We start from the raw sequence: 72,089 nt of genomic DNA on the forward strand, positions 1-72,089 counted from the left end.
TCGGGCCGTGTGGCACACACGGGGCAGGTGCGTTGACCAGCGCTGGTCAGAGCGCCCGAGCGGGCATGCAGGGCCGGCGCCGCTCTCGGCCGGTCGTCAGGGCATGGCCTGGGGGTTCTTGCAGGGCGATTCATGGTGCGGAGTTTGGTGTGGGCGATTCGTATCATGTCATGGGGTCGGAGTGAGACAGTTCCACAGCACGGGGTCACCTTGCTGGAAATGGAATGTCGCGGTTTCCGGCCATCACAGCCAGGCCGCGCAGGGGGTCGGGGCCGATCAGAGCGCCCGATTCGGGTGACGACACCGCGTTTCGGGGTGGCCCCCCCCACCCCATAGGGTCTATAAAGGTCTGACCGGAGCCTTCGCTCGCTCTCTCTGCCCTGCCTTGCCTCCCGCTCAAGCTGTTCTTCGACTCTGTATGCCATCGCTGGACTCTGCCTCCTCTTCTCCACCTCGACGACACTGACTCCACCCACCCACCTGGTCCCGCCTACCACTCCGTGCACTCGCTCTGGACTCCACCCTCCCAACTCAAGCCCCTCCTACACGCCCACGGTCTCGACACGAGCTGCCCGAAACAAGAAACAACGCGCCAGTATTCAGGTACCGCACCACGGAGCATTCCCCCCAAATGTATTGGTGGTGCGTTCGGGCAATCAATTATACAAAGATACTGAGAGACCATAGCCTCAACTCCTCTCCTGTCTTGCTTCAATTCCTCTTCATCAGGTTTTCTGTGTCTGTGTGTGTGTCTCCTGGCGCCTGTTTATATAAGTAAGCATGCAGAAGATTGCTATTATTATTTTGGGGTTACGTCTGTCTGCTCTGCATCTGCTTTCATCAGTTGCTTGTTTATTGCCGCACCACACCTTTCTTCTCTATCTCTGCTTGCACACCCCAATAAATATTGTTATTAAATTATTATTAGAAATGTTCCATGCTCATTTTTGTCTTTTCCTTCATTGATCCAGTATGGTCCGAATCCTAGCTAAGCCGGGACTTTATTCCCAACAAACCGTTCCTTTTCGCCAGTACGTCCGTGGCAGTGTCGCTCGGCTGCCTCCGATCCGGTAAAGTGATCCGGTCTGGTAGAGTGATCCGGTTCGGACAAGGCGTACTGAGGGCGTGTTCCCCGGTAATTAAATCATGTGATTATTTTTAGGTAACTGGATTAACTAGATGGAGGACCCTAAGTCACGTGGTTGAGTTATTGGCGTCCACGGTTGGTTAAGCGACCCGCCACGTCATGGAATTATCAGTGTGCGACGGCCTACAATTCCGGGGAGTCTGGTGGGAGCCGAGATAACTCCCCCCCCCCCCCGAGTGGTCTTCTCACCCGACCCCCGGCCCGCAACAATATTTTTTCCTTTCTATTCCGAACATATTTATTTTTGCATGCCCATTTCTCTCACGTTACTTTTCACCACTTCAACCTTTAATCTTGGGCTGCCCCCTTTGTCAACTGCATCCATATTAAAAAAAAAACTGCCCGACGACATCCATCTTCTTCCTGAGCATATGCCACAACCAATACAGACTTGCCTTCATGCCTTTTTTTGCTGCTCACCTGATATCCGTGTTCCTCTTCCTTTCCCTTTTCGTCTGATATCCGTCTTCTGATATTTACCGACCCATCCAATATTTTGAACACCTGCTCAATCAATTTGATAATCTTGTGATTTCACACTCCATAATATCCCATTTACTTTTAATTGTAGATCGTCACTAAGTAACTCTCCTGCCAATCCCGAGGTATCCTTTTGTCCTCCCACATGTTCCCAAATGACTGCCAAAGCAAGTCCACTCCTTCACCCTCCCAAATCCCTCATTCATCTCCACTTCCACCCTTGGTTTTTTCCAATAGCTTTCTCTACCTTACTTTTCCCTCGAGCTGCCACAATGAGAGGGGGGAGGGAAGGGAGAGAGAGAGGTCAGAGAGAGAGAGAGAGGTCAGAGAGAGAGAGGGAGAGAGAGAGAAGGAAAGAAAGACGAGAGAGAGAGAGAGGTCAGAGAGAGAGAGAGAGAGAGAGAGAGAGGAGGCAGGTGTAGGGGGAGAGAGAGGAGAGGAGAGGAGAGGAGAGGAGAGGAGAGGAGAGGAGAGGGAGAAGGCAGAAGGCAGGTGTAGGGTGAGAGGGGGAGGGAAGGGAGAGAGGGGGAGGGAAGGGAGAGAGGGGGAGGGAAGGGAGAGAGAGGGGAGGCAGGGGGAGGGAAGGGAGAGAGGGGGAGGGAAGGGAGAGAGGGGAGGGAAGGGAGAGAGAGAGGAGGTAGGTGTAGGGTGAGAGGGGGAGGGAAGGGAGAGAGAGAGGAGGCAGGTGTAGGGTGAGAGGGGAAGGGAAGGGAGGGAGAGAGAGAGAGGGGCAGGTGTAGCGTGAGAGGGGAAGGGAGAGGGGGAGAGGGGGAGAGGGGGAGAGGGGGAGAGAGGGAGAGAGGGAGAGAGGGAATGAGAATGAAGAATGAAGAAGGTGGAGCTCGAGGGGAGAGCGATACCTCACCAAACGTTGCTATTCACTGTGGGAGGGAGAGGTGTGTGACACACACACACACACACACACACACACACACACACACACACACACACACACACACACACACACACACACACACACTGATGAACCCACTGCCTGCAAAACACTGGGATATGACAGTTTGTATCTGGGTCGGGATTCGAACCCAAGATGGACAGCTTGTAGACGAGTCTGCCCACCTTCAGGCGGTCCTCAACTCAAGAATTTCCGACGGTGACGATGGGTGATGATCATGTGAACAAATATCTTTGATTTGCAAGTTTGCAATCCAATGCAAGAAGAAACGGATCTTGGGTCTTGGCTTCGTTCATCATCATCATCATCATCATCATCATCATCATCATCATCATCATCATCATCATCAGCATCATCATCATCATCATCATCATCATCATCATCATCATCATCATCATCATCATCATCATCATCATCATCATCATCATCATCATCATCATCATCATCATCATCATCATCATCATCATCATCATCATCATCATCATCATCATTTGAAACGGTCTTCCACAGCAGTGAAGACCTTTTAAAACTCCTTTCTATCACTGGAAACGCGGCACACGAGCTTGTGCTGACTCTCCCATATTCCCGATAAAAAAAGTATTAATTTCCCCAAAATAATGGAAGAGTCGACAGGATCAAACCATCATCTGATTCTACTAATATTTCCTGCACAGTATTCTTCGGGCGGTGTAATGAGCCAGTAATTTCAGTGTGGCTGGTCGTCCCTTTTTTTTTTCCACACGACGATATATTACTGTTATCTTTACTTTGTGGCAGAGTACGACAATCCGTAAAATCTCTACACGAGTTGAAACAATAACCTATTTTAATTCGATAAACTAACGGTGAGTTTACAACAGGAACAAGAGAGGAAATTTAAGGCACTTGACCTTTTGGCGCCAATCGGAGAAGGTAATCGCGCGACATCAGGAAGAGGGACTTTTTTTTTTTTTTTTTTTTTATTGTGTGGAGGGAGATTCGGCTCCGCTGAGGGGAATCTTGGTCAGGAAAGAAGACGATTGGCATTTTATTTTTTTACTAATCGGTCTGTGTGGCGGTATGTTTTTTATTCTTTCGATGTGCTCACGGTAAATGATTCGCTGAATGCGCGTGTGGAGAATCCGTTGCTTTGTGAGGAGGTTTTTTTTTTTTGGTTTTTTTTTTGTTTCCTGACCCCCTCTCTCCTATATCGCGCCATTTGCTTTTCCTCGAGTGGTCGGCGGAGGCTTTGCACCTCGTGTTTGATTTTCCTCGAGCTATACGGGGACTCATTTTAATCCTGATATATTTGCGATTGTTTTCAGAAAGTAATTTATTTATATTTGCCGAGGTTTTTGTCGATTTATTAATTTATTTTGTTATTTAATTTAATTTAATTTTTTTTTTTTTTTTTTTTTGGTGATCGTACGACGAAAATCGTATTACATTTGTCGGTATGTTTGTTTGTACAAGATGAATTTTTTTTTCTGCCTGTCCGTATGTTCTTCATATCGAGTTGCTTTTATTTTGTGTCGTTTGCTTTGCGATTCTGGTGTTCTCGGTGTTGTCATTGTAAGAGCATCCCCCCTCAAGTCTGGGAGGTTCAAGGCCGGGGTCGAGTCGTACTAAAGACTAAATATGGTACGTACTGCTACCTCGCAATGACCCTCAGCATTTAATAATAAAAAAAAAGGTTTGGCACGGACAATCAACCAGACGTTAGCAACCATTTCTCAGGCTCGATGGACGTCGTGGCCGTTGTGGTGCCTTGAAAGGGAACGTCCATTTCCCTTGTAAAGTGCACGTTAAAAGGAAATTCATTTCGAGGGTTCATTCGCTCATCGAGGCCACGAATAATGTGAGTTGTAACTTTTTCTGCAATCCAAGCGTTGCTTGCTTTGTGAATTGGCGACATGTGCCGATCTTGCCACGTGCGTAATGGCGGCGACGTGGAAGCTCCGCCCACTTTACCTTGCTTCGATCATCAGGTATTCCGTTAGATGTAGGGTGGGATCATCAGGCATTCCGTTACTGGTGTTGTAGGGTGGGATCATCAGGCATTCCGTTACTGGTGTTGTAGGGTGGGATCATCAGGCATTCCGTTTCTGGTGTTGTAGGGTGGGGATCATCAGGCATTCCGTTACTGGTGTTGTAGGGTGGGGATCATCAGGCATTCCGTTACTGGTGTTGTAGGGTGGGATCATCAGGCATTCCGTTACTGGTGTTGTAGGGTGGGATCATCAGGCATTCCGTTACTGGTGTTGTAGGGTGGGATCATCAGGCATTCCGTTACTGGTGTTGTAGGGTGGGATCATCAGGTATTCCGTTACTGGTGTTGTAGGGTGGGGATCATCAGGCATTCCGTTACTGGTGTTGTAGGGTGGGGATCATCAGGCATTCCGTTACTGGTGTTGTAGGGTGGGGATCATCAGGCATTCCGTTACTGGTGTTATAGGGTGGGGATCATCAGGCATTCCGTTACTGGTGTTATAGGGTGGGGATCATCAGGTATTCCGTTACTGGTGTTGTAGGGTGGGGATCATCAGGCATTCCGTTACTGGTGTTGTAGGGTGGGGATCATCAGGTATTCCGTTACAGATGTAGGGTGGGGATCATCAGGCATTCCGTTACTGGTGTTGTAGGGTGGGGATCATCAGGTATTCCGTTACAGATGTAGGGTGGGGATCATCAGGCATTCCGTTACTGGTGTTGTAGGGTGGGGATCATTAGGCATTCCGTTACTGGTGTTGTAGGGTGGGGATCATCAGGCATTCCGTTACTGGTGTTGTAGGGTGGGGATCATCAGGCATTCCGTTGCAGATGTAGGGTGGGGATCATCAGGCATTCCGTTACTGGTGTTGCATCCCCCCTTCCTCACAATAAGTCCACACCACCACAATTTTTCTTTGGAAGACTTGTATGATAAATTGATTAATTATTGGAGCTGGTGAATTGGTTTGTGCTTGCTTCATTTTTGTTGAGCTTGGTTTGTATAATTGTACCGAATAGGATTTGTAAAATTAATGTCTGTATGGGAATAGTGTACTGTACATTACCTTTTTTTAATGTTTCCGGGTGTTCGTCCGTCCGTCCGTTCGTCTGTCCGGATTTTCGTTTACGTGATAACTCGAGAAGCAAATTGTAGAATTTCATCAAACTTCGTAAAAAGGTAAAGTAAGACAGGGCAATTAAGTGATTAGATTTTGGGTCAGATGTGATAAAGGTCAAACTTTGAAATTTTACTATTTATGCCCTAACTCAAATATTGGACAGAATTTCATCAAACTTGGTACAAAGGTAAAGTTGGATGGGGCAATTAACTGATTAGATTTTGGGCCAGATATGATAAAGATCAACAGTCAAATATGTCAAGACTCAAGTGTTTGTGCGGGAGAGCGGAGGCATATATCCTTCGACGCGCAGTCGAATTACTCTAGTTTTAATTATTATTTTTTATATTTTTCTTTTTTAAAAAATTATTATTTATTGGTATACCATGTTGCATCCATCCATTGGAACCATACTCTGTAAAGAATACCAGTGCTGCTGAAGCAGTCTCCTTCCTTTGCTATTGGGTACAGTCCTGGACGGGTCACCACTCCGACACAAGATACCAGCAAGCTGGCACTCATTTTGCCGACCTCAGAAGGATGACTGGCAGAGTCAACCCCACCTGGTGTTGATTCAACAGCTAAGTGGGATTTGAACTCGGGATCCTAGGATTGCAAGGCCATTGCCCTAACCGTTAAGCCAACACCAGGCATGCATACCATGTTGAGGCTCGTGTAAGAGTGAATACACAGAACGTATAACAAGGTGGGAGATGAGAGGGAAGCACAAAATAGTGAGGAACAAAGACATTAGGAGAACTGTGGAAGGGAGAGGGATGGGGCAGGGTACACAGGGTAAACAAAATAGTAGTCGGGAATTTGAAGGAGGTGGGTTTGGGGTGGATTAATGGAGGTAGAAAACATCAAGATGTTGGATGAGGGAAGATATGAGATGGTGGTGAACAACCGTTTTGAAGACCTCAAGGGAGAAGTGGAATTGAAGAGTGTGGGAGTTTGTTCCAGATGTGGTGGAAAAAAGAGGAATGAAAGAAGGTGAGCAGTGATTCTTGATTTTTGGCAGTTTCATCAGACGTGGTTTTTTGGTGGACCTTGAATGCCCTGTGGAAATATAAGGGGGACAGATCACAGACAGAGAAAAGGGGGCAAGGCTGGAGAGGAGACTGAAGAAGGCACGAAGACCACCGACCTGCCTGTTGTGAGCGAGGAAGAGACCCAAAGACTCGGCTTCATCGTGGGAGATACCAATGATCCTAAAAGCCTTGGTTTCCACAGCGTGAAGTTGAGTTAGGTTTGAGACAAATAGGCAAGGAAATGTCGACCTTTGTTAGTTACATTGGAGAAAAGTTTTGTTTTGACAGAAATGTTATTGAACCCCAAAGTGCTCCGATGGATGCTTTCGTTGTGATGTGGAACAGGAATATTTAGTTTAATGATTGTATCGAAATGTTGGCCCAATAATCCCTTCAACAAGTCTCTCTATAGGTTTATATATAAATGCAAGTTGCATGATTGTGTCTGAACGGGGTAAACGTCGTAACCACAGCACTATAATGCTGAATTGTACTCGTTTTAAGAGCTCTTAGGTCCAGGCAGTGCTTGCGGAAGTCTAAAAAAATATTGATATGCATGCAAAATAGAGTTGTGTGCATTTTTGTTGCACACACTGGTGGTGTATCGGCTCAGAGTCGTTGGTTTGCACACCTTCCGGTCGTAATAAAATATTTATAAATACAAACTATTCAGTCTGTTCTGTGAACGTACAAGTATAATTAATTACTTTTCTGTTGATTTACTTCACCGAGAAACTTGAGCAGTCTTAGCAGTGACTATTTTGTAGACGAGGAGAAGATTGGAATGGGGGGGGGGGTGGTTAAGGACTTTGGGTTGGGAGAGAGAGGGTTGAGGACAAGAAGTTTCATTTTGCGTAATGTGGAATATCCATTGGTCCCTGTGCGGTAAAAGGACATTCCTGGTAAACTCCTGAAATATTCAATACTATTAGGAACAAATTCACTTGCAACAGCTTGGTAGAATCAGATTGTCTGCTCGTATTTATATATTTTAACACTTTTTTTCGTGGAGCTTGTACAAAAATCTCATTCAGGGCCTTACCTACACATGGTGTACTTTAATCTGAATTGCACACTTTGGGAGACATGCAATGGTGTACTTTAATTAGAATTACAAGAGCAAAGTCAATGAAGCACCATTGCAAATCTCTTCCACCTCCCTGCCCCTGTTTAATTTTTTTTTCTTCATAAATCTTGGGGATCACAAGGCCTTGGGTGGACCATTGATTAATCCATATTGGATATTGAACTTGAATTTAGGCCTCAGCATTCATTTATCATGATCAATTGGTTCAGATTGCAACACCTTTTGAGAAACCCTTGGTATGCAAAGGGTTTATAACAATTCTCTGTTCTATGTTTTGAAGTTTTTATAAACCCCACACTTAAAAAAAATTAGATAAGCCGGAAAGGGGGGGGGGGTGGGGATGTTGTAATTGGCTCCTGCTTGTCTATCCGTCATTTTATGTCATCTTAAACACCTATTCTTCATTGCATGGCCCACGAGCCACTGGTGGCCTGAAGTGTGGCCGATAATTCACATGTGAAAACGCCCAATCATAATCCGCCATAAATGCTATCAAATTGATATAGTTTCAAATGAGTTATAACATGACTCATAAAAATTGCATAACTACATCAGAATATGGTTGCAGTATACAAACAATTCTGCTTACAGCCCAGTTAATCACAACAAAGAAGAGTATGTGGTGGCGGGGACCAATAGTAGCCATTATGGAGTCCTGCAGTCAGTGGCGGCTCGCACACCGATTGATATCTTGTCGGCCAAAGTGGCCCCCCTCTTAAACGATCATGAAGATCACTGTCCTAAATGGTTCATGTGCAGAATTTCATCAAACTTGGTAGTTATGATCACCACATGGCAAGAAGTTGAGAGAGAGCATTCATTTTTGGCTCTGCCCTGCTGGGTTGAGGTCTTAAGGTCAAATACAAAAAATGCAATTCAACACTATTAAACACTGCATGCAATCAGCAACGGGGGGGCGGGGGGGACGCATGAAATGTGTAACTTGTTTGTTTGTTTGTTTGTTTCCCTCACCAGAGGATTTGGGTCCATTTGTCTGTTTGTTTATCCACACACAACTTTTGTGTTTTTTCTCTGCATCCGCATGTCGGATTGAGACAATTTTCACCATTGGTGCGACTACTCGTAGAATGTTTTAATGATAATTATGGCGTCATACGTCACGTGGTGTGGCAGCCATATTGGAAAAACTTTGAACCTCTGTATCTCTGAAACTGCACCAAGGAAAAAATTGAAACTTGGCACCTAGTAAGTACTCATGGGGAATGAGTGATGTTTTTATGATGTCATAGGTGCCCTCATTATGATGTCATTGCACATGTGGAACGCCACATCTGAACAGTTTGAAAATTTGAGGGTCATCTTGTTGGGATAAAATGGTCCACAAAAAAAATTGATGACTTTATTGGTCACGTGATTCGGCAGTCATATTGTTTAAAAAAAAAATAACAACCTTCAAAAATCTTCTCTGTAGTGGCTGAATAGATCGAGGTGAAACTTTACACGTATGACCGCCTGTCCATGAGGGACAAAAGTTTCACACATGAGATCATAGGTCACATGGTTTGGCAATCATATTGGATTTACCCTAAAACTTATAAAAATACACCACTCAAATGAATTCCTGGCGATGGTCTGCAATCTGATTGCTCTTTTTCTTGCTTGCTTTCAAGATTTGACTTCCGGTTCATGCCTCAGGGTGTGAGAAGCGTTGGGGATTTGTGATGTGTGCCATCGACTTCTATCGCGTGTGAATTATTTTTCCAATTAACCGAACGAGGTGCATTCTTTCAGAATACGGATTTCAAGTTGTTTTCCATCTCATCAGTATCAAGGGAATTGTTTATTTTGGGCAAATGTTCACTGCTTTAGTTTGTTTCTGTGTATCTCTTAAAATGCTCATTTCAAAAGTTGATCCTAATTGGGGGTCATTCCATGTCAAATCATCAAAAAATCTGCCGTCATCTCTCAGATTTTTGTAAAACTTTGGGAGCCAATTGGGACCCATGAAAAACGGCAAGAACTCAAATATTTTTGCTAACAGCCTCTTAATTAGTGAGATACAGACTAACGAACTTTGGACTAATTAGCACGACGTCGCGATTTCAAATGGCCATATCTCTAAAAGTATAACACCTAGAGAGCTGGTTTTGGTGTAATTTTAAAGGTATTTCCATGCCCTATGAATTTGTCTGGGCAACATTTTCCTACCTCCAACCACAAAAAAGTTATCACAAAATATAAACTTCAATCGTGAATCCCCAAAAAATGTATCCTTCAAATTTCCTCAAATTCATCCCAGAGGTACCTTATGATGTCAAGAAGCTTCCACATAAGTTTTGTGATGGGCACTCCAATAGTTTCTGAGATATGAGCAATAATGTACATGTATGTATGGCATATAGGTTCGAAAATCAGCATTTGTAATGTATTATACAATCATTCTAACCTAGCCATGACAGGGAACACAGGGAACGACCATCAATTGCTTTGAAGTATCATATACTTTCATTTTCAACTGGGCCTGATGGGAAGAAACAAGTGCTGCTGTTGCTGCATTGAAGAGGAAATTGAAAGCCTAAGTCAGGTTAGTGAACACTGTGTACTTGAACTCACTTACTGATTGTATAATACATTACAAATGCTGATTTTCGAACCTATATGCCATACGTACATGTACATTATTGCTCATATCTCAGAAACTATTGGAGTGCCCATCACAAAATTTATGTGGAAGCTTCTTCACATCATAAGGTACCTCTGGGATGAATTTGAGGAAATTTGAAGGATACATTTTTTGGGGATTCATGATTGAAGTTTATATTTTGTGATAACTTTTTTGTGGTTGGAGGTAGGAAAATGTTGCCCAGACAAATTCATAGGGCATGAAAATACCTTTTAAAATGACACCAAAACCAGCTCTCTAGGTGTTATACTTTTAGAGATATGGCCATTTGAATTCGCGACGTCGTGCTAATTAGTCCAAAGTTCGTTAGTCTGTATCTCACTAATTAAGAGGCTGTTAGCAAAAATATTTGAGTTCTTTCCGTTTTTCATGGGTCCCAATTGGTTCCCAAAGTTTTACAAAAATCTGAGAGATGACGGCAGGTTCTTTGATGATTTCACATGGAATGACCCTTGGTTAATATTCCTTTTTGAATGTTGAACAACTTGAGTTGATCTTTTTATTTCATTTTATTTTTTTTGAAACTCAGTATTATAACGCAAGTCATGGAGGGAGACAACGTTGGCAAGCTGTTTGTTGGTGGACTGAACTTTGACACAACTGAGGATGCTCTGGACTCTATCTTTGGCAAATATGGACCACTCTTGGAAGGTACTCTTCGTTTGATCTTGTTGTTTACCATTTGAGGTACCTCCCAGCTTTTGGAATTGTTTTGTGATACTCGCATGTTTTCATCTTGTTCCAACTTGTTCACCCAGTGCTGCTGATGAAAGATAGGGAGACGCACAGGTCAAGAGGGTTTGCCTTTGTCACATTTGAAAACCCAGATGATGCCAAAGATGCAGAAAAGGATATGAATGGCAAGGTTGGTGAATTCAGTTTCGGTGGTTTACCACTTTTGCACTTTCACAGGGTAACTTAGGTATTAAAAGTACGAGCATAACCCGCGCTCTGCGCGACATGTTGGGGTGGGTGTGTTTGAGAAAGGAACTGATGCACAGTATCAGTAGTAATTTTACTTTAATGCAGTAAGTGGAATACGATTTCACTGTTTCAGAACCATTTTATTTACTTTTTTTTGTACCATGCACCTCATATGGTCTTTGAGATAATGTAAGCCGAATATCACGTTACTCGAGCGCAGAACAAAGTCGAAGATAGCGCGACACGAAACGACAAACTCGGAAATAATATATAAGATAAATGATTTAATTTCTCAGATCTGTGTATCCTTCAAAAAGTATTGGCTCTTTTATTGGCCATTTTCCTTTTCCTTTCACCAAATGTGATTTGAAGTCCCTCAGAACACAATTGTTATGTCTGGCTAACATGGGAACCGGTTGTAACACTTGCAAATGACCCCTGACAACACAAAGGTCACAGGTAATTGTTTATTGCATGAAATTGAAATTTAGCCTTTGTGTCAGCACAAAATGGCATCCTTTTATGAAAGGAACTGTGATCTTATTCCACCAAGAAATGCTTACAAATGGGATGCCCTGCCTGTCCACAACGTACGAGTTTCACAATATGTAGTGAGGTTCGGAATCAAACCCACACGAGACAAAGCTGAGTGCGCTATTTTTACATTGTCCTTGCAACCCAATGAATATTGTTGTCCACTTCAAACTATAAATAATTGGTTTTGGTTAAATATGTGAAGAAGAACAAGAACAATGAAGTGACTACATATTTTGCTGTATTTTAAATGGAACTGACTTTGTATCAGAGTTAACATCTCGGAGATTACTTTTTAATGACTTGGAAAGGCAGAGAACACTATCTTTGTCATGTTGAAGAAACTATTAGTTAGAGAAAATGAACGCAGAACCAGGCTGCCATTGCACCATAAAAAGATGGTCACAAGTTGATAATGTATCATTATTTGCATTTGTGGCAAGCAGTGTTACTTTTGGATCCAAAGTCTGCTTGAAATTTTTGCCCTTTCTCCCTGCTTCTTGGGTTTGCAGACCTTGGATTGTCGGAATATAACAGTGGAGCAAGCAGGCCAGGGACGTCGAGGGGGCTTCCGAGGTGGTCGTGGAGGTTCCAGGAGTGGTAAGTTTGTCTTTTTTTGAGAAATGTCTTGATCACTCAAGTTGAACGTGTCACAATGGTATCTTGTCTCAAGGCTTGAAATGTTTTTCCATCTCTTCTCAACCAAAACATTTGCAACGCATACCGGCACCTGGTGGAACGCATACCTCCACCATGTTGAACAGTTAACGCTTTGTATCTCACTGATAGGCTGGATCTGCATATGGACCTTAACCACAATCTAATCTGCTTGTTCTTGTCACTTATCCAAGTCATCCACCAAGTTTTGGCACAACCTGTCCACAACTTTTTCAACACAATCCACCACACAACTGCATATGGACCTTAACCACAATCTAATCTGCTTGTTCTTGTCACTTATCCAAGTCATCCACCAAGTTTTGGCACAACCTGTCCACAACTTTTTCAACACAGTCCACCACACAACTTTTGAATACACCATATTTTTCCTCGACTTTCAATACTAACTTCCATTAAAAGAGAGCCACAGTTCATCGGTAGCAAGTGAACGACACCGAGTTTGAAGACATGAGGGCAAGATGAAAATTAATCCAAAACAGGAAAAGATATTAAAATTAAACAAAGCCGAGTCCACACGGGAGTTCTTCCTACTACTGGGTGCGAAGTTTTGTGATTCTGATGCTCTGTCTCAGTGCTATGTTAGTCAAGATTGCAGAGGGTGGCACGATGTTGTCAGTGTTGCGAGGAGCAGGAGATGAGAGTTAGGGTGACCTGCTGGAGATCGGTTGGCTGGTGATTACTGGATATGAGAGTGAGTTGGACCATTACGAACCTGAGAGAGTGAGAGCCAGTCAATGGAGTACCACCATAAAGGATTACCATCCCTGGCTTGGTTCCATCAGATTTTTGTCTTCCCCAAACTTGAGGAACACCTTCATGGAGAACATTTTTCTTCTGACTGATTTCAAGGCTGCTGTAAAATGCTGGTTAAGTAACCAAGACTCAGTTCTATTGTGACGGCTTCACAACTGTTTGAATGTTGGCAGAAATGTGTGGACTGCAGTGGTGAGTGATTGTTGAGAAATACATATGCACCATGGTAAAATAAAGGTTGATGTTGGTATCTGTTGTTTCATTTGAATATCTTTACCTGTTCTGGAGACAAAGAATAGGAGAAATTACTTTTCAGCACGCCATTGTAGTTTGTATCAACTGCCACATGAGTGATATGCGAGACCTCTCCTCTCTCTTTATACCCCTCCCTCCTCTTCTACCCCTCCCTCCTCTTCTACCCCCTCTCCTCTTCTACCCCCCCACCTGCTCTTCTACCCCCCACCTGCTCTTCTACCCCCCACCTGCTCTTCTACCCCCCACCTGCTCTTCTACCCCCCCACCTGCTCTTCTACCCCCCACCTGCTCTTCTACCCCCCCACCTGCTCTTCTACCCCCCACCTGCTCTTCTACCCCCCCACCTGCTCTTCTACCCCCCCACCTGCTCTTCTACCCCCCACCTGCTCTTCTACCCCCCACCTGCTCTTCTACCCCCCACCTGCTCTTCTACCCCCCCACCTGCTCTTCTACCCCCCACCTGCTCTTCTACCCCCCACCTGCTCTTCTACCCCCCACCTGCTCTTCTACCCCCACCTGCTCTTCTACCCCCCACCTGCTCTTCTACCCCCCACCTGCTCTTCTACCCCCCCCACCTGCTCTTCTACCCCCCACCTGCTCTTCTACCCCCCACCTGCTCTTCTACCCCCCACCTGCTCTTCTACCCCCCACCTGCTCTTCTACCCCCACCTGCTCTTCTACCCCCCACCTGCTCTTCTACCCCCCACCTGCTCTTCTACCCCCCACCTGCTCTTCTACCCCCCACCTGCTCTTCTACCCCCCACCTGCTCTTCTACCCCCCACCTGCTCTTCTACCCCCCACCTGCTCTTCTACCCCCCACCTGCTCTTCTACCCCCCACCTGCTCTTCTACCCCCCACCTGCTCTTCTACCCCCCACCTGCTCTTCTACCCCCCACCTGCTCTTCTACCCCCCCACCTGCTCTTCTACTCCCCCCACCTGCTCTTCTACCCCCACACCTGCTCTTCTACCCCCCCACCTGCTCTTCTACCCCCCACCTGCTCTTCTACCCCCCACCTGCTCTTCTACCCCCCACCTGCTCTTCTACCCCCCACCTGCTCTTCTACCCCCACCTGCTCTTCTACCCCCCACCTGCTCTTCTACCCCCCACCTGCTCTTCTACCCCCACCTGCTCTTCTACCCCCCACCTGCTCTTCTACCCCCACCTGCTCTTCTACCCCCCACCTGCTCTTCTACCCCCCCACCTGCTCTTCTACCCCCCCACCTGCTCTTCTACCCCCCCCACCTGCTCTTCTACCCCCCACCTGCTCTTCTACCCCCCACCTGCTCTTCTACCCCCCACCTGCTCTTCTACCCCCCACCTGCTCTTCTACCCCCCACCTGCTCTTCTACCCCCCACCTGCTCTTCTACCCCCCACCTGCTCTTCTACCCCCCACCTGCTCTTCTACCCCCCACCTGCTCTTCTACCCCCCACCTGCTCTTCTACCCCCCACCTGCTCTTCTACCCCCCACCTGCTCTTCTACCCCCCACCTGCTCTTCTACCCCCCACCTGCTCTTCTACCCCCCACCTGCTCTTCTACCCCCCACCTGCTCTTCTACCCCCACCTGCTCTTCTACCCCCCACCTGCTCTTCTACCCCCCACCTGCTCTTCTACCCCCCACCTGCTCTTCTACCCCCCACCTGCTCTTCTACCCCCCACCTGCTCTTCTACCCCCCACCTGCTCTTCTACCCCCCACCTGCTCTTCTACCCCCCACCTGCTCTTCTACCCCCCACCTGCTCTTCTACCCCCCCCCACCTGCTCTTCTACCCCCCCACCTGCTCTTCTACCCCCCACCTGCTCTTCTACCCCCCCACCTGCTCTTCTACCCCCCCACCTGCTCTTCTACCCCCCACCTGCTCTTCTACCCCCCACCTGCTCTTCTACCCCCCACCTGCTCTTCTACCCCCCCACCTGCTCTTCTACCCCCCACCTGCTCTTCTACCCCCCACCTGCTCTTCTACCCCCACCTGCTCTTCTACCCCCACCTGCTCTTCTACCCCCCACCTGCTCTTCTACCCCCCACCTGCTCTTCTACCCCCCACCTGCTCTTCTACCCCCACCTGCTCTTCTACCCCCACCTGCTCTTCTACCCCCCACCTGCTCTTCTACCCCCCACCTGCTCTTCTACCCCCCACCTGCTCTTCTACCCCCCACCTGCTCTTCTACCCCCCACCTGCTCTTCTACCCCCCACCTGCTCTTCTACCCCCCACCTGCTCTTCTACCCCCCACCTGCTCTTCTACCCCCCCCCACCTGCTCTTCTACCCCCCCACCTGCTCTTCTACCCCCCCACCTGCTCTTCTACCCCCCCACCTGCTCTTCTACCCCCCACCTGCTCTTCTACCCCCCACCTGCTCTTCTACCCCCCACCTGCTCTTCTACCCCCCACTGCTCTTCTACCCCCCCACTGCTCTTCTACCCCCCACCTGCTCTTCTACCCCCCACCTGCTCTTCTACCCCCCACCTGCTCTTCTACCCCCCCACCTGCTCTTCTACCCCCCCACCTGCTCTTCTACCCCCCCACCTGCTCTTCTACCCCCCACCTGCTCTTCTACCCCCCCACCTGCTCTTCTACCCCCCCACCTGCTCTTCTACCCCCCCCACCTGCTCTTCTACCCCCCCACCTGCTCTTCTACCCCCCCACCTGCTCTTCTACCCCCCCACCTGCTCTTCTACCCCCCCACCTGCTCTTCTACCCCCCCCACCTGCTCTTCTAACCCCCCACCTGCTCCCCTTTCCCTTTCTCCGCCCCCCTTTCTCCGCGAAGATCTGGATCCAAGAGTAGTTTTGTTGACATCATATTTATATTTTCTTCACCATTGAGAGATGTCGCCAAAAATGACATTTATATATTTAAGTATGATGTATCAAAAAGTTGTGGATTGTGTATGACAACTTGGTGGATGAGTTGGGTTGGTGACGAGAACAACGTGTTTAGATTTTGGTTGAGGTCCGAATGCAGATCTGTTCTGTCAGTGGGAGACGACAGGTAAACTCGTCAGCCTGGCAGAAGTACGTGTGTGCTCTCCTGAGTGCCATTCCAGTCATGATACATTGCAAAATTATTTCCTTTTAGCTTCTTCTCTCAATTGGTCCCATCTTGGATTTTCAGCACATCCATTGGCGGAATTTACTTTTAGGTGTTTGTTGTCAACAATAGATGAGAAATGCCCTAAAATGGTGACTCTCCATTAAGTTTTCCACAAGCATCAGTCATATTTGAAATTATCTTGCATTCTTCATTCAGTTTTTTTTTTATTTTTTGTGTGTAATGTGGAAGTGTTTTGAATTTTGAATGCAGCTGTGCATGTGCTTGCAGGTTTTGGTGCCCGGGGTGGTGATTTTGGTGGTGGCCGCAGTCGAGATTCCTATGGAGGCTCCCAGCAGCAGGGTTACAGCTCCCGACGGGATGATTATCGTGGTAGTGGCCGAGAAGGGTAAGCTGGTCCGCTGCTGTTGAATTATTTTTGCCTTCACTGAATGTCCTCAGCTTGAGAAAAGTTTTATTTTGACAGATCACACAACTGTTGAGGGTTATTAAAAAAAAAAATCATAATAAACTTCTATAAACACATCTATTGTCAAAGGAGGAATTAAGGAGAGAGAACAGCAATTTCACAAACTAGCGGGGAATCGGATGACAGACGTCAGGCCAAAAAATAAATTGTTTCCTTTTACCCAACCGACTCCAACTTGTGTCGCTGGAATTATATTTTTGTCGGTTACCTTCCTTTAACACCAGTGGAACCTCCACAATGGTGGCCTTGAGAGCTGTGTATGTGTCTTGGATTATATGCATTTCGACGTTGCCTTCAGGGCAGAAAATAATTTGAAAAATGCTTTGGAGTGCAGGACTATTTTAGAACTGTCACATTGTACACGAACAATTATTCTGTCCAACCCTCACCTCATGGAGGCTTTTGGCTTTCAGGAAGCCTGCTTGTGTTTTATTGTTCTATTTACATGTGATGCGTACTCCATGGTTTCAGTGCTGCTATCCTGAGGATCTGTTCCGTTTTTGTTTTTTCATTCCATCTATCCTTTATTAACCTCCGCCATCTTTGAAGATGAATGGAGGTTACTGTTTTCACCCCTCTCTGTTTGTTTGTTTGTGAACTGTATTACGGAAAAACTCCTTGACGGATTTCGACGAAACTTGGTGGGGTGGTTAGGTATGGTCCAAGGATCATGCCATTAAACTTTGGACTTGGTCCCCCCCCCAAAAAGAAATTGTTAGAGAAAAAAATTTTTTTTTTGCATTTCTACACGTTTTAAGTGATTTCCAACCCTCCCCCAAAAAAAAATTACCCCCCCAAAAAAAAATGTTAGAGAAAAATTTTTTGCATTTCTGCATGTTTTTAGTGATTTCCAACCGCCCCCCCCCAAAAAAGTGCTAGAGAAAAATTTTTTTTTTTGCATTTCTACATATTTTAAGTGATTTCCAACCCCCCCAAAAGAAATTGTTTGAGAAAATTTTTTTGTTGTTTTTGCATTTTTACATGTTTTAAGTGATTTCCAACCCCCCTCCCCAAAAAAAGATTTTTTTTTTTTTTGCATTTCTACATGTTTTACGTGATTTCCAACTCCCCCCCAAAAAAAATTGTTAGAGAAAAAAAAAATTTTGCAACTTTTTTTTCAACAAAATTTCGATTTAATATATATATTTTTTGCATTTTTACATGTTTTAAGTGATTTCCAACCCCCCCCCCCCCCCCAAAAAAAAAAAAAAAAAATGTTAGAGAAAAGAACTATAACTCTGTCAGCTCTGTTGACATCATATTTAATGAATAAGATATAAGATTCACTTGAGTGACCCAGCAGTATTGGCGGCGGAGGTTTTGCACTCTCCCGAGTGCTTCCCCTCTAGTTAACCTCCGCCATCGAAGATGGACAGAGGTTACTGTTTTCACCCCTGTCTGTCTGTTTGTTTGTTTGTGAACAGTATTACGGAAAAACTCCTCAACGGATTTCGATGAAACTTGGTGGGGGGATAAGGTATGGTCCAAGGATCATGCCATTAGATTTTGGACTCGGTCCAAAGTCCAATTTGGCTGCTATGGCGGGCATTTTGAAAAAATATTTGAATTTTTATTTTTGCATTTCTACATGTTTTAAGTGATTTCCAACCCCCACCCCCCCAAAAAAAAATTGTTAGAGAAAAAAAAACAGAAAATTTTGCAACTTTTTTTTTTTCAACAAAATTTCGTTTTTTTGTTTTTTTTTGTTTTTTTTTTGGCATTTCTACATGTTATAAGTGATTTCCAACAAAAAACATGCCAAAATTATAATTGCGGTTGATTTTGGAACTTCAGGTGGATATACCCACATAAAATCAATTTCTGTCTCAAGGAATCTCGTTATGACGAATGAATTGAGTATGTAAAAGGGAAAGTTGCAAACTATAACTCTATGAGCACTGTTGACGTCAAATTGAATGAATAGGATATCAGGTTCACTTGAGTGACCCAGCATTATTGGCGGCAGAGGTTTTGCACTCTACCGAGTGCTCCCCCTCTAGTTTATTAAGCAATTCCTTCTTCGGTTGCGCGTGTCCTTTGTTCTGTTAAATTTCCAGTGCTTTATTTGAGTATCCTGGATTAGGGTTAAATTGTGAAGTTGTTTTCTTTTTGACCAGCGTGCTTTTCGACTATACTTGGAACTCTGCAGCGTGCTTCACCGTTCAGGCGCACGGGAAGACGAAACTGTTTAAATGATTTGGAGTACACCAAAGCGAGCTAAGAATTAATTTTATCAATGTTTATGGAGAGCTAAGTTATTGAATGACTGCAAAAGCAAGAGTTTAATCTCATTTATTAAATTGTCAACATAAATTGTGTATGTATATGGACAAAGTTACCAATGAGCAAAAAACTAGTTTCTGGAATGCCATAGTCAATTTTTGCATTATTACCTTGCGCGTGCGAAGGTAATAGTGGGGTTAAGCAATTGGTTCACATCTGTCTGTCTGTCTCCTGTTTACAAACGAGGAACAACTTTCTTTCAATCAAATGTTATATTTTGAACATGAACCAAAAAACGAACCTGCAGTTTAGCAATCCTTTGCCTCTGAATTCGTCCCAATTGCTCAAGCACAGAGAGGAGGGAGGTAATATTTTTACTCTGTCTGGTTGTGTGGCAGTCAAACAAAATTGAAAATCATTCCAAGGAGGAAACTTTCTGTTATGGATGTTATAAAGGGCACAAACAATTGGCATGAGGAACCAATGTAACGTGTTGGATAAGGTGGTGTAAAAGCCACTCTCAACAGCGGTAAACTTGTGGAATTGTTTTTTTCTTCATCCTTTCACGTCTTCATTTTCGATTGAATGATGTATTTGAATACGAGAACACAAACTGCCTTTTGACACTTCAAAATACTTGCGTTTAACAGTACTTGAACAAAATATTATCACTTTTTACGTCATCACAACCAATCAAACTTGTTGCTCGAAGATCTTGCCCATGTTTTTGTTTCTCAAGACAGCGTGCGGTAGGGTCCGGCGATTATATCGATACAATTTTTCATACCGACATACAGGAACACTGTATATGATTTTCAAAGCTTTGATGCACTCGGCATCTCGGCGAAACATGGAACAGGAACTGTGAAACGTATGACGTCAAGACGTAACAGGAAGTAAGTACAGTAGGAATTAACTTTTAACCCTCAGCATCCGAGCACCTGAACAAGCAATCGCAATTTTCTTTACTCTCGTTGCTGGTTTGAAAGCAATTGCTAATTGTTTATTATTTCATACTTGCAGGGTTGCCTGGGGTGGGGGGGGGGGGGAGTAACAGAGTGGGAGAAGCAGGAGAGCCAGCAGGGTTGAGAATGGGGCAGGTGGATCGGGGTTGGGAGAACTGTGTAGGAGGCAGGAAAGCCAGAACATCAGTGGGTAAAGGGGGAATTTTATCTCTCAAGCATGTTAAAAAAAAACAATGGTTCTTTTAAGGCTGAGGTTGTGGATGAAAATACATGTAGGACAACCCCTGGGTCAGACTTGGTCTGTGTGCTTGAGTTGGTGGTTGTTGGTCCAGCTGTCTTTGCAAAAAAGATACTGACATACATCCGATGAATCTTATTTATTACATTATAGAAGGACGTGTTAAGCTGCTTTATATACCTTAACATGGTGTGCGTTTAAATAATGAATAAACTTGCTGCGTGTGTCATTGTACATAAAATGTTTTCATGCTTGCTGGCTAATCTAATGTTTGTGCTTACAGAGACCGCTATGCACGTGATTACAGCGACAGGCGCTCCAACCGTGATTATTACGAATCTTATGGTATGTGTTTTCACTTTATTTTAAGCTCACCTGAAATGTTGTTCCAAGGAGTTTATGGGATGGTGTGCTGTCTGCCCATCCGTCCACAAATACTGTTAACGTCTTCTCTGAAACTACACATACGATTTTGATGAAACTTTACCACAACGTTCATCACCATGTATGTACCAAAGTTTGTTCATGGCATTAAAAAAATTGGGCCCAAAGGGGGGTATACGGGGTTTTCCTCACCCCCCACCCATAATAGGTATTTGCTTTCTTCTCAGAAACTACATGTGCAATTCTGATGAAACTTGACCACAAACTTCATCATCCGTGACGTACTAAACTTTTTTCATGGCATTGAAAAAAAAAAATCGGGATCTGAGGGGGGGGGTCAACCAAGAGGGTTTATGGGGGAGTTGCCGCCCCCCTTTCCCCAAAAGAGATATTTGCTTTCTACTCTGAAATGACAATTTCGATGAAACTTCACTACAACCTTCATCACCCGTGATGTCCCAAAGTTGTACGCCCTATTAAAATAATATCGGTTTAGATGAAGTTTTAAGGGGGGGGTGCCCTCCAAAATATGTATTTGCCTTCTTAGAAACTGCACACACAATTCCCAAGAAACTTGACCACCGCCTTCATCACCCGTGATGTACTAAAGTTTGTTCACGACATAAAAAATATTGGTGTCGAAAGGATTCTATATTAGGAAATCTAACACAGGTGGGGGCTATTCAGCCGATCATGCCTGTGCGAACACCATACTAATTTATCTACACAAGATCCAAGGAAGAAAATACAAAGAATTTTAAAAAAAATTGGTATTTTTTTCTTCTTCATCTTCCCCTCAGGGGAGGGGGCATGGGCTCAGTTAAAAACATACAACATCCACCACACAACACCCCTTGACAAGATCCACACCAACAGCACTCAGTACACATGCATGCAATCACCCATCAATGCTCAAACTACCAAAAGTCCTGTTAACATCCCCATCTTTCTCCATAACTTCCAGGTACCTATCTAATTCTAATTTAAACTTAACTACTTTTTCTGCTGCTACTACCTTTCCAGGGAGACCATTCTATACATTAACTACTCTCTGAGTAAAAGCCCCCTGCCTTGTTACCATCCCAACTCTCCTCTTTACTCTCAGGCTACTCTGTTGAATAATTCATCTCTACCTTTCATTATCTTAAACATCTCCATCATATCTCCTCGTAATCGCCTCCTTTCTCGTGAATAAAGCCCTGTCTCCTTCAGCCGATCCTCACAGCTGAGTATAGCTAGGCTTGGAATCAATCGAGTTGCTCTGTGCTGAACCCTCTCCATGGCAACTATGTCCTTCTGGAATTGTGGTGACCAAAACTCCAGACAATATTCTTGATGTGGCCCTCACTAAATTCCTGTATGATGTTAACACCACCTCTTTTGATTTATAAATGATCCCCTTCTGAATACAGCCTCAAACCCTATTTGCTTTACATGTAGCTGCCTGGCACTGTGATGCCTGCTTCCCTCCCTTATGTATTACCACCCCCAGATCCTTCTCCTGTGTGACATGCTCCAAAATTACCCCTTGCATCCTGTAATCTCTATTTTCATTGTTATTTCCCATCCCCAACACCTTGCACTGGCTCAGGTTAAATTCCATGTGCCATTCTTTTGCCCAATCTATACAAGTATCAATACTTTCCTGAATCTGATCACCACCCCCTCTGCTATCCACCTTACCTCCAAGCTTTGTGTTATCTTCAAATTTGGAAAGCTTACTCTTTACCCCATTATCCAAATCGCTGATGTAAATAATGAATAGTAATGATCCGAGTACTTATCCCTGAGGTACCCCACTACTTACATCCTCCCAGCAAGACATCCTCCCACTCAGAGCCACTCTTTGCTTCCTATCACTAAGCCAGTTTGCAGTCCAATTTGCTACCTTACCAGCCACTCCACAAGCCCTCACGTTGGCTAACAACCTCCGATGTGGTACCTTATCAAATACCTTCTTTAAGTCTCGATATACTATGTCCACTGCCTTTCCCTCATCCACCCAATCAGACACTGCTTCATAGAACTCTAAAAGATTTGGTAAACCCATGCTGACGACCTTTAATTAGTTTGTATTTGTTTAAATGGTTCCTCATCTGGTCCTTAATTAATGTCTCCAACACCTTCCCCACAACTGAAGTCAAACTAACAGGTCAATAGTTTCCCAATTCTTCTCTGGATCCTTTCTTGAATAATGGTATTACATTTGCTACTCTTCAATCCTCCAGTACCTGTCCTGGCTCCAAGGATCTATTGAAAATATCCATTAATATCTCGCTTACCAGTCCTGCTCAGCCTCCTCCATCAATACTCTCGGATGCGTATTATCTGGACCCGGAGCCTTATCTTCTCTTGGATTACCAAGCTGTTCCTTTTACTTCCTTCACTCCAACATGGATCTTCTGTAAAAGCCATTCCTCACATCTTTGATAGATTCTCTCAGCTTTTGGCAATTGTCCTGACTGTTCTTGTGTAAAAGTTGAAGAAAAATAACTGTTTAATAAGCCTGCCATCTCACTGTGGGGGTTACCCCCCACTCTGAAACCACACACCCAATTTCGATGAAACTTGACCGTAACCTTTATCACCCGTGATGTACCAAAGTATTTTTTCATGGCATTAAAAAAATCCATAGGTATTTACTTTCTTCTCTATTACATATTTTGTGGATCATCCATGCCAACCAGTGGTTCTTCAATTATCTTATCCAGTTGCTGCCAGGTGAGCGCCCAGGGGTATGGCCCCTATTTTTATTAGGTCATCTCTACCGAGATGACCTAATAAAGCCGGACCAAATGTCCGTCCGTACATCCGTCAACAATTTTTCTTTCCGATCTTGATGAAATTTAGTATGTTGGTAGAGGTCAATGAGTGTTGCACAACGATATAACTTTTGTCCAGGTTCAAGGTCAGGGACGAGGTCACGTAAGTTATAAAAATCGCCATTTTCAAAACCTATCTCGTCTGTCATTCTCCAAGATATTCGGCAACTGTTTATTGATTATGATAGTAAAAAATATCTTTTATCTAACCGGACAGATTTTTGAATTTCCTTCCCGTTTGATCGTCACGTGATCTGGAAGATGGCCAAAAACGCCGATGCGATTCGCAAAGAAGGAAGGAAGGAGAAATGAAATATAAATATAAAACACATTTTTAGCCTTTTATGTTTATACATTTTCCGCTGAAGGTGCAAAAGTTTCAAAACCCAAAATGTAAACGTTGGCATTTATTTTGAAAATATAATTTCGTGCGCGTGCGCCAAAATGCCGAGTCATCTTTAACCAAACTGCGTAGTAGAACTGCGCAGTAGTCCGGTAATGGCGTCTGAACAGTGGCCAGCGTGGTTTAGATTGACTGTGGTTTCTGGGGCGAAGGTGATTGTTAAGAAGTATGTCGGCGGTATAAATTTGAGTGACTGTATTGGTGATTTAATCACGCAACAGCTTGACAACGAATATTCTGGCCGAACGATTGCATCAATTCAGTGCATCAGCAGGGATAATTCGCAGGCTCCTCTCGATCGTGCCGATATCTAACATAATCACCGGCGGACATAGGGCTGCAGGCTGTGGGGCAAGGCCACGGATCCCGGATGAGGGGGTAAGTGATAAATTATGCGACATGCTTCGGGCTTTCTGATTAATATATCAATGAGTACATTCCATAATTAATGAATCTGGCATACAAAATGTTTTTTCATACCTGACATGTTACTTTGTGCAGTGTCACAAAACTTCTGTGGAATTAATAATTAATGAATTTGCTGGCTCTTACGATTTTTCAAACATCAATATCTCGATAAATACTTGACCAATTTTCATTCTGAAAGTTGCATTATAATCAGTGAAGAATAATCTGCAGGATTATCATAATCTCCGAGAGCTAAGCCTATTTTTTCGTTTTTTTTTTCTTCAACCGGAATTGAAATGTCCCCAGAGAGTGGACGGACTGGAAAACCACGTATTGCACTTATTGGTGATTCTGATGTGTTAATCCGGGTACTAAATGAACAATACATATTTATTAATTATGTCATTAGTAGTATTATCCTGGTGTATCTCTGTAAACTATTTCAATCTAAACGGTTAGTTTGGACTGTTTCGTGGTTACTTGTACTGAACATTGAGAACTTGTGGTATTATAGAGATGACCGTCACCCCCACACGGGGTAATTTTTTATTTTGTTTTGTTTCCAAAGTTGAGCTTCGTGGAAGAGCTAACAGGATAAGCAGAACATTGTGGAAGGGATGGAAACACACCATCAGCAAGGTTTGAGACATGTGGAGGCATAATGAGATCAAAGGGAGTGAGAGGACAGCTGGGGTGAAGAAGTTGGGTACACCTCAAACACTGCAAGAATCAGTGAAAATAAGAAGAGAGAGAATGGAGAGAAAAAAAAGGGAAGGGGGTACAATAACCAACCTGGAAAGGAAGGTGTTGGCTTGTGCAGGGTTGTTGAGGGTTAAAAAAAAGATCAGCATGGATGGGGATGACTTGAGGTGGTGGTAAACGGCCATCATGATGCTCTGGAGGGGAGAATGGAATTCAACAAACTGAGGAAGTCGGTTCTTCAGGTGAGAGAAAAAGAGGAACAAATTGATTGAGCTGAGCAGAGATGCTCAATTTTGGGAGTTTCATCAGAAGTGGGTTGGTGCTTGACCGTGTGAACCCTGCAGAAAGCTGGAGGCGACAGCAAAATCAAAAGTTAGGCAGTGGAATACGGAGACTACTGATGTGTCTGTGATATAAGAGCGACGGTCTTTGAGATTTCCATGTTTTTGAGGTCCTTGGTTTCCTGGGCTCCAATATATGATGCATGGGCACCATCGCAAAGGGGAGAGGCAGTACTTCAGTGAGCTGCAGATGAAGGGCCTTTTCGGTGGATAAGAGTTCAAGTGTGCCAAGGAAAGGCTTTGCAGGATGGCCTGTCGGGGACTAGCTTTGGAGGCCAAGTTGGACAAATGGTTTGCCCAAGAAATAGCATGGCTCTTAGCATAATGAGGACCAAAAGCTGGAGTGACTTGGTGTCTTCAAGAGGTTTGTTATGGAAAGGTTAACCTTACCGTCATCTTGGACAGATTGAGTGGGAGATTTGTCAACATTGAAACACCATATTCTAAGTGTTGGACCAGCTTCTGATTATATAAAGTATTAGGGCTAGTGTTTGCATTGAGGGAAGAAGCTGCTGCTTACCTGTCTGAAGGAAGAGATGCCATGGCAGAGGAGAGGAGTAATCAGTGAAGAGATGAGCAAAATTTTCCAAAGAATAGAATGGAAAAGATCGTTGTAGGTGAGGAACAAGACTGGGCTTAAGACACGTCCTTGCTTCACTTCAGCCTCATCAAGTGCAGTCGATGAGGATCCCATAGCCACATGCTGACAGAGAGGATCTTGGTAAGCCATGGGAGGAGGTCGTCTTGATTGCAGTATGCAGAGTTTGGAGAGCAAAGCGGGGTGTGAAACTGTCAAATGCTCAGAGATCTCATGATTTGAGATTGAGGGCCTCCACATTTGATTGTGATTTATATGGATCTGGTACAATTGCATTATATTTTGTCTTTGTTGAAACTGCATCTGAATGAAGAAGCTAATGTCATTAAGAATGTCAGATTCTGAACCCAATTTTATTCGCAGCTATTCTAATTGCACTTGCAAATAAAACTATCAAGTGCCACACATTCAAACCACCCATATGCAAAGTATTTGTTGAATTATGCAGGACTCCCTTTGGGAAAGACAGTATTTTTTTTGCTTTTCATTGACTATGCCAGTGGAGAATTTGTTTGAATGTCATGACTTCTGCCCCCATGGCTAAATTATTTGCCATTGCATTTGGGTCCTCACCTGTGTTGGTGTGTCTGACTGTATGTGCATTTTCTTGCTGTGTTCGAGTACTGTATGTGGGAGGTGCTTGGAAATTGAAAGTTGTGATGGGGGTGTATGCTCTTTTCCTGGAGCAGATATCAGCAGTTCAGCTAGGTCTATAACATTTTTGAAGGCAGCAGGTTGTTGCATAATTTCTTCAGGGTGCTGGCAATAGTGGGCTTACTCTTCAGGAATTGTATCTTGCGATCTGTGACGTCCACCAACGAATGTTGGCAGACAGGACGACCGTTTGACGTCCATCTGAGGGATGACGCGTTGAATCGCCCTGCATGAAACACCTGCTAGTTTATCGCTGAGTTGGGATTCGAACCCAGGCTTAACAGCTTGTAGGCGAGTGTGAAATGTCGACTGCGATACAAAGATGAACTGATTCAATTGTGGGTTCAACAGGTCTCTTGCCCTTTTGAATTTTTCAGATCACTTGAGTTAGCAGCATCTGAAGTTTTATTTCTACTTTTATTATTTTTCTATTTCTCTATCGATCTATCTCTCTCTCATCAATCGTCAGTGGGTCGACTTATAATGTGGGCGGACACACATCCATTGATTAAATTTTTGGCAAATTCTAAAAAAAAATTTATTTTTTTTTTGATGTGGCTAATGCACAACTCTCTGCCTGGTATAGTCTAGCCGAGACATCGTTGATTTTGATTGTGGGGTGGTGGGAGAAGGGTGCAGATTTTTCCCTACTTGCCTACTTGGATGTTTTATTTTTCCTACTTGCCTGTCAATGTCACAATTGACAGGTCTAAATGAAAGAATACTAAAATTGATGTTGGGGACCTGTTGTCTTGTCTGTAGATCAGAAGAGTTGGAAGCATTGAATTATGAGGAGTAGCTGAGCCAAGGTGAGCTCATGACATGGTTTGTTGGTGCTCATGTAATATGGGTCCTCTGAGGTTTGTTATGGGGTTAATATTTCATTGATTAGGATAAAATTCCCTTGTGTACTGCAGTGATTACCTTGATGGCAAACATTGTAATCGTCAAGTCTTTTTATTTATATTTTTTGTGATCAATGACTGTTGCCCAAACAGATTTGATAATGGGAGAGAGGGGCAGGTGCAGAAAAAAACTACAGTGAGGGAATTCCATCTGAGCTGATATCTGGAGATGTACAGCTTCTCAAAGCAGTTGCAATGGATACCAATTTTTGCTTTTGGCTTTTTTTTTTTTTTGGTAGCATTTCCTCGTACTTTTCTGCTATGACAAAAGACGTTTTGGCACAAAAAAAAAACTTTATCAGATCGAACCATGCAAACTTTGAATGTGCTTTTTTTCTCGCATTTATTTTATGGAAGGATTATTTTCGCAATCCGACTTTAAATGGTGTCATGACATATTCCTACGTTGAGGCTCGTCCTTTTTGGTGGTTCAAATCTGATCCTGTCAAAGGCTTTATCAAGTGGTCTGTTGCTTCATACCTTTGTGTAGCCAAGCAAATGCATGCTTACAGTTCACTTGGAAGTGCAGCTTGTACATCTGAACCATACTGAGAAAGCCATCCAAGTTTGTAGCGTGCATCCAACCACCAAGTCAATGCAGTCCCACATGCTTGTTGATCAAAGCAGTCTGTTCCGGCACTCTCTGTGGCATCAGTGCCAGCAGCTTGCCCACCCTGACTGATCATGCCTTTCTCATCAACCTGTCCTTTAGATTTCTGCATGGATTAACCTATGAACTCAACATTCCAAAATGCGTCCACGCACCGAATACTTCCAGGCCTCACCAACCAACCACCATGAAACCTGGCTCAGCTCTGCCTCCTTCAAAAAGTGCTCCAGATTTGCTTTTCTTTGGATTTTTGATCACCAAGTAAAAAGAAAAAGTTGATCGACCATGTTCAGCTTTTGTATTATTGATTACTTTGTGCTGATGTTTTTATTATTAATATTATTTTTATTTTTTTTAATTGAGTTGAACTTTTGATTTTTTTTTATTTTGATTTTTTTGAATTTTGTTTATTTTTCAATGTTGGTTACACTCTTAATTATAATGATTATAAGTGCCCCTAATTATAATGGATTTTGTTACTTCAAGCAGAAAAAGGTTCATGTTTTCATGTCCATACACTCCAGACCATCATGGAAAAGGTTCTTTTCAGAGTCCTTTTCTCCAGCTCAGCCAAACATAGTCCCATTATGAGCCTCCTTAGTTTTCATCTGCTCATTATCGATGGCCTGGCCACATTGATGTACTGTTCATCTCATCTGCTCAGTAAAAGTTTTTTTGCCCCCTATTTCAATCTGCACACTGTACTCTATGAACAAGTCTACAAACTGCTTCAGATGCTGCCAACCATGCAGATTATTGCCAAAAAAGTGCATCCTCTTGTCAAGAGTCGACAAGCTTCAAATTCCAATGTGGCTATCAGAGAATGCTTTTGTTGCTTTGTCTGATTATAATAGAGGTTCATTAAATTTAGTTCTCCTTATCGTTGGTGTGACATTTGAGAACCTTCATGTAACTGCTCTTTGCAGAGCGAGTATTGTTGATGTACGGGCAACCATAACGACCATCTTAATTTGTGATGAGTTCATTCTTCTAACGTGCTGATCATAAAATTGCCAGTCTTTCAATAAACACTATTCTTATAAAAGTCTATAATTTGTTCCTTTGAAGAGCATACCTGTGTGGTGGAAAACTCAACCTTACTCAAGTAACTCCAGTCGCAATACAGGTTGGATCATGGAGAAAGACAATGCAATGTGATTGCTCTCTGGCTTGATGTTCCAAACAGAGTTTCTTGTATAGGAAAGAGAAATGGGAGGGTGATCTACTCGCATGCAAGCAAATTGACCAATCGTATTCTGATGAGACAAACAGAACATTTTTAAGGACGTGGTCACGACTGTTTCAAATGCAAATTCCTATGGTATGTCCTCGAGCACTTTCAAGCTTTATCAGATATTTGCATTGCTTCACTAATGCATACTTCATAACATAATGTCGTATTCATGTGATTCCAAGCGGTTAACAACACAGCAAATTTGTTATTCATTAATTGGAATTGAGCATTCCTGCATCTCACCGGTGCTTGAACAAAGACAGTTTTCTTTAACTTGCCAACTGAGTCAAATGAAGAAAAGATTACATTGTTACACATTTAACTCGCACTATATCTATTCATTATAAAACAGCCATCAGTATGCAATGATCGATTACACTGGGGAGCAAATATTTTCTTATTATCTGTTGCATGAGATTTTTCAACTTATTCTATGTATTTTTTCAACGCTGATTTCAAATCTGAAATCGATTTTCCTCTACATGCTCTAGTTTTCATGCAATTTGAAACTTGCGATTTTCGCAAAAAAGGACACCCATTGCTATTTGCACTAGGGATAACTTGAGAACTCGGGGTGCGATTTCAGACTCTAGTGGAAATATATGATGACTAAACTGTGAAATAACTATAGACAGTATTCATTTTGTTGCTAACTATTTCCTCACGATTTATTTGACATCAATTTTCTTTGTCTTTATTGATATTTATTTATATTTAATGATATATATATATATATATATATATATATATATATATATATATATATATATATATATATATATATTCTTTAACTTTATGTTTTTCTTTGTTTCAGATCTGATCATGGCTTCTTCAATAAGACATAAATGTGTAAATAATCCTGATGCATTCTGTTATGTATGTGGCTGCTACACACTACTTTGTCAAAAGCGCAATATAACATCGTTTGTAAGGCTTGCCTATCAAGCCTATTTTGATGTTCCCCTTGGTGACCAAGACAAGAAATAGGCTCCTCATATTGTATGTCATATTTGTGAGGAAATGCTTCGTGACTGGACAAAATGAAAACGAAAGGGTCTGCCTTTTGGAGTTCCCATGATTTGGCGAGAACCCAAGGACCACGTAACTGACTGCTATTTTTACCTGGTCCAACACAAAGGGTGTCGGCAAGAAAAACCGGCAAAAGATCTCCTATCCCTGTATTCCCTCAGCAATTCGACCTACTCCGCACTCTGAGGAACTCCCCGTTCCAGTCTTTAATGGCTTTGTCTTATCTGAAGATGAAGGCAGTGAACATGATCAGCAAGAGCACGAGGGTCGTGATCACGGTCTTCAAGAAATGGTTTCAGAATCCGCAGCCTCCTCATCTGATACGAAACAGTCATCAGCCCCTCAGCAGTTTAGCCAACTGGAATTGAATGACTTGGTGTGTGATTTGGGGCTCTCCAAGAAAGCAGCTGAGGTATTAGCCTCCAATCTGCAAGAAAAAAATCTACTTCACCACTCTGCAAATTTTTCATATTTCCGAAAGCGGGACCAGATCTTTGTCGACTTTTTCTCAGAAGACAAGCAGTTTGTTTACTGCCACGATATCCCAGGTCTTCTCAGGCAATTAGGTGTTACTTTGTATAATCCAACAGAATGGCGATTATTTCTCGATACCTCCAAGCACAGCCTCAAGTGTATTCTCTTACACAATGGCAATGTTTATGGAGCGGTTCCAGTTGGTCACTCAATGCATTTGCGAGAAGTACATAATGACATAAAAATGGTCATTTACTTACTCAAATATCACTAGCACAACTGGATCATTTGTGTGTACCTGAAAATGGTCAACGTTCTCCTTGGTCAACAGAAAGGCTTCACAAAATTTCCATGCCATCTCTGCATGTGGGACAGCCGAGCTCGAGAGAAACACTGGATTCAGAAGGAGTTTCCCATCCGTGAAACTCTGGAAGCAGGCATGCCAAACATTGTGAATGACCCAATCGTCAGCCGCGAGATCATTTTTCCCCCACTCCATATCAAGCACGGCTTGATGAAACAGTTCGTGAAGGCATTGAGTACTGATGGTGAATGTTTTCAACATATAGTTTCTGCTTTTCCTGCTTTGTCTTTCGAGAAGATCAAAGCAGGTGTGTTCGATGGACCTCAAATTCGTGCCCTTGTACGTGATGAGGAATTTGTAAGGAAGATGAATGACAAGGAGAAGATAGCGTGGCTGTCTTTCGTCGCAGTTATACAAAGCTTTTTTGGTAACAAAAAGGCAGATAACTATGAGTTTCTAGTTACTAGAATGCTGTTGGCTTTTCGCGATCTTGGGTGCAACATGAGTGTCAAGCTCCATTTCCTGAATAGTCACCTTGATCAATTCACTGAGAACCTTGGGGCTGTAAGTGAGGAACAGGGAGAGCGCTTCCATCAGAACCTCATGACGATGGAAGAGCGCTACCAAGGGCGATGGGACAAAAATATGATGGCAGACTACTGCTGGAGCATCAAACGAGATTGCCCTGTTGAAGTCCACAAACGCAAGAGCTACAAGCACAAATTCTTGCCTGATGTGCTTGGGCCAGGATGGGGATTATACGTTCGTTATTATTATTGCCATATGTTGAAAGTCATCTGATTTGAAATGTTTGCTTTGGTACGGTAGTGGTGTTGAGCATTTACTAGTGGATTCAGGAGAGCACTTTCTCAACATTGAGAAAGGCAAATAATATATTAGTCAATGATCCAAAGCTTTTAAAATATATGTTACAGTTACATGGCACTAACAAAACCACAGTACTGTATAGGTGAACAAAGATTCCACTCATTCATGGTTTGTCAACCATGAAAGCAAACATTGTAACGAGTAAAACAAAGAACCTCTCAAACAGTACTTTGTGTACCCTGCCCCCCCCCCCGTCCCTCTCCCTTCCACAGATATAATGTCTGTTCCCCACTGTTTTCTTCTTCTCTCTCCCACCCCTTTATCTCTTGCTCTCATATGAGCCTGGACGTTTTATACAAAAAAAACTGTGAGCAGTCCACTCTTCAAACGTAATGAGTTCTGACTTTCTCATTGTCAGACCTAATAAGCATGTTTTATGCTGTGGGCATTTTAAATCTTAATGTAAACTCTGTGTCAGTGTCTTCATCCATTATTCTTTCTGGTGAACCATTCCTCATATGGTGACAGTGACTTTAGCCATTGCTTTACAATAGATTTCATACCTCATTATTGTGTTAAAGCATATAAAGAGAAATGAGTATGTCCACAAATTCATGCTTATCCCAATTTGAAAAATATTTGTTTCAGCATGAGCAATACATAAACACCAATGCTTTGTGATAGTCATGTGATCCACAGAGCTTTCTATCACCTTTATATTGTTGTGGGCCGGGGTTCGGCGGTGATAAACGACCACCAGGGGGAGCAGTAGGGTCGTCTCCACCGAACACCCTGGAATTTAGATCGTGACTTTCGGATAAGTCCGAAAGGTCACGGGTCCTTTAGCAGACTGTGGTCGCCAATATATCGACGGCGTGGGGTAGGGTTAATTGCCTAATTTCAATATACCTAAGTACACACGTCATCAAATTACCGGGGAAGTCACACCCTCGACGGACTCCATCGAACCGGGTCGCTCTCGCGACCTCGGTCCGGTGTAACCAAGCGGAATTACCAGAGTCCGTAGGTCCAAACGACAAGTTATGGCACACGCCCTCCCTCATTCCCAATACGCCCCTGCTTAACCAATGAAAGAAAGTGACAGACAACGAGCTGGAACATTGAACAATTGGGGGTTTATTTATAATGGGGCAGGGGATCACGAAAAGAGCAGAGTTATCATGACTATAAGAAATGCAATTTACAATGTACAAGGCACTTAAACAGTTTCTACTTACAGGACGGTGTCGCGCGCGCGCGCCCACACACACACACACACACACACACACACACACACACACACACACACACACACACACACACACACACACACACACACACACACACACACACACACACACACACACACACACACACACACACACACACACACACACACACACACACACACACACACACACACACACACACACACACACACACACACACACACACACACACACACACACATACACATACACATACACATACACATACACATACACATACACACACACACGACCCTGTGGGTCTTTATTCGGCTTTTCAGTGAGCTGAGGGCAAGAGCCTACACTTGTACTTGACCACCTCGTGCGCTCTGGTCGAGCTTGTCCGGTGGCGGGACTTGAACCCACCGCCACAACGCAGCACCAAGCACCAGGGTCGAGGGAAAGTGCAACGGACGCCAGCCAGCACGAAGGCGGACGAGGCGACCGTCGATCAAGCCCGAAAAGCTTCCCCTGATCCGACGACACCAGGTGAGACAGACCCAGACCACCAGACAGAATGTACCGATCACTCAGCCTCTGTTGAGGTGGGAGGGATTTCTTTCCTCGCCTCCTGATTGGACGGTTGCATCGTGTGATTCGCTGGCTGTCCCTCATTGGACAGGCCCACGGCAGGTGGGGCAACTCCCACCTTTCTGGGGCGGAGTCGGAGCTGAGGGGCTTGTAGCTCCGCCTACCTCCTCACCTAAGGCCACTTGCGTAATGGCGACGGTGGAGCGAGGCAACGGTCCGCTGTTGTTGTTGTAGTTGATAAAAACCTAACTAAAAAAAATTAACCTACAGCGCACACATGAAATTCCCTTTAGACACAGGATGAATTCTAACTAAGTACACGTACTTATTGAAATAACTGTGGGGGCTGCTGACTGTCTGTGCACAAGACTTCCAAATCCATAACAATATGTCCATAAATTGTTGGTGTCGCATATGATTCACATTTCACAAGATGAAATTAATTATTTTACTTCCACACCTGTAAATCTTTTTCTCTCACGGAGGATTTTACATTTGTAAGCAAGACCAGTACCGTGATCACTCCTGTATAATATGCAGGATAATATATATATATATATATATATATATATATATATATATATATATATATATATATATATATATATATATATATATATATATACACTCCTGTATAATATATAAATAATTTTCAAACCAAATTCTCAGGAAAAGTACCAGTCTGTGTGTATAAACCTACACCCTAAAAATTTAATCTGGCAATCCATTTGAATCAAAAGTATTCTGACTCTGGCAAAACACTTAAAAAAATTTTTTTTTTAAATATATAAATGATCTATGGAAAGAGCCATTTTGGAAAGTTTTTTTTGTTGTTGTTTTGTTAATGCATAGGAGAGCGAGAACACCAGATCAAGGCTCAACATAATGGAAGGACCAAAAGCAGGGTTGAGGGGCACAGAGGGAGACTTGGACAAATAAAGGATGATGGGGGGGGGGGGGGAGGGGATGACGACGCATGGTATTGACAATGGATACAGAAGGAAACTCGAGGAGAAATTGAATTTTGGTAAGGGGGTGGGAGTGTAGAAAAGATCTTCTTTTTGGCTGAGGGATTATCTGAGATTGTGGTGAACAGTTGTCTTGAAGAAATAGATGGAAGAATGAGATTCAGGAACAGGTGGAGGTGAGCAGTGATTCTGGATTTTGTGAGTTTCCCGAGAAGGGGCTTGCTGGTGGACCACGTGTGTCCTGCAGGAACGAGAAGGGGGCAAAGCACGGAAAGAGCAGAATGGTGCAGGAGAAGTTGGACAGACCACCAATCTGTCTGCAATGGGAAAGTGATCATCCATCAACGCATCTTCATCACTGGAGAGTCCCAACGATCGTGTCCATGCCTTTTAAGCTGAGCAAGGTGTGAAGCAGGAGTTCCCAGCATAGAGGGGAGAGCAATACTCCATGGTGTGGATGAAGGCCTTGTCAGTGGAATCGAGGTCAGGTGTGTTAAGGAAATATTTTGCACGAATATGGAAGATGTCCAGTTGGAGGCTGGCTTTGGACTGCAAAAGTGTAGCATCTCATACAATGCACTGCATTTTTAAGACTAGCAGAGTACCCACCCTACGGGCGATCATGCAACACATTCTTCTGACGCATACCTTTATTTGGGCAGTGTATAGGCAAGTAACAGCTCTGCATATGCAAAAATAGATAAGCTAGGTTGCGTGCATGAAGCAAAAACGTACCTTCTGCTTATAATTCAAAACGCCACACTGCACTGGAAAACGTGTGGACAGGAATACTGAACTGTAAATGCTGGAGACTTGTAATACCCTCCCCCACCCAGTGGTGGCGCTACACAGTACACATTTACCGAGAGTATTTGCATCGTTGGCCCGCTCCCACCCCCCTCCCCCAAGACCACCGGCAAAGATAAAAACACCCGTATACATTAATTGGGGTCATGCTGATCCTCTGGAACAAGTCTGGATGTAATTTGCCCAGAACTGCAGGAGTAACGTGACGAACAAACCTCGGTCTGTGAATTATTGTATGGATGGCAGCACCCAGTAACAAAGGTTTATCTTGTCGGTGCAAGAAAACTGGAGAAATGTACCTTTCACTTTGTGGGTAATATGGCACCCCAAATTTTGATCTTTTTTGGGGTGGGGGTGGGTATGTGGCTTATCCATAAGTGATTACGGTATCTTTGTATGTTGAGACACGTTTGTTAATTCATCTCTCATACAAATAACCACATTATTAATTATTAATTTCTTACTATATTTGACAAGTTTGAAATTTGATGTTGTATTCTTTCCAAATTATTTCAACCACTCATCAATGCTCATTTATTTATTAGAAAGATATAATCCATTACCCCTTTTAGTTAATTTTACACCTGCTTGTGAGATAGAAGAAAGCATGTCTCCAACTAACAATCTCACTTTATCAGGCAGACTTTCAAGTTTTTCAGCAAAATCTACAATTACACCACTTCCACTAATTTGTTTCTCCAGCTCTTTGTTATGTCTTTCCAATTATTTTTGAGCCCGGAGTTGAGCCTTCCTTTCGTTGGCAGTTTTCACCGCTGCTGAAATACCACCTGTCAATGCTCCAGCCGCACTTAAACCAGCAAATAAAGGAATTAGAAATGGGAGAAATCCTCCACTCGTCTCTCTTATTGAATATTTCTTCAATATTGGTTTGACATTTTAATTTTATGTGAGCCAGTATCGTTCAAGATTTTCTCCTGTTCTCTTGTGAGCAAAACATCAATTCTTACTGCTCCTTTTCTCTGAATTGTATTAACGTTAATCATACAAGGCTTTTGATTTTGAATACAAGATGATAGTTTATGAAGATTGATTTGATTAACATATACCCCAGTTGCTACTTTACCACTCATTTATTTAACAAATTATGTGAGACTAATCATAACACCATTATCTGTATTAATCTGTAATTCTGTTTCTTCCAAGAGCAAACAATATGTATCAACTTCTTCACACTCTCCTCTTTCATTGTATAGGGAAGTATCCACTCGATTAGACATTTTTTAGTTTCCTTTTGAGCACTCAGGTCAATCGCATAGATTGTATACAAACTTTTAAATGCTGTCATATCCAAAATAGGTTCTTTATTTCCATTGCTTTCACACACCTTTTGGTAAGACCTGTATGCTTCAGCACAATCATTTTTCCCCAATTAATTTCCAATTTATCTCGTGGATAAAATGTTCCATCTCAAGAAACACGAAGTTGTTTCACCTTGGCATTATCACTCAATGCATTATTCTTATCAGTTGCAGTATCACCATCTGTTTTTTTAAAAAAATGATCCACAGATATCGTGGTTTTCCTTCCAGAACACCCAAATTCCACGTGAAAGTGGTTTGGTTCAGTTTAACGTGTTGATATCATTTAAGGTATGATCCATTGAGTGGCTTCTTTGAGTTAAGTCTTCTATTCAACATCTCTTCTGTTTTAAGATTAGGAGTATATTCACTAATATACCAACGAATTTCATCAATTACAAATTCATTCTGATCACCAAAAGCATTACCAACACCAAAAAGTAATCTATTTTCATTATCATGCCTTTGAAGTTGAAATCTAATTTTAAGACCATACAGAACTTTATCATGATCACAAAATCCAAATATACCTTGAAGAGGAACTGCCACAGTAAAACTATTATCTGCTTTTGTATCATCATTATACATTCTTTTCCTTTGACTATATCCAGGGTCTGTGTTTCTTCCCGTTGACATATCAGGAATAAAACCTTCGACAGCCCCCTTTCCCATTCTATCACCAAATGAATATAGTGTAAATTTCATCATTTCAGATGTAGCAGAGACAAAATCAACTGCTTCAACTTCTTGTGTTCCAATGTACAAACAAACACTATCAAACATTTTCCAGAAGAAATCATTTACGAGTGTAGCGTTTGTGTTATTCGCAGCCTTAGTAAATATAAATTTAGACAACAAGAAACTTTCGGATAGATTCAAATAAGTTTGTTGATTATTTATTTCAAAACTTCTTGTTCCATTTGCATTCCAGTCTGTTCCAGTTATTGCATTTACCTTGAAGTAATCTTTTTAGTGGAGTTTGAGATGACAATGGTATCATCCAAATCATAGATACTATCAATTGCTTCCATACTTGTATTTATTTAGGAAAAAAGATGTTAAAACTTTTGAAACCTTGACCCAAGTATTTGAATTATTTTCTGTCGTTCTTGGGGAGACAACTGAGCTTGCCTTTCTTAATTTCTTTTATTGCTTGTAATTTATAAGATTCCTTTTGGGCATCTTTTATACTCTTTATAGCACCTGCTACATTTCCCACAGCAGAAGCAGTTGAACCAATTAGGTCTTTATGTTTAAGAATAGTTGTACCTATACCTATTAGAGTATCAATTATACCATCTCCTCTAAATTGTTGTCAGACACCCCTTTGTCTCTTCGGTTTATCGTATCCTACACCAAGATACATACCTTCACCCTTGTAGTATGAGGAAAGGAACATCCCATCCCCTGTAATTATTTTATATTTTCCCAACTTGTGTTTCCTCACAATAACCATTGTATTTATTTATTGGAAAACTTCACATAGGTGAATTCTGATGGATATAATTTCTCCATTAAAAGTGATTATCTTTATTGTCTTGGTCGGTTATCCTAAAAAATTTACTCTGGTTTTGGTTTTTCCTGACACAGGTCGATAAACCAGATTTTTGGGTTCCATATTGAATTTATAACCAATTGGGGTTGAGTATGCGCTTAATGAAAATATTGTATTTGTTCTTATTCCATCATTATAAGCACTATCAATCAAATCACAGTGAATTAACACCGAATTTATTCCTGAGGATATTTGAATGACATTATCACTGTAAAACGTCCTATTCGTTTCAATCTTTTTTGAGGAGAAACCCAATAACTCTCCAAATGAATTATCAATTGTGAAATCAACCTTGTAGTTATTTTTAAGTTTAATCGTTGATTTTGAAGTATGTTTTTGAATATCTATAACAATATTTTTGGTTCATCACCCTGTTCTTTCATAAGATGAGCAATTTCGGAAGATATTTGAGAAATCTCGTATGCTCGGGGTGAAACTGTTGTCCTTTTTGTATCCACTTCCCGGATTATAACTAAACTTGTCATTTTTTCTCGGTGATATTGTTGCGGATTCGCGCCCGCCGGCGTGCCGACGGCCACGTAACTCGAATCGCGGCACGTCGCCCACCGGACGGACAATCCAGTCGTGACCCTCTCGGACTAACGCCGGGAACCAGTCACGGGTGGACCTTTCGGTCTCACCGCGATCGTGCCAATCGGCCCCCGCGTGGGATAGGGTTGCTCGCCAAATTCGACCTACCTAAGTACCCACACGGAGGGTAGACCGGGCGATCGCACCTCGCCGCAGGTCGACTTTGGACACGGGCCACTTAAGCGACCCGTTCCGTACTATCGGGATAACCGAGCGGTGTTATTCGTCGACCTCGACGAATAACACCTCGGTTCGATTAATTATCGGGCGTCTTAGCCCACGACCAACCCTTTACGTGAAGCAAGATGGGGATTCAATGAAAGAAATGACGAAGCGAAGCGGGAAAACAGTTCAACAATAAGCACATTTATTTCGCGATGAACGGAAAGCACACATATACAATTCCACCAAAAGCACATGTAAAAGAAGAAGACAAAAAGCAAATGCAACAATGCAGATCCATCCGACTACCGGGCACTCGGCAACACTTATACAATTTTACTTCACAGACGTCGCCGACAACACATATTCCCAAAGCAAAAGAAAAGAGAACCACCCTCCAGGATGAGGGGGGTAGGCGGGCCTGGGGCCGAGACCGTGTCGGGCCTACCCGTCTGATGATGAGACGCGAAGTGGCGGTGGTGCCTCAACTCCGCGGGCCTCGCGGACAGTCTGGTAGGGGGTGGGAAGGGGGCCCCCTTTTGTCGCACTATCTCAGCGCAGGGGGAAACAGGAGGGGGTTGCTGATGCTCGGGGAAAGGAGGATTTCACAAAATCTCGGGTCCCGCGACGAGCGTCTCCACCACGACCTCGGTCGCGCCGCCGGCCTCTCCCTCCGCAGTTCCCCGAATCCGACGCGAGCACCCCCTCAACCGCCTTCGCCGCCTCTCCACAGCTTCGTCCGATCGCCCTCTCCGTCTCCTCTCTTGACTCGTCCCAACTCTTCACTGGCTCCGCGAACTCCCAACTGCGAACTGCTCTCGACTGACGAACGCAGTCGTTTTTATAAGCCCCGTGGCTTCGCTCTTTCATCTTTGACCCTCTGCCTCCGACCTTTCACCTCGCTCCCCATTGGCCCGAGGAAAAGTGGGCGTGAATGTTTTTGATCCATGAATTTGCATATAGTGACCGCCCTCCAACGCCCTGGAGGCGGGGCCAAATCGCCCCTCGCTCACCGATTGGACGGAACAAAAGTGGGCGTGAGTCGTTTTTGATCCGTTTTTCTGCGGAAAGTCCGTGATGTTTTTGAACACGCTGCTCGGTGCGCGCCCCGCACGAGTCGAGCATCGGTGCCCACGAGTGGCGCGAGATGACGGTGATGCGATGGTGGCGAGTTGTGACGGTAAAGGTCGTGGCGGTTGTGGTGAAGCGGCGTTGTGGTTGGTGGTTGTTGTGATGGCCGCGTTGTGGTTGGTGGTTGTTGTGATGGCCGCGTTGTGGTTGGTGGTTGTTGTGTGATGGCTGTTGAGACGTGGTTGGTGGTGGTAATAATGGCGGCTGGTCCAAAATAAAGATAGTAAAATAAAAACGGCTATCCTGAAGAGTCGCAGCCCGCATGAATGACATTTATTCCCTCTAGACAACGGGTTTGGGCCTAACTACACATATACTTACCGAGATATCTCACCTAAGGGACCTGAATGGTGGTTTGTGAATTTCGTCAACCACAACACTACCCCCTCCCCTTTTTACAGACTCGTCCCGAGTCGTCAAATTCTCGTGTGCCATCATGTGTAGTTTTCCCCTAGTACATTTTACCTACGGATCCCTGAGTGCGACATTCATGGTATTCGTGTCCCCAAAATAAATAACCTGAGGGCTGAGTAACTCCCTAAACAAACTCACTCACATGGACGACTGAAATAAAATTGCCGGCGCTAGGACAGACATGCCGGGGACGCACTCGTATTTACAGTAAATCTTACCTTAACTTACAAATTTTACACTAAACCATGGCCCAGGATCAATGAACTCTGCAAAAAGAAAGCAGTTAGCAGGGAGTCAGGCTGCTCGCATGCAGTCTCTGACTCAAACAATGCAGGTGACAGGGAACGTGGCCGGCTACTCACACGCAGTCCAAGGCCTTCCCTTTTGAACTGAACGCAGTGAACCACAACGGTGCATGGGCTGCACAAACGCAGTCTCCGTGCCAGCTCAAGTGGCACACGCAACGAACACAACGAATGGATGGATGAACACAAACACGGTGCACGGGCCGCCACTGCAGGCCCGTGTTGTCGCTGCCAACAGGGCAGATCTTGCAGCTTGCAAACTGTTGCCTTGATCCTGGCGCACATGGCAATGAACAGGTGGCGGGGGGGGCAACGCAAAATTGAATGGGGGCTGGTGAACAGGGGCAGTGGGCATGGCATGGCAAAGGCAGCAGGCAAACACAGCCCGCAGAAGAAGGCCGCTGCAGGCAAACACAGCCGGCAGATGAACTGGCCGGCACAGGCCTTGAAGAAAACAGCTGCAGACGATCCGGCCGGCACAGGCCTTGCAGCACAGCAGCTGTTGACTCTCTTGACTCGTCCCAACTCTTCACTGGCTCCGCGAACTCCCAACTGCGAACTGCTCTCGACTGACGAACGCAGTCGTTTTTATAAGCCCTGTGGCTTCGCTCTTTCATCTTTGACCCTCTGCCTCCGACCTTTCACCTCGCTCCCCATTGGCCCGAGGAAAAGTGGGCGTGAATGTTTTTGATCCATGAATTTGCATATAGTGACCGCCCTCCAACGCCCTGGAGGCGGGGCCAAATCGCCCCTCGCTCACCGATTGGACGGAACAAAAGTGGGCGTGAGTCGTTTTTGATCCGTTTTTCTGCGGAAAGTCCGTGATGTTTTTGAACACGCTGCTCGGTGCGCGCCCCGCACGAGTCCAGCATCGGTGCCCACGAGTGGCGCGAGATGACGGTGATGCGATGGTGGCGAGTTGTGACGGTAAAGGTCGTGGCGGTTGTGGTGAAGCGGCGTTGTGGTTGGTGGTTGTTGTGATGGCCGCGTTGTGGTTGGTGGTTGTTGTGTGATGGCTGTTGAGACGTGGTTGGTGGTGGTAATAATGGCGGCTGGTCCAAAATAAAGATAGTAAAAGAAAAACGGCTATCCTGAAGAGTCGCAGCCCGCATGAATGACATTTATTCCCTCTGGACAACGGGTTTGGGCCTAACTACACATATACTTACCGAGATATCTCACCTAAGGGACCTGAATGGTGGTTTGTGAATTTCGTCAACCACAACACTACCCCCTCCCCTTTTTACAGACTCGTCCCGAGTCGTCAAATTCTCGTGTGCCATCATGTGTCGTTTTCCCCTAGTACATTTTACCTACGGATCCCTGAGTGCGACATTCATGGTATTCGTGTCCCCAAAATAAATAACCTGAGGGCTGAGTAACTCCCTAAACAAACTCACTCACATGGACGACTGAAATAAAATTGCCGGCGCTAGGACAGACATGCCGGGGACGCACTCATATTTACAGTAAATCTTACCTTAACTTACAAATTTTACACTAAACCATGGCCCAGGATCAATGAACTCTGCAAAAAGAAAGCAGTTAGCAGGGAGCCAGGCTGCTCGCATGCAGTCTCTGACTCAAACAATGCAGGTGACAGGGAACGTGGCCGGCTACTCACACGCAGTCCAAGGCCTTCCCTTTTGAACTGAACGCAGTGAACCACAACGGTGCATGGGCTGCACAAACGCAGTCTCCGTGCCAGCTCAAGTGGCACACGCAACGAACACAACGAATGGATGGATGAACACAAACACGGTGCATGGGCCGCCACTGCAGGCCCGTGTTGTCGCTGCCAACAGGGCAGATCTTGCAGCTTGCAAACTGTTGCCTTGATCCTGGCGCACATGGCAATGAACAGGCGGGGGGGGGGGGGCAACGCAAAATTGAATGGGGGCTGGTGAACAGGGGCAGTGGGCATGGCATGGCAAAGGCAGCAGGCAAACACAGCCCGCAGAAGAAGGCCGCTGCAGGCAAACACAGCCGGCAGATGAACTGGCCGGCACAGGCCTTGAAGAAAACAGCTGCAGACGATCCGGCCGGCACAGGCCTTGCAGCACAGCAGCTGCAGATGAAGTTGGCCAGCCTTTGCCGTTCCGTGGAGGTTGGTGGAGGGAGTGCGGTGGTGCTGGCCACTTGGAAGGCGGGCTCGGACCTACCTACCTGTCTCCCTCCCACCTATCGCCTTTGCCTGTCACTGTACATACCCACTCCCTTAATTTGTCAAACCCCAATTTAGCCCCAACTTTTTTTTTTTTATTTTTTTTTTTTTTTTTTACTTCCCCCTATAAATCGTCCCCTAACCCCCTGTACTGTCCTTGTTCGGCTAACCTATCCTGTCACCTTGCCTACTCCCAACCCCTACGTTCCCTTCCCGGAGGGGAATAAGGGAGAGCTAACGTCCTGTGTCGAGGCCCAATTCAAGCCTCAGAATGGCCTCCCCAGAGTTCAGCGATCTATAACCAAAGTGGGTCCAGCGGCCCACAACGAGAACGAGAGCGAGGGGATGGATGGTGCGGAGGGGTACACTTCCTAATCTACCCTATCCATTTAACTGTTAAACTACCCCGGGGCTTTCAACAAGCGCCTCTCGCTTCAACTATTGGTTCTAACAACCCAGATTCCCGTCGCCAGTGTTGGTGTCCTCACAATTTCGGGCCTCGCCCCCCAATTTTCTCTCCGTGCCCTCACACGGTCTCATGGCTGGGACACGTGGCTCCCTTTGGCAGGCACGACCCTCTGCCGAATCTCCCGCTATGGCACCCCCGGGCACTACACTGCCTCCGAGCCTACCAGCTCCCTAACACCGGGGAGTGCCCCCCATGGCACCTCCCCTGAAACGCACACGTGGCAGGCTGGCTTCCCAGGCCCCTTTCCGAGGGTCACCCGTGCCCACAACACTGCCCACGTGGCTAATGGTGCCCCGGGCCCCCGCACCAAGCAGGTGCACCCGTGCCCACTACGCTATCCCGGCCCCCCATGGGCCCTTGGCCTACCACGGCCGACTAGCCTGGTGCCCGGGGTACCCACTCAGCGATACTCACCTTTCGCAGCCACGCTCCCAAGCCCGTCAACAGGGCTCCTGCACCCCTCCAAACGGGTTTCGAGCCTACACACCCACCAACAACAAAACAACCTCCATTTTTGTTAATTTGACTAACCCCCTAACTCAGTCTACACTGACCCCGGGGGTCCCTTGGGCGGGAGTCACTCCTCCCCCCAATCACTCATCGCACCATGCATTCCCCATTCGCTCCACTCACACAGACCCGCTGGCCTCACTCACTCAACAAGTGCTCACCTCACAACTCACCAACTCTTCAACACACACACCACTGAACTCTGCCATCCTCCTAACTACATCCCCTAACTAACTCGTGCTCCCACGTCGTCCCTTAAACTAGTAGCACGTTCCTTTTAACACTACGTAGCTAAGCTACGTCTCCACTACACATTTACTGTCTGTCACTGTCTTCTAACTCAAAAAATCATTTTATTTCCCAACCTAAATCTGGCTACAATCCCTCTAACTAATCCATTCCACGGACTCCATGAGGACTTACCCCTGCCCCATGAAGTCGGTCTAGCTAAGCTAACCCTTCCCCCTAACTAGTTTCCATCCTGTGCCCTGGTAAGGGGGTCTTCCACCCCTTGCCCAGGAATCCTGTGCACCCGAAAGTGAGGCTTACTGTTTTTTTTTGTTTTTTTTTTCATGCGCATCACCAGAGCAGCAACTCACAGCTCGCGCACTTTGCACCTGCCCGTGACGTCATGCAGCTGCACGTGTACCTCGTCCCTCCTTGGACGGTACCATCCGGCAGGGATACCCCTCCTGCCGGATTCCAACCCCACGTGCAGCCATGACGTCACCGTGCGCATAAAAAAAAACACAAGCCCCACGTCTCGAGGGGTTCCCCACGCGAACACATGTGCTTTGCCCGTTGGAGCTTAACACACACGATCGCGTGGAGAACCCGTCCGGTCCAAATCCATTGTCCTGCCTAAACTTTGTCCGTCCGCGGGATCGACAAATCCACCGCGTGCGTTTCCGGACCGGGACTTCACTCTCGCAAACGAGCACGTGGGGGCCTCGTGCGTTGCACAGCACGGACCTCGTGCTCACTGCTGGGTGAACCCGGCACGGTCCCCGAAACCACTACAGCCGCTACTCGGCTTCCTTTCCTCACATGTCGCCGTCGTCGCCATTCGACCCACGCACACCTGCGTGTTACGACGCTCACACTCCATTCCATTACATTCACCCCGGGAGACGCGGCTGCATGTTCACACATGCCGACCGACATCTCCCTCACATACCGCTCTCTCACACACACGGTCTCCCTTGCATAACCCATACCACTCACACGTGGTGCTCCATTCATACAAACCACTCCACTCACACCCGCGGGGGCACTCACCCGCGGTGCCTCACTCACACACCGTGCCTCACTCACACACGCGGGGGCACTCACCCGCGGTGCCTCATCCACACTGGCCGTTTCATCCACACACACGGCCTCACTCACACACGGTGCCTCACCCACACACGCGGGGGCACTCACCCGCGGTGCCTCATCCACACACCGTCCATCACTCACACACGCGGGGGCACTCAACCGCGGTGCCTCATCCACACTGGCCGTTTCATCCACACACACACGGCCTCTTCCACACACGGTGCCTCATCCACACACGGCGTGCTGGGAAGCACGTACTCCGGCACCATCGCCACCACACCACTCACACACGGAGTCGCTTCCACACACGGGGACGCACTCACACCTTGCACCACACACACAGGGACAACCACACTGGGGATTCGTGTCCCCACAAGGGTCTCCGGGGCCTCTATACCCCCCAAGCTCTCCGAGCACCCGTTCACAGCACTCGTCCCCTCAACCTCGCAAAGCACGACCGAACTCACCTGGTCGTGACTCGCCTCAAGGGGGCATACTCCCTCCCCTCGTTCCTGGAGGAGGCCATCCAGCTGCTCGCACTGGGTCCCTGCATGGTCCGCCAGCTCAACCTCATCGTCCTCCACTACCTGTGTGTGTGTGTGTGTGTGTGTGTGTGTGTGTGTGTGTGTGTGTGTGTGTGTGTGTGTGTGTGTGTGTGTGTGTGTGTGTGTGTGTGTGTGTGTGTGTGTGTGTGTGTGTGTGTGTGTGTGTGTGTGTGTGTGTGTGTGTGTGTGTGTGTGTGTGTGTGTGTGTGTGTGTTCGTCTCTAACCTTGTCCAATTCATGCAGTCTCTCCTCTATTTTTTCTGTCTCCCGTGTCTCTATACATTTATAAGTTTCTGTTGTCCTCTCCTGTCTATTAGTCTCCGCTTCTTTCTGGCGTCTTTCCCTTATCTTTATGTAGGTCAACCTTGCTTTCTCTTTAAGTCGCTCCCGTCCTTCCCTGTTTTTCACTCCTTGCTCTTTCACGATCTCCGCGTACCTCATCCTTGCTTTCCGTATTAATTGTTCTTTTCTCTCCCTCGCAATTACTTTCACCTCGTCTCTTGTCTCCCGAATTACTTTTTCCTTACCCGCCTCCACCGCGGGCCCGACAGCCGTTGCACCCCCTTCCAGCTCGTTCGTTCCTACACGTGGAGTCGCCATTTTAAGCTCTCTGCTAACGGCCTTCATGCCCGCCTGCAGGCATCGGCCCATGTTCTGCGTCTCACCCCGGAGCTTTTTAGTTTCTTCCTTCATTTGCTTGTTCATTCCTTTCATTTCGTTTTTCATTTCATTCGTGTTTGTATCCATCTTTTCGTTCATGCCTTTCATTTCGTTTTTCATTTCATTCGTGTTTGTATCCATCTTTTCGTTCATGCCTTTCATTTCGTTTTTCATTTCATTTGTGTATGTATCCATCTTTTCGTTCATTTGCTTGATCATGTTCGCTGTCATTTCCGCATACATTTTTGCCAGCATGGTGAATAGCTGGGCCATGTCGGGTGCGCTTGGGTGAGCCGTTTCGGCAGGGGTTGGGGGGTTTTGGTGGAGAGGGGGAGGGGAGGTGTCATACACCGCGGCCGCTGCTGCACCTATTTCGGTCTCTGGGTTCAGTTGGGCGAGTTCGTTTTCCTGTACAATTAACATTTCCTGCACGGGGATTTCATCCTGAGCCATGGATTCTACACATTCTACATCCATTTCTAATACCCCCGGCTCCCGCTCGCCTTGAGACGCCATCTTGCTTCTCTTAAAGGGTTAATTTAGCTCGCTCGTAATTTGGAGGGAATCGGGGGTCGCTTCTCTCACCCCTGGACCGATTCCCGTGAATTTAGCTGGAGACAGGAGAGCCCGTTTTCCCGTTCTCCGTTACCAGTGCCGTGAGGAGGGCGATGGGTTTATATCGCACGACCTGACACCAGTGTTGCGGATTCGCGCCCGCCGGCGTGCTGATGGCCACGTAACTCGAATCGCGGCACGTCGCCCATCGGACGGACAATCCAGTCGTGACCCTCTCGGACTAACGCCGGGAACCAGTCACGGGTGGACCTTTCGGTCTCACCGCGATCGTGCCAATCGGCCCCCGCGTGGAATAGGGTTGCTCGCCAAATTCGACCTACCTAAGTACCCACACGGAGGGTAGACCGGGCGATCGCAGGTCGACTTCGGACACGGGCCACTTAAGCGACCCGTTCCGTACTATCGGGATAACCGAGCGGTGTTATTCGGCGGCCTCGACGGTTCGATTAATTATCGGGCGTCTTAGCCCACGACCAACCCTTTACGTGAAGCAAGATGGGGATTCAATGAAAGAAATGACGAAGCGAAGCGGGAAAACAGTTCAACAATAAGCACATTTATTTCGCGATGAACGGAAAGCACACATATACAATTCCACCAAAAGCACATGTAAAAGAAGAAGACAAAAAGCAAATGCAACAATGCAGATCTATCTGACTACCGGGCACTCGGCAACACTTATACAATTTTACTTCACAGACGGCGCCGACAACACATATTCCCAAAGCAAAAGAAAAGAGAACCACCCTCCAGGATGAGGGGGGTAGGCGGGCCTGGGGCCGAGACCGTGTCGGGCCTACCCGTCTGATGATGAGACGCGAAGTGGCGGTGGTGCCTCAACTCCGCGGGCCTCGCGGACAGTGTCTGGTAGGGGGTGGGAAGGGAGCCCCCTTTTGTCGCACTATCTCAGCGCGGGGGGAAACAGGAGGGGGTTGCTGATGCTCGGGGAAAGGAGGATTTCACAACATCTCGGGTCCCGCGACGAGCGTCTCCACCACGACCTCGGTCGCGCCGCCGGCCTCTCCCTCCGCAGTTCCCCGAATCCGACGCGAGCACCCCCTCAACCGCCTTCGCCGCCGCCGCCTCTCCACAGCTTCGTCCGATCGCCCTCTCCGTCTCCTCTCTTGACTCGTGCCAACTCTTCACTGGCTCCGCGAACTCCCAACTGCGAACTGCTCTCGACTGACGAACGCAGTCGTTTTTATAAGCCCCGTGGCTTCGCTCTTTCATCTTTGACCCTCTGCCTCCGACCTTTCACCTCGCTCCCCATTGGCCCGAGGAAAAGTGGGCGTGAATGCTTTTTGATCCATGAATTTGCATATAGCGACCGCCCTCCAACGCCCTAGAGGTGGGGCCAAATCGCCCCTCGCTCACCGATTGGACGGAACAAAAGTGGGCGTGAGTCGTTTTTGATCCGTTTTTCTGCGGAAAGTCCGTGATGTTTTTGAACACGCTGCTCGGTGCGCGCCCTGCACGAGTCCAGCATCGGTGCCCACGAGTGGCGCGAGATGACGATGATGCGATGGTGGCGAGTTGTTACGGTAAAGGTCGTGGCGGTTGTGGTGAAGCGGCGTTGTGGTTGGTGGTTGTTGTGATGGCCGCGTTGTGGTTGGTGGTTGTTGTTGTGATGGCCGCGTTGTGGTTGGTGGTTGTTGTGTGATGGCTGTTGAGACGTGGTTGGTGGTGGTAATAATGGCGGCTGGTCCAAAATAAAGATAGTAAAAGAAAAACGGCTATCCTGAAGAGTCGCAGCCCGCATGAATGACATTTATTCCCTCTGGACAACGGGTTTGGGCCTAACTACACATATACTTACCGAGATATCTCACCTAAGGGACCTGAATGGTGGTTTGTGAATTTCGTCAACCACAACAATATTAAATAAGGTATTATAAGTTTCCATGGACAATAAAGACGCCTCATATTCTTTTGTTGCGTCAAGTAGTGGGTACGGGAATGAAGATGTGTGGTCGCTTGTTGTGAAATCAAAACTAAGGATTGTGCTTCTCATCTTATTTAATACGAGATAAAATGTCTTTGTATTGATATTTATTAATTATTTTCATGTTCATCAACTGGTCGAAAATGGCTGATGCTTCATTAAAACACTTGTTATTTCTGGCCTTCTTACTACCTAACAACAATAACAGTCTTAACTAATTGTGATGGGTCATTTGGAAGAAAACTAACACCTGAACCTCGGATACTTAAAGCCTGAATAATGTATTTCTCCGTCTCATTCTTCCTACTTTTACCAGAAAGACTTACCCGAAAATTGAGAGAGTCCAGCAGATCAATACATACTCTATCATCCTCAATTTATATATTCAATGGTTTATCAAAATACTTTGATTCATCCCTCACAGTTGAACCTTGTCTTCCATCTTTTGTGAGAAGAAACATTAATCTGGGGGTTAAGTTAACAGGGGATTGAGCACAACTCAAGAACCTTAATTCATCATTAAATATCAATACCTTTTTTTTGAACAAGATTAAATATTGCTGGTTGTTCTGTTGGAATGAGTCCTGCTTTGGTTTTTGAATCCGCTGAATATTCATTGTTTTGAAGAGCATTCACAATATAATCAGGGGGTTGATTAATCTCTTCCAGTTGTTGAAATAATCCTTCATCATCAAAAGCTCCTATATGCTCTAATTCTTCCTCTGTCATTTGACTGAAATCTTTTAACATTTGAAGTTTTTTTAGGAGTTAATTCTATCGTGGGAACTGTGGAAACATCTATAATTTTTTCTTTGGAAGTTTTAAAAAGTGGTTTAAAAAAAAATTCTCTTGTTTTCTTTCAAATGCTTCTTTACCCGTTAGTTTCTGTCTGCGTTTCTTCTTTATGTCGTCTTCCTGTTGTTTTACAACTTTTGAAACCAACTCTTGATGTTCTTTAAATCTTCTTGCTCTTTCTTTCGCATCCATTTATTTGTTGGAAAATATCATTTAATGAATTGTAAAGATCAACAGGGAAATTTTCATTTTCTTCATCATTAAAGTAGATGTGTTCAAATGAATCCTTTTCTTTAAATATTTAATCAAATTCTTTATTAGCATTAATATGAGTTGTCATTTCTTCTTCACTAATACTTGTATCGCTGCTTTTCATACGTTTGTGTTAAGTTTCTTCATCAACATCAAAACCGAATGATAAAATCTTAACCCCATTACCACTCAGATGTTTAATAATTTGTCGCATTCCTTCTAGTGTGGCAGATAGTTGAGAGAATTGGGGTATTTTACGCACAAGCATGGAATTTTGCACGCTGGTAGAGTTATGTCATGTAATTAATTTCAGATATGGAGCCACCTGAAAAGTTGCCTCCCCTTGCTGCAGCCGCCATTTTCCAAGATGGCAGACAAAATTTTATACTATATATAATATATGTGATTCCAGATGGCCAATAGTCTTTGGTAATGAAATTTTTTGAATTGTTTTACATATAGGATATGCAAACTGAGGTGTTTATTAACATTACGGCCGTAGATCTCTGAATTTGTGTTAGATATCTTTGAGTTTCATTGTATTTCATGTGACTGTGTGAACAACTAGAGACAGTCTCTGATAGTCTGAGAATTTGGTTCGGAATTTTTAATACGTTTTAATGCATGTAGTATTTCATCAGTTTTTTCTAATTTATTTTTGTACAGTTGCAGATGTGTGAAGATTAGAAGATATACACATAATGCAGTCTACTAAAAGCCATAAACTGTTCGACCCAATGACTTCTATTGGTTCAAGTAAAGAAACACCAAAAGAAATTGACTGGAATATTTGTGTACTTTGTTAGCAGATATCTCCAGAAATTTTACAATGTCCTGCACAATCCAAAAGACTGAGTGCTGGTCAAGGGTATTCCACATTAGCAAGGAATATCATTAGTTTCAGTGAAATTGGTGAGCTACCCATCCCCATAGATGTAGGGAAGCTCGATGAAGGATGTGGGATAGAGAAGACTCTTGCCGGCCACCAAGCAAAGTGGCATAAATCATGTTACATGAAGTTTAATTGTACAAAACTTAGCAGAGCACAGAAGAGGCATGCATCTTCAGAGCATGAGGGGAAACCGCAGCCATTTTCAAACAAGATGTTCATGCGACGAAGTAGCAGCCCGGGTGAAGCTGCGAAGAACCTTTGTTTTTCTATGAGAAACCTTCACTACAAGAACCTCTCCGTGAAGCCTCTACATTTCGTCTCAATAGCCGTGTTCGAAGATGTGCAATAGACCTGCAAGACGAAAAACTCCTTGCGCAATTAAGTGCTGGGGATCTCGTCGCACAAGAGGCGAAATATCATCCAAAGTGTCTTGTTGGTTTGTACAACAGAGCAGCTGAAAAACAGAAAGAAATAAAATAAAAGAGCAAAGATGAAATACGTCATGGTATTGCCCTTGCTGAACTTAAAACATACATTGAAGAAGCACAGATGGAGGAAGAAGTGGCGCCAGTATTCAAGCTTGCGGATCGAATCAAACTCTATAGCAGAAGATTAGAACAACTGGGACTACCAAATGAAGGTCGACCTCACAGTACGAAATTGAAAAACCGGATTCTCTCCTATTTTCCATACATGACAGCTCACAGGCAAGGGAGGGATATTTTGCTGGCGTTTGATGAGGACATTGGGTCTGCCCTACGGAAAGTCTCTGGAATTGAAGGTTATGACGAAGAAGCAATATGCTTGTCTAGAGCTGCGAAAATCGTCAGACGAGATATGAATGACCTACAAATAAAGTTTTCGGGTTCATTTGAGCCTGGATATCAATTAAACTCAGTTCCACAAATTGCCTCTGTTCAGCCGACCATCTCCCAGAGAAAAATCTAAAGCAAGCGTACAACTGTCATCTCTCAAGAGTGATTGCTCCCTTTTTTTTCAAGGCTGTATATTGCTTGCCATTCTAGAGAGGAAACCTAAGTGAGTTCTTTCAACATGAAAATCAGGCATGTCCACCAGCACTGTCCTTTTTAGGTAAGCTGCGGCAAGAAAGCAAGTCTGATCTCATGCAGTGTCTTGAGAAAAGCATTGAAGTTACCTGTGACACACCAAACTTTGATGTTATCATTATTGATGGTGCTGCAATGGTGAATATCCTAAAGCCAATTGCAATTACAACATTTCAGGATTATGCCTTGAAGGTATTCATTCCATATTTGGATCGCCAACTCCAAAATGTGAGTCGCTTAGACATCGCATGGGATCAGTACCTGGATAATAGTCTGAAGGCTCAGACAAGGATGAAACGCGGTAAAGGAGTCTGGCGCAGGGTTGCTGCACATGTACGTCTACCAGGAAATTGGCAGAAATTCCTAAGAATTGACGAGAATAAGAAAGAGCTGTTTACGTTCTTGGTCAGATATGCTGTACAACATTCCACGGAGAAAGAAATTATAAGCACCGATGGGCGCAGTGTCGTCTGCAATAGGGAACAGGATATCAGCTTTCTATCCCCGTGTGATATGAGGAAGCTGACACGAGGATGGTGGTCCTTCACCTTGCAGGCACAGTACGACAGGGCTACAAGCACATCGCTATCCGTACAGTGGATACAGATGTTTTAGCTGTGGCTGCAGGGGCTGAACTTTCAATACCCAAGATATGGATTGCATTTGGAACAGCAAAGTCATTCAGATATATTCCTGTCCATGAAATTATTACGTGCCTTGGACCATTGAAATCTGAAGCACTGCCATTCCTCCATGCCTACACAGGATGTGATAGTGTCATCATTCTATACCCGTGGCAAGAGAACTGCATGGGAGACGTGGAGGTTTTGTGAAGTAGTGACAGATACTTTTCTCGCACTCTCAAAAGGACCTGATGACCTAGCTGATAACCACTTCAAAATGCTTGAAAAGTTTACAGTTTACTTGTATGACCGCACAAGCAATGCTGAAACAATTTTCTGAGGCACACCAGGAACTGTTCACAAAGAAAGGGAGAGCTATGGATGTGATTCCTCCCACAAGGGCAGCCCGAGAACAACATGTCAGAAGACACATTTACCAGGGTGGATTTTGTTGGGGAAAGTCACTGCATGTCATCATGGATTTACCTTCTCTTGAGAAGTGGGGTTGGTGAAATCCAGCGAACTGGAAACCCTTTTGGACCAAGTTGCTTGAAGTTAGCACCTCGGCCAGAGAGCTTATTCGCTGTGGGTGTAGAAAAGGGTGTGTTAGCCATTGATGTGCGTGTAATGGTGTAAATTGTGATGTTTGAAGATGGAACCGTATTTTTGCTGTGAAATCCCCTTTGGTCTATGCTGCAAGCAGGACGTATTTCGACATATTTCGACGTGTTTGCTACGAAAATCGGAATGCATGCAAAGAGCAATTTGGCATTCATAGAACTGGAAGCATGCGTTAATCTGTAATAACTTCCTGTAATAAAGGAATTGTTTCATATTATTGGTTTCTGTTTGCCCTATGTCAAAGATCTAAGTGCCACGATTACCGGGTACCTTAATCATATGGTATTGCTCTGTTACAGGATCAACAGGACCCAGCACCCTGATACAGGATTAGCCAATTTGAATTCAGTTTATTGTATTTTACTGTATATTGTATTTGATTACTTTGTTGCTTTTTTGGTACGTAATAGTTCATAAATAATTCAAACGTGTACATTGAAATAGCCCAAAATTGGCACCTATATTTTTCCATTCACGGGTTATTCTGTTCTTTACCCCCAGCAGATGTGGATAATTAATTATATGTATAATTGCTGTAATTATGTGTTTCCAAATTGTCTTGGCGGTAGATAAAAAGATTACCTCTGCGAAAGCTCAAGTTCTTAATGATTGGATATCTGCCCGTACAGTTTTCAAAAAACGATTACTCTATAAATCCTAACTTATTATTTAATAATTTAAAAAAATAACAAAGATAAATAAATACAACAAAATATGATGATGATATATGACGAGATATATATATATATATATATATATATACATATATATATATATACATATATATATATATATGTATATATATATATGTATATATATATATGTATATATATATATGTATATATATATGTATATGTATATATATATGTATATATGTATATATATATGTATATATATATATATATATATATATATATATATATATGTATATATATGTATATATATGTATGTATATGTATGTATATGTATGTATATATGTATATATATGTATGTATATATGTATATATATGTATGTGTATATATATGTATGTATATATATATATATATATGTATGTATATGTATGTATATATATATGTATATATATGTATATATATGTATATATATGTATATATATGTATATGTATATATATATATGTATATATGTATATATATATATATATATATATATATATATATATATATATATATATATATATATATATATATATATATATATATATAAAAATATAGAAGCTTTGTTTCATTGTTTTACTTTTATTCGTATTTGTAGCCAGATAAATTCACTTAAAACGATTTTAAATATAATTAACAGAGTAAACCTCTGTATACCTGTTGGCCATATTGGAAAATGGCCACCACAATCACGGGAGGTAACTTTGGAGGTGGCTCCATATCTGAAAATGTTACTGTGATGCGTATCGACGCATATGCCAAATTTCATGCTTGTACTTGCGAAGGCCCAATTCCTTCAAATATTTGCATATTACTCCCTGACTATTCTGGATTAGTTTCTAATATCCCAAGACCACCAGATTTTAGTTTCTTTAACTCACTCTTACAATGTGAATATTTTGTTGTACCAAGAGAAACCTCCTCAAATATTTGGCCTTCATTCCTCAATCGCATATGTTCCTCCACTGAAATATAGTAATAATCTTCACCTTCTACTTATCCAGGTCTTATTGCTCTAGTTGTTGATACAATGTGTTTCACGGGGTGTTTTTTCAGTAAATTGACAATATTCTCATTTGTACTATACAAGAACCTTGATTTATGAAAGTTTTTTTTTTTTTCCAGAAGCAGATTTACTCATAAGATTAATAGTTGTCATTTATTGGGTTGCCGAAATTCGTCGAAATAGGTGACCCTTATTGTCAGTAATTCTGTCTGTTTGTTTGGATGTTTATTCGTTTGTCATCAGCATAATTGGTAGTAAACGTGGGCCGATTTTGACCAAACTCGGGTGGTAGGTACATCTTATGACCTAGTGCTTTGGAAATTGTGATGGTTGCTCGGGACGCTTTGGTTCCCCAGCAACAGCCGAAAAACCTTCAAAATCGGTACCGTTCACGCAAAATCAATTCCGAAAGCCATTATCCCACTTCGGCTTATGAAATTTGGCATGTACCATCTGCAGGTGATGCTCTACCAAATGTGTTCTGGTTTTTGTGATATATGGAATAGTTTACCCGCAGCGCCCCCTACAAATGGGGTATGCCTGAAAATTGGTGAAAAATGAAGGGCCCCTAACAACCAGGTGAGTGCATCGATCCAAATGAAACTTTGCAGGTTCATAGCACGCAATGAGTACGACAACTTTGCCTCAGGACATATTGACCGATATTGCTTAGGTCAGGGGTCAAAAGGCAAAAATCGATAATATGCGAGAGCTGGAGGTGCCTTTGTGCCAAATGCTACTCCTCCTCGGATTATGGTCAGATGGTCATGAAAATTCACACTAATCATTTGGAATGCATTGTGCACAAACTATCGAGCCGGATTTTAGATTTATATCTTTGTTCACCCACAGCACCCCGTCGAACTTTGGGGATTTCCGATATCAAACCACATTTTCGGTACTTTTCATTCAAATTGATACCGAGTAGTTATCAGGAGATGGAACTCGATGAGATTTGGTATGCATAATCTTAAGGTCATTCTCTATCTGCTGTATGACATCCATTTTTTTCTATATCTTGTAGTTTCCAAATGGTAACCCTCTCAACTTGGGTGTCCGAGGGCCATTGAGCATTCCCGCTGAAAATTCAAAGTACACTAGCTCCAAGACGGTTGAACCGAATGGAATGAATCTTTACATGCTTATAGACCGTAATGAGTACTACAACTTTGCTCATATGCATAATGACCTATCTCGAGTAGGTCAAAGGTCAATAAGTGCATTTTTCAGGTGGAATTACCATTCAAGGCACCCTTGCTCCTACACAGATTAACCGATACGATTGAAAGTTCTTAGGTACATAGTACTCAATGAGTACTACAAATTTGCTTCAGGACATATTGACCGATCTCGGCTAGGTCAGGGGTCAAAGGTCAATGAGTGCATTTTTGGGGCAAAATGACCATTCAAATCCCACTTGCTCCTACATGGGTTAACCGATACGAATGAAAGTTTATAGGTACAGAGTACTCAATGGGTACTACAACTTTGCTTCAGGACATATTGACCTATCTCTGCTAAGTCAGTGGTCAAAGGTCAATGAGTGCATTTTTCGGGCAAAATGACCATTCAAAGCCCCCTTGCTCATACACGGGTTAACCGATTCGATTGCATTTTCGAAAGTACTTAGTACTAGATTAAATAAGATCAGGGGTCAAAGGTCATCGGATGCTCGGCGACACATGGCCGCCTACCGGCTTGTATATGTAATTGTTTCTAAAATATAAAATATATCCCTTAATGTCTCATCTTGTTCCACAACAATATATTTATATTTTTCAGTCGTGTGCTTCATATAATCCCCAATTCCTTTTTACTACATAATGTAGAACAATTGTCTCTCCAAAAATTGTTTATATCTATTGAATTTAACTTGAACAAAATAAAAGTATTAGCATTGTTTCTGATGGAACGACGAGGAAGTTGAAAGTACGATTGACTAAGATAAATACAATTACAAGAAGAATGTCTCCCTCTTGTGTAATAGCTGTCCATTACCGTTTGGTTTCTCATTAACACAATCATCAAAGATAACGAGGTTCTTTTTTGATTTATCCAAATCTTGGGGAGACGGTATATCATCCGTATTATCACTAAGAATACAAGTTGTAGGATTTGATTTCGTTTTATATCTCTGTGTATCACAAAATAGTTGTATTATATCTTCAATGTTGGAATCATTTAGTTTGTTTTGAAGTTTAAATAAACCTATTATATCTTCTTTTTGAAGACCAGCATTAAAACCTTGTGAGAATAGTTGATACTCAGGTTGAAAACTTGACTTTGTGAAAATTATTAAATTATCATAATCTAAAAAGTTGGGAGTAAGGAGCATCTTTAAAAGTAAGCAGGTTTTTCCACATCTGCTTGAACCAACTATGAGACATCTTAATGGATTTGTAAGATTTTTATGGTTGTTAAATTTTATCTTATTTTCCCAAATGGGTAAAAAAATCATTCATTTATATATTTGGAAAGCAGGTTATTAAATTTATTATTGGCTTTTTTAGAAACTCTATATTTTATCCTAAGTTCGGGTTTAATTTCAAGATAATCCATTATTTTATTAATACAATATCTTGTGTTGATATTTCCCTGAAAATGACAATCGTGAATAATATTGTTGTGGATTTTCGCCCGCCCGGCTTGTGGGCAACTGCCTTTAGCTCAATTACGGCCACACGTGCCCACCGAACGAGCAATCTAGTCGCAGCTTTCGGATCAACACCGAAACCCAGCTGTGGGTGTTGTTAACCACACCATAAACCAGCCAACACTTCTGTCCACGCGCTACAGGGTCGATCGCCGAATTGTCGATGTACCTAATTATTCGCGCAGACAGAAATGCGGGGATTTATACTTCAACGGAGCCTGCACGAAAACGAGCCGCTTTAAGTAGCTCGTTTCGTTTGTGATTGCCGAGCGGTTTTATATCGCCAAGCCCAGTCGGACCAGATGTACGTTTTATCGGCTTATAATCAGCCAGCTAATTATTCCGAACGCAATTATGACAGTCAATGGAGGAAGGCACGCAACGAGCAGGTGACATTCAAAAATGGGGAACATTTATTTGCACACTTAAGCAATGCAATGAATGGGGGTAGGGGACAAGACACGAGTGAAAACCTACAGCTGATATCTATTTATTACGTACATGCACTTAATCAGTTCTACTTGGTAGACAAGGTGCCACAGACTTCCATGCAAAAACCCCCAGAAGGTAAGAAAGAACTGGGCTCGTAAGCCTTTAATGTTCCTCGGTGCTCGGATGATTGAAGGAGCTCCGCGAGGCCGGGCAGGTTACCTTTGTCGCCCTTGCGGCAACTCGATGAGTCTTTTGATCAGGTCAGGTCAGGTATGGGAGCATGTGCCAGAACAGCGCGTCGCTGCGTCCACTTTCCGCCGGTACTCCAGGGGCCTCCGTCTGGCCATCCCCCAGGCAGATGCCAGGCCCATCCCCATCTCCTTGAGATGATTATCAACCTGCTGCAACCATGAGGCACGTGGTCGGCCCACTGGCCTCCTCCACTCATGAGACTCCCTCGCTGAGAGAATCTGGTAAGCAGGATCAGCGTCAGGAAAACGAGCCACATGTCCATACAGCCGCAACTGACGCTCACGGACTATGCAGGTAACAAATCTCATCCGAGTCTCTCTCAGCAACCGCTCGTTGGATACAAAATCCGACCAGCGATAGCCAAGGATTCTCCGAAGAGACCTGGTACCAAAGGAATTAAGTCTCAGTCTCAGATCCTTGGTCAGAGTCCAAGTCTCGCACCCATAGAGCAAGACTGGAAGTACCAAGGACCTGAAGACTCGGACTTTCGTCCTCCCGCACAGGTACCGGCAGCGCCACACCCCATGATCCAGTGAATCCATGACTCCCCAGGCCCGACCCAGACGTCTATTGACCTCTGACTCGCAGCCAGCAGAGACATGAATATCACTGCCAAGGTAAGTGAATCTCTCCACGACCTCGACATCCTCACCACAAACAGACACAGACAGGACAGCAGCATCCAAGATGTCACCGAAAGCCTGGATCTTAGTTTTGACCCAAGAAACCCGTAATCCCAGCGGCTCCGACTCCTCATTCAGCACCTCGAGGGCCCCCAAAAGGATGTCTAAAGTCTCCGCAAAGATGACTGCATCGTCTGCAAAATCAAGGTCCGAGATCTTGACATTCCCAAACGATGCACCGCAACTTGATCTCTCCGACATCCTCCCTAAAATCCAGTCCATACAAGTGCTGAAAAGTGTGGGGGCAAGTACACATCCCTGACGAACTCCAGTAACAACTGGAAATAAGTCAGAGGTGGTACCACCACACTTCACAGCACTCTCAGTACCAGAGTAGAGTTCAGACATCAGATCGATCAGTTTTGGTGGCACCCCACGAAGACCAAGAATTCTCCAGAGGACATCCCGATTCACTGAATCGAACGCTTTACAGAGATCAACATAGGCTGCAAGCAGCCCCTGCCGAAACTCTCGTCTGCGTTCGGTGAGGACACGAAGTGCAAGGATACGGTCAATTGTTGACGTCTTTGGTGTAAAGCCTGACTGCTCTGGACGCTGGTGCTCAAGCAGATGGTGGCGAACCCTCTCAAGAATTATCCGAGCAAAGACCTTGCCCGGCACTGAGAGCAGCGTCACCCCTCGGTAGTTGTTGCAGTCTTGGCGATCACCCTTCCCTTTCCAGAGAGGGACAACAAGGCCCCTCTTCCAGTCAGTTGGGATGATGCCTGTGTTCCAGGCAGAGCACAAAACTGCATGCAACGACACGAGTGCAGCATTTCCACCAGCCTTGAGAAGTTCGGCATGGATGCCACAGATCCCTGGAGCTTTGCCCCGTTTCAACTGGTTCACCGCAGCCCGTGTTTCCACAAGCGAAGGTGGACCACAGTTGATTTGAGGGTCAGCAACAGGGATTGTAACACCCTTGACGTCCAACTCGACAGCTGGGGAATCAGCCTGGTACAACCGCTCAAAGTAACCGGCCCAGCGGGCCTTCACTTCAGACTCCTCTGTCAAGAGCCTACCACTCTCTGCTCGAACTGCAATGCTCCGAGGGATGGGCTTGGATGAACGTAATGCGCGAATTCCCCTGTAAGCGGGACGAGAATCACCTATCCACAGGTGATGCTCTACCCCCTCACAGATTCCTCGCACATAGGCCTCCTTGTCCACCCTCAGTTGTAAAGGCGGTTTGGTTGGTCCATGGCCGAGCAGCATGGCCTGGTCGATCGGGCCTGGCCGACGATGCTTCAGAGGAGCGAACAGGCCTTGTTCTTTTAGAGTTGATGCTCTTTAAGTGCCCGCTCACTCCTCAGCGTCGCTCGACCGACTAGGGGCCCGATCGCTCGGACCGTTATGTAGCTTGCTCGCGACTTCTCTCCGGCTGGCGACTTCTCCCGACTCCAACTCGACTGCCTCCACCGACCAACAACGCTCCCAGCGTTGAAACTCGCCTTTTTATAGCCCCAAGGGGAGGGGTCGCTCTGGGCTTCATCGCCCAACATCAGCGCTCTCCCTCCTTTCACCTTTGAACCTTCACCCCCGGCTGGCTCCGCCCCTTTCGCCGTTCTGATCCGATTCTGCCATCACACGCGGCCGTGGTTGAGATCACTTTCACAACGCGGCCGTGTTTGAAATCACTTTGCCGCTGTCGAGGATGCCATCGTGTTTGTTTGTGGAGATGTTTGTTGGGGATGTTGTTGTTGGTGAAAAGATGGCGGCACCGTGGAGATGCTGGTGAGGAGAAGTTTGTTTGCTTGTGAAGAAGGTGGTGAGGAGATGTTGGCGGTTGCGGAGAAGGTGGTGAGGAGATGTTGGTGGTTGTGGAGAAGGTGGTGATATGAGATGATGATTGTTTAAAATAAAGATGGAAAAGAATAACACTACCTCAAAGGTTCACAGCCCGGCACACGAATAAATCCCGTTATACATCGGTGGGGAAATCTAACCTGGACACACACTTATCGACATAACTGATCTTCGGGGAACCTGAATGGTGATCTGTGAATTTCCACAACCATAACAATATATAACAACAATCCTTTGAACATTTTTCTAATACGTTCAGTTTGTTCCATTGTGAGGAAAGGTGTGTTGTGTCACCCTCATACTTTACATTCATTTCTCTAATCAATCTTGTAAAGTAATTCATTTTTGTTGTAAATCTAAAAGAATTTTATTCCTTTTTATATTTTTTATTATCATTAATTCGAAGATAATCACAGAATATACATTGTTTATAGGCTTTTGACTGTTTAATCCCACTCTATCACATGCAGGACAATTCTCAAATTTGTCATATGGAGAATCAGGGAATTCAAGAGGCTCAAAATCTCGTAAACTATTTATATTTATAAAGTAAAACCTTACTTAAACTAAAATTCATCTTCGGTACTTTCACAATCATCTATAAAACTACTTTCATAACTGTCGTTTGAACACAAACTCTCGGTATCATAACTGTCATCACTCTCATAATCTTCAAAATATTCAGTTGAATAATGACTCGTATTTAATTAGTGGAAAAAACATTACCATCTCTATTTATATACCTTTTTTCATTAACAGATTCAACTACTGCATTTTTATATTGTAATTTTATGATTTTTGATGTAATAATGTAATATGATGTAATAAAGGTAATTTTAAAATGATCCTTAACTGCTATTGAACGAAATGTCATTTCACCTGATATATTAACATCCTTTATTTCATCAGGATTTACATCTTTAGGGTTGTTGAAAAAAAAAATACAAATTTCTCCTTGCATATTACAGATCACCCAACGGCCTTTTGATGATGTAATTACATTTGATTATGTAATCATTATGATGTAATAAAGGTAATTTTAAAATGATCCTCAACTACGATTGAACGAAATGTCATTTCACCTGATATATTAACATCCTTTATTTCATCAGGATTTACATCTTTTGGGTTGTTGAAAAAAAAAAATACAAATTTCTCCTTGCCTATTACAGATGGTCTTATCTTTTCTTTCTGAAGCTTCATCCATAAGGTTTTTCTTTTTTGATGCTTTTTCTTGTTTCATTGCTTTTTCTAGTTTTGAATATCTTGTTACGAATTTGGAAGCCTTGTGCACACAGACAGACAGCCGTCCCCGTAGCTCAGTTACATCGGTAAGTGTGTGTTTCTAGTTAGGGTCCCATCCATAGTCTAGTGGGAATTGGATGTTCATCTGCTGCGGAGTTATTTTGATAGTTAGGATTTTTACATCAACAATAACTACAACGACACCTGCCTTCGCTTCCTCCCACCATCCTCCACCGGCACCATTGCACACGTGCGTGTCAGTACGTACGTGGGCGGAGTTCACGAGAACCTGATGTCTCGCGCCCAATCAGGGAGACGTGAGCGAGTTCCCTGGTGGTCGGCCAATGAGCACAGCCCACGCAGGATAATATTCCTCTGCCTGTTTGGGGGGCGGTCCGCCGCGACGGCCGTCATGCCCCCCTACCCCCCACCTGGCGGAACTTGGCGCCACTTTCGGCCATTCACGGGGGTGACGAGCGAATCCCACGAGGGAACCGACCAATGGGGAGGCGAGTGGTGAGAGGAAGAAGCCCCTCCCTCCAGAGAAGAGAGAGATGGGACGGCGCGGTGTCCACAGCATCTGATCTCGTCGCTGGCGCTTCTTCTGGTCTCGTGTCGCTGCTGGTCTTGTGGTCTCGTGTCGTTGTTGGTCTTCTGGCTCTCGTCTCGTCGCTGGCTTTGGGCTCGTCGCGTGCAGGAGGAGCGTGCAGGAGCCCGACGCTGTCCTCCGTACCCGGTGCTTGCAGTGGCATTGAGCTGCGGGTTCGATTCCTGCCGATCCAGGACGAAGAAGACCGCACGAGGCGGGAAGGTCCATTTCGTTTCTTTTGGATGTGCGCCTGTCTGTGGGCCCGTCTTTAAGTAGGAACTGTTAAGTACTTTTTCCCTTGTACATACTGCATTTCTTATAGTCTGATAACTCTGCCCTTTATGTGTTCCTTCCCCACCTATTGTAAATAAATATCCATTTGTTGAATGTATCAGCTCGTTTCTGTGTTTTCTTCATTGGTTTAACACGGTGTGTGTTGGTGATTAAAAACACCGTTGCTGCTGTAGAAGTACATTTGGGCTGACGGGACCTCGGTAACCATCCGCTCAGGTTACGCACGGGTCGAGCACGGTGACGACTCGTCCCGTTCGAGCCCCATCGAGGGTGACGTGAATATTCGGTAGTTCGCCGCGTAGGCCTCTAGGTATTTTGAAGTTTGGCAAAATAACCCTGTGCCCACGCGGTTGATTTATTGACGATTCGTGGTCCTGCCAGGGACCCATATCTTCGGAGTTGTCCTAGAGTTATCTGAATTCCGGGTGTTCAGTGGAATCAACTCTGCTGCTCCAACTCGCGGTCGTGCCCGTCGCCGATACCCGGCCCACAAAAATTGGTGTCAGTCGTGGAGATACGAACCCCTCCGCCTCCATTAACAACATTTACAGGTTCGAATCTACAACAATTGGTAGTCAGGAGTGCGATTCGGCCCCTCGGCCTCCGTCGAGAAATTCACGGGATTCGGAGCAGGGGTAGAGAGCAAACCTCCCCGTTCCCCCAAAATACGAGCGTTTTAAATTGTATTTCCCAACACGCAACATGTCTAACCAAGATGGGCTGAAGCAGGTGGGTAGTGGAAGTAGTGGAGAGGAACCTATGTTCCATGACCCCACCCCCATGCAAGAAGACGTGCCCGTGCAACCAAGCTCAGAGTCCGTAAGGGGCGCAGGGGCGGCGTATGACACCCCCCCCCTCCGTCAAACTTCCCTCCCGACCCCCAGCGAAACCGCGACCGATCGTGGCGAATCGTCTGCCACAGGGTCGTTTGACATGAGACAGATGTTGGAGGCGTTGATGTGGAAAATGGATGAGAAAATGGATGCGAATGTGCGCCGTATGGAAAGCAAAAATGGATGACAAAATGGACGTGAATGCGCGCCGTATGGGAAGCGTGGAAAACCGACTGAGAGGTGATATGTGCATGGCTCACAAAGTGGGTATGCTGTCGTATGTTTGTGGGAAATTCCACATAAAACTATTATGAGGTATTTTGACAAACCATCAATGGCCAGAAATGAAAGTGGACATCTTAGGGAACCTGTAGAAACCGGCAATATCATACTCTCCATTTCCCTGTTTTATTAAAGATTAATTAAAGCAACAGAATATGGGTATTTTAACCTTAGAAATGTTACAGTTTAATTGGTGAAATTTTTATTTTACTGTACATTTCTTATGTGACAGTTATTTTGAGTGTGGTGACTCAGAATGTTAACTTTGGTGTCTCTTTTATGTTTTGATGATGTTCTGTCTCCCTATTCAGGTTTTATGGCATCTACCCTATCTGATGAAATAATGGATTCGTACATAACGCTTTGTGTCCACTGCATCGAGAAAAATAAGGAGTCCAGTGTTGATGTTTCTTGCGATTCTTATTCCAAATCTCCCTTAATTTCTTGGAAATATGACGGTCTAACGGCAGAAAAATATCGATCAAAATTGTGATCAGAAAATAAAATTCGGACCGCAAGTAATCCCGTCTTGATTTTCGTGTCAGTCCCGTTATGTACGAATCATCATCTCTCGTCAGATGCAAATAACGCTAGCATTATAAAATCTTGTCATTTGCAAACTTCCCCCATTGATGTATATAATAGGCACTTGCAAGCGTGTCAGCACATTTCCATTCGCCATCGAGCGCAGCGTTTTTCTTCGTGTCTGTGTCTTTGCGAGAGCCGTAATGTACGAATCCAGCATGAGGACTCCGAGCCGAATGAGGTGACTCGCATTTGTCTGATAATTCCTCATTTTAACCAACGCTAGAATTTTTTTGGTGCTTCATGAGGATCCGAGAGGTAAGAATTATGTTTTTTTCTTTTCATGCTTAAAGTGATTATTTTCAAAAGTTCGAAAGAAATAGATTCGATTTTAACGTTATTTTTCGCTTACAAGTGTGGCTTTCTTTGGTACTGAACTCGTCTGTTTTTTCTTCGTAATTTATAACATCGGATTCTCTCAAAATGTGTTGTTTTTTATCTTTTTCCTGTAAAAGTAAAAATTATCTGTTTCTTATCCCAAAATATAATATATACGTTGTTTTTTTTCATCTGATTCCGTACATAACGCTGACGCCAAGCTCGAAATTCGAACGTGTATTTACAGTGTTGTATATATTCAGTGGTAACTTTAAAACCGGACGTGCTGCAGGTCTAAAAATTTAGATTTAGCTATTTGAATACATGCAGATTAACATAATGGGTTGCATTTCATGTTTCCCTAAACTTCTTTTTGCCCTTTGTGTAACAGTAGTGTACCCACTTTGTGAGCCATGCACATAGGCAAACGCAGCAAGGGGAAATGCAGAGCATGGAGTTGAATCTGCAGGTGGGCAGGAATTAAAATAAATAACAGACACGGGAGAGGGAACAAGTAGAAGGGAACAAATTTAATGAAGCTAAAGACGAGCACACACATGTAGAGTTAGTGGGGGACAATGAGGTTGAGCTGGTGGAATGTTTCGTGACCCGGTGCGAGCAGCAGGATAGCCTCCTTAAGGAACAGAGGGAGAAAATACACTCGAAGCAGATCGCGATGAGGTGAGTCCGGTCGGTCTGAACGAGATTGAGTGGGTAGGTGATGCGAATGGGTCCATGCAGAGTTTGTGGGGGGGGGGGTGGAAATCCCGGGCCCCCTTGAGGTAACACGAGCCCCCGAAGTGATTGTCCCGGAGTGTGCTGAAATGTGTGCCAGAAGGTGAGTATGGTGTGAGTGAAATAGCATGAGTGCGTGGAAATGGACGGACCAATCCAGACGGGAGACAGGTGTGACGAGCCTTCTGCGCCGTGTAAAGTTATTTTGGTAACCGTGCCAGTCCCGCGAGACGCCGCATACGAGGCCCGTTTGGCATTTCGCGAACAGCCCTCACGCGCGTCTTCGTGGAGGGATTCCGGTGCGGGAACGTCCCGCGTTTCGAAAGAGACCGTCGCGCGGACGGTTAAAATGGCTGTGAGGGTTGGTTGAATTCGGCAAACAGGAGTCCACATGCGAGCGCGTGTGTGAAGCTCCATGTGCTGCATGCCGCGTGTTCTGTTCGCGTAGCGGGTTTCCGGGACGATACGTTCGTGCTGGCCTGCACAGGAAACCGCGCAGGTTCGGTGGGCGAGTGACATCACCGGGGATTTCCCAGCGCGAGTTGCGGGTGAGCTGCACATGTGGCTCGCATGGGGAATCCCTCGGAAGCGAGCGCTTGTTGGGATGCGCAGGGCGACGTTAAGGCTGCAGTTATCGCCCGATGGAAGGGATGAACGGGCAAGCCGTAAACCACCACCTTGACAGTGCAACAAAAAAATCCTCGCTCCAAATACACATCCCGGTGTTTGGGCAAAGGAAGGCGAGCTTAGCGGGATGGGTTTAGCTTAGATCGACCCTCCTCATGGGGGCATGAGCCGTCCTCCATGGGGCCCGTGGACGAGTTCGTTGGAATTTAGTTTAGATTTAGAATGAGAAATGAATTTTGGGAGACACGGACAGACATGGAATGTGTAGTGGGGACGTAGCTTAGCTACGTAGGTAAAATGGAACGTGCACTAGTTTAAGGGACGACGAGGGAGCACGAGTTAGTTCGGGGAATTTAGTTAGCAGAATGGTAGTGTGGAGTCTTGGTGTGAAATGAAAAATGTGTACAATTAGTTCAATGTGGTTTAGCGGGCCCGAGTGTGTGAAAAAAGTGAATGTGGTATGCATAGTGCGAATGAATGAATAGGGGGAGGAGTGAATCCCACCCAAGTGACCCTGGGGTCAGTGTAATGTTACTTAGTGGGTTAGTTAAATTTACCAAAAGGAGGTCGTTTTGTTGTTGGTGTGGAAAGAAGGCTCGAAACTCATTTGGAGGGGTGCAGGAGTCCATGGACCGGCTGGGAGCATGGCTGTTGAAAGGTGAGTATCGAGTAGAGGGCACCCCGGGCAGCGGACAGTAGGCCAAGGGTCCAAGGGACCGGGATAGTGTAGTGGCCACGGGCGACCCGTCGGAAACGGGACCCGAAGTGCCAAAATGCCACGTGGGCATCGGAGGGGGGCAATGCAGGGAAGGGCAACCCCCCCCCCCCCCGCTTTCATAGGGAGCAGGTAGGCTTGGAGACAGCCTCAGGGCCCGGGGGTGCCGTAGTTTGAGATTCGGCAGAGGGGGAATCCCTGCCAAGTGAGCCACGCTGCCCAGCCACGAAATTGTGCAAAAGCACGAGTGAAAATTTAATGGCAAGGCCCAAATTTATAACGGGACACCAACATGGGCGACTGGAATCATGGTTTCTAGAACCAATTGTTTAAAGTGACAGGCGTTTTGAAAAGCCTCGGGGTAGTTTAAAAGTAATAAATTCTAGGATAGTTAGGAAATGTATTCCTTCGCTCTCCGTAAGCCGCTGGACTCACTGTGGAAAGATTGTTACCTTCGCAAACTTTGTTGCGAAGGTTATGTTTTGATCGCTGTGTATTTATTTATTCATTTATTTATTTGTGAATATGTGTTTGTTTGTTTGTTTGTTTGTTATTCGCATAACTCCAAAAGTATTGAACTGAATCGCAGAAAATTTGGTGGGATGATTGGTTATTATCCGAGGACCATTTGATTAGATTTTGGGAGCGATCGGGTCAAAGGTCAAGGTCATTAAAAGGTCAAAATCGTCTTTTTACCATAGCGCGGTCAATTTGTATCCAATTTGCATGCAACTAATGCCAAAATGTTCAGAATTCAATGCCCCATCTTGCGATATGTGACATGACACAATGACATAATAACCCTTATTAGCGGTTGGGAGTCAAAGGTCAGGGGGGGGGGTCACGACATTGCAAAATGTGCGGTTTTAGTCATAACACGGTCAATTCTTATCCGATTTGCATGAAACCAACACCAAAATGTTGACTGTTCTGTTCCTCACACTTTAATACCAATTACAAAAGTAAGAGTACAAAGGTCGAGGTCATGAAAAGGTCAAAATCGTCATTTTGCCATAGTGCGGTCGATTTTTATCCAATTTGCATGCAACCAATGCCAAAATGTTGTGAATTCAATGCCCAATCTTGTGATATACGATATGACACAATGACGTCATTACCTTTGTTAGCAGTTTGGGTCAAAGGTCAGGGGGGTCAACGACCTTTATTATCATAACGCGGTCAATTCTTATACAATTTGCATGTAAGTAGATTAAAAATGTTTAGAATTCAATTCCCTATCCTGTGATGTGTAATATTTGATTTCTTATAATGTGACCAGTTGTCATCAGATTGACTTCCACCGACACCCAAAAAGGTCAGGGAGTTCATACAGAAATTGTACAATGTACGTGAATCAGTGTCAAACAGCAGGAAATTTAATGTTTTTAAGCCATTATAACACATATGAGATGGCAGATGTGGTATGGGATTAAATACCCTCACAATCAACGGTTTCTGGGGTGGAGGGGGGAAATGTAATGTTGGCGAAGGTATGCGCTCTACTGAGTGCCCGTTCTCGTTGAATTATGTGGGAGGCCATTCTGAGGCTTTGGGCCTCGAGGCAGGACGCTAGCCTCTTCCTTATTCCCCTCCAAAAAGGATTTTAGGGGTTGGTAGTTGGCGAGGTGGACAGGATAGGTTAGCCGGACAACGACGATAGGAGGGTTAGGGACACATGGAATTATAAAGAAAAAAAATTAGTAATAAAAAAAGGGGTCTAAATTTGTTTTGTTGTTGCAAACTCAGGGAGTTGGTATGGACAGAGACAGGCAAAGGCGATAGGTTGGGGGGGGAGACCATAGGTTAGGTCCGAGCCCATTGCCAGAGCGGCCGGCACCACCGCACTCCCTCCACAAACCTCACGGAACGAGACCAGAGTCCAGCCAGCTTCGCATGCCGGCCTGTTGTGCTACAGTTGCTGGTCCGCATTTGCCTTGCCATGCCTGATTTGCCTGCCTTGTTATGACCCCATGCCTGCTTGCCCTTTTTGCATTGCCCCTGTGTCACCAACTCACCATGTGTGCCAGGACCATCGCCAGCGTTTTGCAAGGACTGCCCTGTAGGCAGCCAGACACGAGGACTGCATTGAGCAGCCTGTGCGTTCATTTGTTTTTCCATCCATCCATTCCCCTGCACCAATGACTGCAATGACTTGTGACTTTTTCATCCTTTCACAGATGACAGGTCCTGGGCCATGGTTAGTGTAAATAGTTAAGGTAAAATTGTAAATAAGTTTAACCCACCTGTGTGTTTGTCTTAAGGCCCAGTCACACCTTGACGTTTTAGCCAATGTATGCCGATTTTTGAATTTTTTTTCTAAAACGCTGGCACACGTTGAATACGTTATGGGTAAGTTTTGATAACATTGAGAGCATGCTGAAAAACACTGCCATACGTCGTTGTACTTTTTGGTTGTCCTCAAATTTTTTCATGTTTGAAATTTCACGACGTATGCCGGCGTATGACTCACACGTTCCGCTACGCTGGCCACAAATTGTATGCACGGTCTGCGATCGTTGACAGACGTCAACACATGCTACTTGTAAGTTAATCATAAGTTGAGACACGCCGAGGTAATGTTTAGCGTACCCGAAACTTATTTCTAACCTATGATTAACGTGTTGTTGGCACGTTACGCGATCGTTGCCACACATCGACAGACGTTACTTTTAAGTTACTCATAGGCTGAAAGACGTCGGTATCATGGATCGTCCTTGCGTCAGCGTCCACGGCCACGGCCAGGACACTTATTTGCAGCATTCTTCAAACTTTTCTTCGGCATGACGAGGATGTTCACACTTCGATGTCTAGCTTGGCTATGATTCCAATTGTCCATCGGCAGCGTATATTTAAAATAGTCGAGTTTGAGCGTTTTAACACGTTCAGAAGAAACGCTTCAAATTTCCAAACCCCAGCATCAAAAAACAAAGCCGAGTGACAGCAATTTAAATCGTTCATTGTAAACAATGAAAATAGCTGAGTGGTACCGTTTAAAAGTCGTTGAGTGTAAAAAAAAAATCCAATTGTTGAGCGCAAGCGTCTACTTTCAATAGTGGGGTTTGAGTGATTTAGCACGTTCAAAGAAACGATTAAAATTTCCGAGCGCCAGTGTCGAAAAACAAAGGCGAGTGACAGCAATTTAAGTCGTTCATTGTAAACAATGAAAATAGCTGAGTGGTACCGTTTAAAAGTCGTTGAGTGTAAAAAAAAAATTGAATTGTTGAGCGCAAGCATCTACTTTCAATAGTGGAGATGCAGCGATTTAAATCGTTGAGTTTATCATTTAAATGGTTAAACGCAAGGACGATCCATCATAACCCACACCCTCCCCCTCACACTCACCTACTACTGCCAACATGAACAAACTACTACTAATACTAATACTGATACTGATACTGTTACTGCTGACATGGACATCGACTCAAAAAGGACTCGAAAACACTGTTAGGTTCCCCTTTTATGAGCAGCATTTTTATATACCAATTCCCAAAACCGCTGGGAACACGTCTTTATATGGCAGTTGTAAGCTAGAAACACGTTAATTTTTTTTTTTGTCGACCGGAAGACGTCATTGGAATACGTCTACATACGTCGATGTGTGTTGGGACTACGTAAAGAATTGGTTCAAAGCACGTCAAACATAAGTTAGAAAGTAGCCTTTGTAGACGTGTGTAAGCGTCCACATATCGTGTGTAAAACTTATCCCCATCGCATGCGGAACGTGTGTCATACGCAGAGTATGTCGTAAAATTTTGAACATGTTAAAATTTCTTGACGTACTCTACTTACTACGACGTATGATAGCGTACTTTAGCGTTCTACTCACGTATACCAAACTTACTCGTATCGTATTTGACGTGCCCCAACGTTTTAGACACATTTTTCTTAGGTCGGCATACGCTGGCAAGATCGCCAAGGTGTGACCGCGATGTTGACACTTCCATTTCTATGGCAGTTATGATTCGAATCGTTGTGCGTCAGCCTTTTAATAGGCTACGTCACGACATCGTCAGCGATGCGTGCAACGCGCTATGCCTAAGTTAGACTATCGTTGGGCATCGGTTGTGTAGGCCGACAACAGGTTCAGCATTCCTTGGTATAAGTTATCTATAACACAACGAAACGTTCTGTGTCCGTTACCAATGCGTTATACATAAGACCAAGTCGCTATGAATACGTCCGAATCTTTAAAAAAAAAAAAACATCAAAAGTTCAATGTAAGCCAGCGTTTTAGATACATTTCAATACGTTGCCATCGCTGGCTAAAACGTCAAGGTGTGACCGGGCCTTTAGCGCCGGCAATTGTAGTTAAGTTGTCCGTGTGAGTCTGTTAGTTACGCAGCAAATTAGGTTATTTATTTTTGGGGCATGAAAAAAATGTCGCACTCAGGGATCCATAGGTAAATCGTACGAGGGGAAAACTTACACATGCTGGTCACAAGCAAATTTGACGACTCGGGACGAGTCTGTAAAAAGGGGAGTGGGTAGTGTTACAAATTTGGAAGCCTTGTGCACATAGACAGACAGCCGTCCCCGTAGCTCAGTTACATCGGTAAGTGTGTGTTTCTAGTTAGGGTCCCGTCCCTCGTCTAGTGGGAATTGGATGTTCATCTGCTGCGGAGTTATTTTAATAGTTAGGATTTTTACATCAACAATAACTACAACGACACCTACCTTCGCTTCCTCCCAACATCT

The 72,089-nt window shown here is 44.5% G+C and overlaps 1 protein-coding gene across 5 annotated transcripts; it reads left to right on the forward strand.

Annotated features, from left to right (window-relative positions):
• The first annotated feature begins 3,306 nt into the window (after positions 1 to 3,306).
• On the forward strand, positions 3,307 to 29,366 carry LOC147017878 (cold-inducible RNA-binding protein B-like). Of its 5 annotated transcripts, none has more exons than XM_085896950.1 (8): positions 3,307 to 3,452; positions 10,921 to 11,042; positions 11,150 to 11,256; positions 12,362 to 12,449; positions 16,862 to 16,979; positions 20,770 to 20,831; positions 27,561 to 27,607; positions 28,416 to 29,366. In XM_085896950.1, the coding sequence occupies exons 2-7, from the start codon at positions 10,937 to 10,939 to the stop codon at positions 27,581 to 27,583; spliced, it is 504 nt and encodes a 167-aa protein (XP_085753076.1). In that variant the 5' UTR covers positions 3,307 to 3,452; positions 10,921 to 10,936; the 3' UTR covers positions 27,584 to 27,607; positions 28,416 to 29,366. The 5 variants fall into 5 exon arrangements, with proteins under 5 accessions (XP_085753076.1, XP_085753075.1, XP_085753077.1 ...); XM_085896949.1 differs by having other exon boundaries at positions 3,452 to 3,597; XM_085896951.1 differs by lacking the exon at positions 3,307 to 3,452 and adding an exon at positions 3,462 to 3,542.
• The last annotated feature ends 42,723 nt before the right edge of the window (positions 29,367 to 72,089 follow it).

This window comes from Eptatretus burgeri, chromosome 10, assembly GCF_056783735.1.
Source record: "Eptatretus burgeri isolate ZD-2024b chromosome 10, Ebu_testis_v1, whole genome shotgun sequence".
In the NCBI taxonomy this organism is placed as follows: domain Eukaryota; kingdom Metazoa; phylum Chordata; class Myxini; order Myxiniformes; family Myxinidae; genus Eptatretus; species Eptatretus burgeri.

What these genes read in the sequence shown, in the direction of transcription:
- LOC147017878 (XM_085896950.1), top strand. Translation starts at nt 10,937, where the DNA reads ATGGAGGGAGACAACGTTGGCAAGCTGTTTGTTGGTGGACTGAACTTT. An exon ending in AAAAGGATATGAATGGCAAG is followed by an intron (nt 11,257 to 12,361) that starts GTTGGTGAATTC and finishes TTGGGTTTGCAG; the next exon opens with ACCTTGGATTGTCGGAATAT. An exon ending in CGTGGTAGTGGCCGAGAAGG is followed by an intron (nt 16,980 to 20,769) that starts GTAAGCTGGTCC and finishes TTGTGCTTACAG; the next exon opens with AGACCGCTATGCACGTGATT.